Here is a 70924-nt window from a genome sequence, read left to right as displayed (position 1 = left end):
ATATTGAAAATACTGAACAGCCTTTAATAAGGTCATCTCAAAATCAAAATATTGAAACAACTGATATCTATGCGAAAAAGTTTAAAGGTCTTGTATATTTAAAGGAGCATCAAGGACAAAAAAGAGCTACCATCCCACAACACCATCAAAAATCTAATCATAGGTTGGATCATGAAATTTATGGTTTTATGGTAAGTCTCCAAAACTTCCTACAAATAATTCATCTAGTCAACTTGATCTTCCTATTGCTCTTAGGAAAGGTGTCAGGTCTTGTACTAAACATCCTTTATCAAATTTTGTATCTTACAAAAATATTTCATCACCATATTGTGCTTTTATCTCACATATGTCTAGTATGGTTATTCCAAATAGTGTTTAGGAGGCTCTAAATGTTCCTGAGTGGAAAGAAGCTATTTTGGAGGAGATGAGAGCCTTGGAGAAGAATGCTACTTGGGAAGAAGTGGATCTGCCAGATGAAAAGACATTTGTCGGATGTAAATGGGTGTTTACTGTGAAGTACAATTCAGATGGATCCTTGGAAAGATATAAAGCTCGTCTAGTAGCCAAAAGATTTACTCAAACATATGGAGTGGACTACTATCAAACTTTTTCTCCTGTGGCGAAACTCAATACTATTCGAGTGTTCTTGTTTGTTGCAGCTAATCTAGATTGGTCTTTGAATCATCTAGATGTGAAGAATGCCTTTTTGAATGGTGACTTAGAGGAGGAAGTATACATGGAACCTCCACTTGGTTTTGCTCAGAAATTTGGAACCAAGGTATGTAAGCTAAAGCAATCTTTATATGGCCTTAAGCAATCTCCTAAAGTATGGTTCAAGAGGTTCACAAAGTTTGTTAAAGGTCAAGGTTATAATCAAAGTCAATCCGATCATACTCTTTTCATAAAGAGTTCTATTGAAGACAAAATTTCTGTTTTAATTGTCTATGTAGATGATATAATTTTGACTGGAGATGATATAATTGAAATAAGCAGATTGAAACAAAACCTAGCCAAGGAGTTTGAAATGAAAGATTTAGGCCAGCTAAGATACTTTCTTGGAATGGAAGTAGCAAGGTCAAAAAAAGGCATTGTTGTCTCACAACGGAAGTATATTCTAGATCTCTTGAAAGAAATTGGAATGAGTGGTTGTAAACCTTCTGAAACTCCAATTGAAGCTAATTCTACACTTGGGGAGGTAAAGAATGGTGTTCCAGTAGACACAGGAAGATATCAGAGGTTGGTTGGAAAACTGATTTACTTATCACATACTCGTCCAGACATTGCTTTCACTATAAGCTTGGTAAGTCAGTTTATGCATTCTCCATATGAAGAACATCTTGAAGCTGCATATCGAATTCTTCGTTATTTGAAAAGTACACCAGGACAAGGACTTTTTTTCAAGAAAAATGAAAAAAAAAAGAGTTGAGGTGTACACGAATGCTGATTGGGCAGGTTCAATCACTGATAGAAGGTCAACTTCTGGATATTGCACATTTATTTGGGGTAATTTAGTCACATGGAGAAGTAAAAAACAGAATGTAATTGCTAGAAGTAGTGCTGAGGCAGAATTCAAATCAATGGGACAGGGAGTGTGTGAGATTCTTTGGCTAAAAACGGTTCTACAAGAGCTTAAAAGATCTGTGAGTTTACCTATGAAGTTGTATTGTGACAACAAGGCAGCTATCAGTATTGCTCATAATCCTGTTTTACATGACAGGACAAAACATGTTGAAATTGACAGGCACTTCATAAAAGAAAAACTTGAAGAAGGAATTATCTGTACTCCATTTGTACCAACTACACAGCAGGTGGCAGATATTTTAACTAAAGGGTTGTTTAGACAGCAATTTGAATTTCAAGTTAGCAAGTTGGGCATGACAGATATATTTGCTCCAACTTGAGGGGGAGTGTTGATAAGTTAGAATAACTGATTAGTTTTTGTTTGTTAGAGATATGGATAAACATTCTAAGGTTTAGGGATAAGATAAATTAGTTCCTATCTAAGATTTTTTCTATCCTTTAGCTAGTCTATATAAGTTGTGTTTTTTCTATGTTTGATATATGAAAAAAATAAGAGAATATTTCTCTTTTTTCCTTTCTCTATAAAATTCTATAGAATTATATTGATTTTTAATTCCTCAAAACATAAAACTTGAGTGCTCATAACAATCAAAGCAGAAAAGGCCTACTTTAAGCATCGATTGCAATATTGGATTTTTAAAATTTCTATTCCAATGAGAAATTAAATTCATTAATGAAAGAATTCCACTTTGCACGGCAATCACTAAGCTTCTTCTAGGAATGCAAATATCTCGATGCTTGATGATCAAAATAAACCACAAACTCAAGGTAAGCCAAATAATATTGCCAGTGACGAGTAGCCCTTACAAATGCATAGAATTCAAGTCATAGGTAGAATACATGAATCATACAATTTTTCATTGAAAACTCTAAAGGCCTTCCATCTTGGCTAAGAACTAGGGCTTTTTCATCAAAGCTTTCACTTAATCAAAGGCTCTTTGTGCAAATTGTGACCACTCAAATTTTACCTTTTTCAAAGTTTCAATTGTAGGACTCATAACATAACTGAAATTTCAAATGAACCTCCTATAAAAAGATGTTAGACCATGAAAGCTATGTGCTTCTTTAATAGACTGAAGTGTTGGCCAATGGATAAGCGCACAAACTTTCTTTGAATCTGGTTCAAAACCTTCTCCTGATACAATGAAGCCGCATAATACCACTTCTGATTGCATAAAATTGCACTTGGTTAAGTTTATACAAATCTGCTCTTGCTGAAGTACTTCCAGAATTTGTTGCAAATGTTTAAAATCCTCCTTAGTGGCACTATACATTAAAATGTCATCAAAGTAAACCACAACAAAAGAGTTCAACAAAAGGCTCGAGTACCTATGTGATAACTCACATGATAGTACTTCGCGCATTAATAAAACCCGAACGGCAGCACCAACCATCCAAATAATCCATCTAGTGTTTTAAAAGTAGTATTCCATTCATCTTTACTCCTCATTCCAATTTGATGATATCTGCCATTCAAATCAATCTTGGAAAACATCATGGAACCTACTATTTATCAAGCATCTCTTCCAAACAAGGAATAGGGAAATAATACTTGATTGTTATCTTGTAAATGGCATGACTATTCATACACATTCTCCATGAACAATCTTGCTTTGGAGCTAATAAAGCTGGGAAAGCGCAAGGATTTTTACTTTCACACATAAAACCTATTTTCAACAACTCAACTTGTCTTTGAATCTCGGCTCCCTACATGGGAACATTCTATATGCTAGCGAATTTGGTAAAGAAACTCTTGGAACAAAATAAATGGCATGTTGATTATCCCTAGAGGTGATAAACTTCTCGGTGAATCCTTGTTGATCAAATGCTTGTATTCATCCAGTAGTTATTGTACTTGAGTGGAATATTTAGGCGATACCCCATTTTTCTCACTTTCTGACAATTATGATTAGCGCGTACTTTGCCCTCATTTCACCACTTTCAACTTCAAACCTTTCAGCAGACAAATTCCCAGTGATTTTTCCAATTTACTGATTGGAGGACTCCTAAATGCCAAATTCTTCTCTTCTTTCTTAAGCGGACACCAAGTGTATTTCTTATTATCTTTGAAGAAAGAATAAGTATTAGGCTTTGTCTTATGATCCATGTCATGATCAAATAACCAAGGCCTACCAACAAGAATATGTCCAACATCTATTAGGAGAATGTCACATAAAGCCTCATCTTCCAAGTTACTTACTTTAGTGAATTTGACCAAACATTAAGAAGCTATCAGCATTTCGTGCCCTTTCTTTAACCACCCAATTTTTCAAGGATGAAGGTGTTTATTTGTACGAAGCTTCAACTTGTCTACAGCCTCCTTTGACATGGTATTTTCCATGCTTTCTACATCGATGACAAGTTTACATACTTTTCCTCAACAAATAACACATCTATGGAAAATGTTATGCCTATCTTCCTCTTCATTACTAAGTGTAGTTAATATCACTTTGCACACCACTAACGACTCACCTTTTGCTGGATGGACATCAACTTCCCCTACTTTTTAATCATAGTCATCATATTTTGATTCTAACTCTTTGACTTCTACTAAGTTCACCCTCCATTGTGAACAAGCAAAAGAAGTGTCCCTTCTTGCCACAAGTAAAACACAAACTTGAGAATTGCTATCTCCTTTAGATGTTGTAAGATAACCACATCCAATTCTAGAATTTCTTTGCCGGTTGGTGCCATAAAAAGGCTTCATAGCACCGTAGCAAGAAACTTGCTTTTTAGCAGCTAAGGCATATTGACAAGCATCTTCAGTATTTTATTAGAATGATTCAAACCGGCAAGATATCAAGAAGCAAATTGTTCGTTGCTTTCAGATAATCCAACTCGAGCTGAAATTATTGAAATACGTTGTATAATCCTCAACTGACATGTTTTGCTTCAGACAATGGAACCTCTCATACAATTCCATTCTATAATCAACTGGCAAAAATTGCTTTCAAAGCTTAGTTTTCATATGCTCCCAAGTGCTCACTTTGGCTTGCCTTGTTAGGTGCGTCACTCTTCAATGCTCTTCTACCATTGAAGTGTAGTACCTTTCAATTTAAGCTACACAAAAAGCACCTTTTGATTTTCTGCCATGGGCTTCCATTCAAAGTAATTCTCCGAATTGGATTTCCAATCTAAATAATCCTCAGTATGAGACTTTCCATGAAAATCTGCCACTTCAACTTTGACCCCTCCACCATGGGTGTGTAGCAGCCTCTCTTCCAGTCTACCTCGTGCCACTCGAATTACGAGTCTAGTTTCACGGAAAGGGTTTTTCACCTTCAACTTCATCTTCAACCTCAAGATCCTTAAAATCCTAAGGGTGTTGTGGTCACCTTCCAGATTCTCTATTTGGGCTACCACTGGTTCTTGACGATGCAAGACTGGTATAGCCAGGTCAAATCCTCAAACATTCTCCCCATCTTAGCCATCTAAATTAGTTGGGGTTGGTTGCCTCTGCCTCGGCCAAACATGGTTTACTAGCTAAAAATGAATATAGGATCGTTTGCTCTCATACCACTTGATGCACTTGAAGGAATTAGTGGGCAATTAGTTCTCAACAATTAGGCTAGATTAAGATTGAATTGGTTGGACACAGAGAAAAGATAATTGGTTTAGATAAAACTTCTTTGTTAAAATTCAGAATAAAAAATGCAGTAATAGATTACCTAATTCTTTTAATACTAGCTATGATAAAGGATTTGATGGAAGTAACATGCCTAAATATTAAATGAAGGAAAATCAAACAAAAGTAACCAAACAACATTAAATGAAAGAAGCTTAAAAACATAAAATAAGGAAACTAAGAAAGTACTTGAACCAAATTTATTTAGAATAGTAAAACCATGATAAAGAAAACTGAATAGTACATCTCCTGCATCAACTACTCATAAATAACTCGTAGATCGTTGATCATCTGATAGGTTAAACTACATTTTCCTTCACCTCTATTCTGCCCTAGGGCAGACTAAAGCTAAAATCAGCAATAAAGAAGTTGTATTTGCAGGATTATCACTCATATGTTGATAAGCCAAAACTTTGAAGTTGCATCTTTCTTCACCTTTGCTCCACAACTAGTAAATTAGACGGCACTCAATGAAACTAGATTGGAGCTCAAAACAATGATAACTATGATGGGTTGGTTGAACTTGGCCACTAAAGCAATTGGAATCAGTAATTAGTTGCAATAGGTAAAATTTTAAAGCACATCTTGTACTCCAATCTATATTTCCCTCACAAACTCATGAGAATCCAGTCCCTTCATGAAACATGAGCAATCCAATCACCTTCTGTTATACTTTTTCCATACTAGTGAAGAAAAAAAAATATCACAAGATCGCTTACAGATTTTTATTAGGAGTCTTCAACTAGTAACAACTGAACTTTCATCATAGCAGAAAAAGATTCATGTTTTGCTACTCTAGGAGCATCTCTCGTGAAATTGAGACATCATTAAAAGACACATCCATCAAGAACTTGAGATGTAAATTGCAATGCTCAACATTTTAACATGTACAAGATGCAAAAAGAAAAAGGGACCCCAATAGATTTCCTAGAAGAAAAACCCACATGTTTAGTAGCAAAAGCAAATGTATTTGTAATGTGTATACATACATATTAAAAATGGTAACCGGAGAATACCTTTCTTTGTTGCATTCAGAGAAGCTTGCCAAATTGCTCTAAATCTTGACATTACTATTCCAACTCAATCTTCCTCTAAAATACCAAAAACTCATTTCATTAACTCGAAAGGGCGGCTAGCATTTTGACTTAAAAGTCAAAAACTTTGTATTAAGTTACTCAAAACTTAATCTAATTCAATAATTTCAGCATAGTACAAACTAGCTCTAATTATAATCCTTCTTTACAACAAAAATTCGTGCCTCAAAATGCCCATAAAAGATCAAAGAACCAAGCTATTATTGATATATAAAGAAAAAGAATGAATCCAGTTGAAGAATACTTATAGTACCTGATTCTTTTTTTTCTCTGATAAGTGATTTTTAAAATAAAAAGTCTTAAGTTTTACTTATAAAACCTCCAGTTAGAGAAAGATAAAGGATAAAAGCTCAATTTGGCCCCTAAACTTGTAGCTCAATTCATGATATATTACAAAGGGGTTGGTTTTTTCTTTATATATTCTGGAAAGAGAATTCAAAAATGGTGTTTCATGAGAGCAATAAATTTGAATTTACCAAACGATACAAATATTAGTTATGTCGTTTAAATTGATAACGAGCTTCTAACAACAAAGAAAACTAAGCAAAGTAAGCAAAGTAATTAAAAAGAATCTTAAAGCTTTTCTCCTCCCTCTTTAACGCCATCCGAACCTAAACTCTAACCTTAAAAGGCACACTCAACCTCAGATGACGACTTAAACCAAAAACCAATTACCTGACTATAATTTTGCAAAACTGAAAATGATGTTTAGGAGCATAAAACAGGAACGGAAAGCGATACAACTGTGAATGAGTAGTGGTAACCGTGGTGATGCTGGTAATGGCAGCGACGAGGAATCTCCTTCCAAGTATTGGTTTATTGATAGGGAGAAAGGGAGAGATATAGAGCTTCTTCTTCTTCTTCTTTTTTCCGCTTTTCTTTATCGGCGAGAGATATGCATTATAGAGCTTTAGATTCACAAGGGTTTGGATTCTTTTGTTAGGAATTCCAGTTGGGGCTAAATTGAGCTAACTTTAGGGGCCGAATTGAGCTTTTATCCGGGAAGTAAAAGCTTTTTAAAGAAAGATAGAAAACTTACTCGACTACACTGTCAGTCACTGTCGTACCGTCCGTTCACCGTACTGAAATAATGGTAGCTGAAGAAGTCTGTTCTGGAAGAGACGAATCAGCAGTGTGCCTTTGCTGATTTAAGATCTTCTACACGACGACGTTATACTCACAGAATACGACGTCGTTTAAAAATTTAATGCTTCATGGGCTATTTAGGTTTCTTCACTTCGCCCTTTTAGCTTGGGCTTTACTCCCTTCTTAATGGGCCTTTACCGTATACAAATGACACTATTTTTTAAGAAATTTACCATTTATCTATTTCTTGAAATATTATAAAAATATCTTTTATTATTTTATTTTTTTTAAATATCGCCTGCTGTTTTAAAATTACCATTCTTCATTTTTCCATCTTTTCTATTTTTCTAAAATTAATTTCAGATACTTTATAGATACTTAATATATATCATATTTTAATAAACATGTAATATTCAATGTTGAACATTTGAATTGAATTTTGTTTCATTTTAAAAAGTTTTATAAACTTAAAATATGTTATTATTTGCAAATATATACTTTTTGTTGTTCAATTTTTTATGGGTTTACATTTTATTTCATTTAGAAAATATTCAGATATCTAATGTATACAATTTCTAATTAAATATATACCTTTTATTATTATTTACATTAAAATATATACCGAATATTTTTTTTCTTCAATATTTACTTAATATATACTTTTTTTTATCTTGTAGCAATTCATTTAATTTTTTGGATATGATATTTTCAATAGGCCTCCAAATCTTTAAATTAAAAAATATTTTTTATATTATTTATTTATTTATTCATCATTCATACCACAAAATCAAACAAAATACAACAATGTTTCATAAAAATTAATGTATTTTAAATTTATTATCAGTCAAAAGCATATTGAACATTTATACTTTTCCTTCAAAATATATCTAACATATATCTTTTCATATGGAAAAACCAAATTAGTTATTTTTGTAGATAAAATTAGGTTTTAGGGTAATTTTTTAAATAAAATTTTATTTCTGTATATTTATATTATGAGAAATTTTTGTGGATAATAATTATTTTATATTTCTCTGACATTTATGAAAGAGTTCCTTATTTTTTCTCTTTTTTTTCTAAAGAAATTTCCTTTTCCATCTTTTTTTTTATAAAATTGGCTTAATATATTCGCGGCCTTTAATATTTGATATAATTAGTCATTTTACCTCTTATTTTTCTATAAAAGCTATTTAAAATTTCAAATTGTCCAAATTATAATTTATAGACACATTTTTACTTTGTTGGACATGTAGCCATTTATTCTTGCTTATGTGTCATGTGACTCATTATTATTTACTCTTTCTCTTAAAACTCTATTTTTACGTTTGAAAGTAACAATAATATTAAATGACCTAAATTTAATATAACAAAATTAGATTTAGATTCTATTTAAATTATTAAATTAATTAAAATTTAATATTAAATTTTTTTAATTTTAAACTAGTTTCAATTTTAATTTTCCAGGTATTACCAATAAAACAAAAATGTATTTATAAGTTATAGTTTAGACAAATTGATGTATCTAAATGATTTCTACAGAGGAACAAAGAGTATAGTAAGCCCACAAAACTTAATCTATATGTCTTTTCTTCTATTTATTTCATTTATACTATTCTTTAGAAAAAAATTTATTTATACATTATCTTTTCATATCTTTTCTATTTTGCTAATAAAAAAATGATATCAAAAGAGATATTATAATTAGGGCTGAGCACGGATTGGTCCAATTCGGTTATTTATAAATCATCAGTACCATACCAAACCTCGATTATTTTAAAATTGAAGGTACCAGTACCATACCAAACATAAAAAGATCCAATACCGTATTGTACCAATTTTACGGTTCAATACAGTTCGGTTCGGTGCTATTTTCGGTTCTAAAAATTTTTAAAAATACAACTTTAATCTCATCTTTAATCAAATACATTTAGAGCAAATATGATTACCAACCTAAAAAAAGTAGCATGAAAATCTGAATTAAAATTGCAATCACATTCTTGAACAACATGTTTCATAATTCAGTCACTTGCAAATACAATAATTCATTCAATATTCAAATACAAACCATTAAAATATATGTTACTGCTAGCATAAAAATATTTTACAGATGCCAATCATTAAAATAAATAAATTTACAAACTTTATGTAGCACTAAAATACATGTCCAAAATTAGCAAAGGAATGTTATTACCTCCCATTAAAATTAGCACTCCACATTTAATCTTGGCATAAGTGACTCACCAATCTCAGGATCTTGAATAATTTCTACAATAAAAGTAAAAAATTACGTCAATAAGACTTAGCAGCATAAAAAATAAACAAACATCTGTAAGTAAAGAAATGTTACCTGACTCTATGCTTTCAATATCCTCTATTGATTCTTCTAGTTGGATAGGTTTATTTGAACTTCTAAGCCAATCTTGACAACAAATAAGGACCTCCGCTGTTGTAGGAAGTAAAGAACTTCTATATTGATCTAGAGTTCGTCCTCCAGTACTAAATGCAGATTCAGAGGCTACTGTTGAAGCTTGGATAGCCAATACATCGCGTGCAACCTTGGACAAGATAGGATACCTTACTGAATTCACCTTCCACCATGTTAAGATATCGAAATCAATGGTGAATTTTTCTGCAAATTCTTCGAAGTATCTATCTAACTCAGATATCTTAGACAGATTCTGTTGCGCTTCTTCCTCTAAAAAGAACTCATCAATCTCTTCTTCTGTTTCCATATCACTTGGCCCACTATCATATGCAGATTTCTCTGAGCTTCCTACAACCTCACCCATATGTAATTGATCCTCAATTATCTTGTATTCATCCACCATCAACTCTAAAGCTATCTTCACCCTTTTTTCTAAATTTTTTGCCTCATCTTCACCATAATAAATGGTATACTTAGCTTTCAAGTACTTTAATTTGCACCTAGGATCCAAGACAACAGCCACAAATAACATAACATTCATTTTATCTAAAGAACCCCAATATTTGTCAAATTCAGCTCGCATTTCAATGGTCATTTGACTTAGCTCACTATCCTTGATAATTTTAGAAGCATCTAGTTCTTTTAAAATCTTTATGACCTCCAGAAAATAAAGATTTGAAGTAGAGTACAATGCACCAGATAGCTTGCAAGTAGCATCGTAGAATTTCTTAAGAAACTTTATTAGCACCTTAGCTTTAGTCCAATCTACTTCACTAGGTAAATCATCACCAAAATCAGCCAGAAATTTGGAGTCTATGTCCTCCAACATATCAAAAGCCTTTTGATAGCCCAAAGCACAATCTAACATCAAATAAGTTGAATTCCACCTAGTTAGGCAATCTAACTATAAAGAGGACTTATTCTTTAAATTTGCTAACTCGCAAGCCTTCTTAAATAGATCCATTCTTTGAGGACTACTTCTAATGTACTTCACAACATCTCTAATTTTTTTAATGAAAACTTGAGATATTTGAAGTCCATCTTTCACAATTAATTGAAGGATATGGGCAAAACACCTCATATGAAATGCATCTCCACCTAAAATAAATGCATTTTTCTTTAATAATCTTTTCTTCAACTGTTGAATAGCAGTGTCATTACTAGATGCATTATCAACAGTTATGCACATGACTTTTTTTATACCCCACTCCTCCATAGAAGCATCTACTGCATTACTTATATTTATACCTCTATGACTCTTAACAACACAAAAATTCAATATCCTCTTATGCATATTCTAATCAGTATCTATAAAATGAGCAGTCAAACAGAGATAGCTTAAATTTTGCACACTTGTCCAAGTATCAATGGTCAAAGAGACTCTTTGACATTGTGTTGCAATAATGGCTTTCAATTTTTTTTTTCTCTTCAGCAAACAAAGTGAAACAATCCCTCACAATGGTGAATCTAGAAGGAATAATAAAATTAGGTACAACAACTTGAATAAATTCTCTAAACCCTTCCCTTTCCACAAATCTAAAAGGTAATTCATCTTTAATTATCATTTGAACTAATGCTTTCCTACAAACTTCTTGATCAAAACACCAAGTTCCAATCTTAGGACTTTCTGTATTTATGGACTTTAAGAACGTTAGGGTCTTTTGCGATTTGTCCTTCTTAATCTTTGCATCAATCAACTGTTGTTTATGAGGATATTTTGTGTTACCAAGTTTCCTAAACCAAGTTCTATGGCACTACTACCTTGGTAATTCTTACCACACCATAAACACCTAACTCTACTCATCTCTTTACCATCAGAGTTCTTAATTTTTTCAAAATGCAACCAAACAAATGACCTAGTTTTACTAGGAGAGGAAGTAGGTGGATCAGCAGTGTTAGTACCTTCATTAGTGTCAACAATGTTTTTTTCTTTTTCTGTTGGTGGTGGACACGGATGTTTACTTGAGCAGCAGAGTGGCAACTCAAGTTGTGAGATGAAGCATTATTTTCCGATGGAGGTGGAATTGAAGCTAACCACAATTCTATCATTTGCTCAAGTAGAATCGCTTGTTTTCCTCTTCTTAGTGTTGGATAGTTGGCTAACTCCATGTTTTACCATCTTTATAAACCGCAACATATAAGATAAAATTAAGTTAAAGCTTAATTGCTATAGATAAGTTATAAACTTAATATAACCAAATATGCATCTTTTAATTTGTGCACTTTCATTTTCAACTATTATTTTTACTAATTCAATGGCGGTCGTCCTCAAACATGTCCTAGTTAAGTTATGCGAATCATTATCGAGAGTAAAGCATGCGAATCATTATCAAGAAAATGTCCATAATCAAATCATTCATTAGCATGCGAATCATTATCAAGTAAAGCAAATGCGCACTACCAGCACAAACACATCAATAATGCAACAGGGAACAACAATAAAAATGGCAGCACTAAAATAGTATTTCATCGTTAAAACAGTAAACAGATTACGACCATAAAGATTAAAAATCATTAAAATAAAAAAGCAAATACGGCGACGGCAATGCAAAGAAGAACGCGGCGTAGACCAACGATAGGCGATAATGAGTTTACTAAGGCGACGGGCGCGAGCGGCTTTGTTGGGCCACTTACTGACATTTTGTACATCAATATGGGGTTAAAGCAAAGAAGAGGACATGAGGGTGCGACATGAATGGGTGAATGGAAGATAAAGCAGCATGGAAGCGAAGCAATAGGAACAAAGCAGATTGTGATTCGAAGAACGATGATGGGTGATTTCGAACGCGTAATGAAAACCCTCTGATGCATCCAATTTTTAGTAAGTTCTGTGACCTTTTGAACACGCCATAAATAGCGTTAGCTCGTTGACTTTTTTATTTTAATTAGGAACATTCCCTCAGGACACCAACACTTAGATGGCCTGATGCTCTCCAATCCACACATTTGGAAATGGTTGCTCTTGGGACCAATACCCGCCCATGTTACATACAAATCGTGCCGTGTGCTCACAACCCCTTCGATGTTCTTTCGCATCCAACATCCAAGTTAGCCATGTTCATGTCTGTTCATACATGTCAAACTATACTTAGCCTCGTTTGTGACGGCGGTTTGACTCCTTTGCCCTCCAATTCTTCCTTTTATCATTCTTTAACTTCTTTGACCTAATGCACACACATGTATAGATGTTGGACATCCAAATGTCCATAGAATCATTCTTAAAAACCCCATTTAGATGTGTGTGACAATGTCAAATGAAAGCTCATTTTGCCCTCGATTGCTTGCCCTCACAATCAAAAATAAAATAAGAAAAAATAGTATGTATACTAGATTACTAGTATCAATATACTATGTGACATATTAATATATATAACATATTAATATATATAATATATTTTTTATAGAGTATAAAGTATATTATAATAATGAATAGTTTTCTAATATGTATGTACTCAATATAAATAATTATTTATAAATATATATAAGGTTATATATAGGTTTGGTATGGTTTGGTCCGGATTAGTACAAGACGGATCGGTTCTAAAATTATACTTAAAGAATATTATATATAACCTGGACGACAATTCGGTTATAAAAACTTTCTGCTATTTCTCGGCCTCTATTATTTTGGTTAACGAGGATTCCATGCACTCTAAATTAAAATCTCTTTAATTTACTAACTGTATAAATAAAAATTAAGATTTTAGGCCATAAAATTAGAATTCTGTGACCCATTTCTCGTAAATATAAAAATTCCAAACTTTTTCTGCTAATTGATTTTCATTGATAGAAACCAAAATCGTACAAAGAAACAAATAATACAAGATAATATATAAAGAAATATAGTATAGTTTTAAGACTTGCGTAGAAATAATGACTAATCTATTTTGGAAAATCCTTCGCTAAACATCACTTGCATTCCTCACAAATTACCTTTCTCTCCTCTAATCTTTATGATGCAGAGAATTTAGTACATTTCTATTCTCAAAGAGAAAGATAAGGATTAAGGTGGTGAGAACTTCCCCTATAGCACTATGAATAGATTTGGTTAAAGGCCGAGGTCGAATCATCAACTAAGTGGATTATATTTAAATATTATTTATATTATGACACATATAAGAAATAATTAAGTATTATACAAGTATATTTAAATTTAATTAAGTTGATTTAGATTTCAATATTTAATGTAAAATTAAAAATTTTCATTTTCATTCAAATAAAAAAATAAGTAAATTAAATTATGATTCTTAACTTTTACGAAATATATAATTATAATAAAAGATAATAATAAATAAAAGAATATAATGAGACCTAATACATATGTAGTAGCATATATTAATAATACTTTCAATTTGGTCTATTAAAATCTGAATTCGATAAACTTCTAATAAATAAGCACTTGATAACTGTTTCGACAAGGCGTATCATATCAAAGCTCATGCATTTGAGTAAAGTTCTCGTCTGCTGCCTCTTTTCAATTTTTTTATTTTTCCTTTTGAAAAACTCTTTATATTATCTTTTACATTTATTATCTACAAGTCTTCTTTTTTCATAAAAAATAAAAACTCATTATTAAAATATCAATGATTTATAGCATCTCCAATATACTTTTTATATATGCCAAATTTTTTATTTTAAAGAGTTCTATCATAAAATAATACTCTAGTGCACTCTAAATATGGAGAGTCAAACATCACTCTCTGCTCTATATTTAATAAATGCACTACAAGTTTTTATGCATTTGACTTAATTAAAATTTACAATTCTTATTTTTCTATTGATAAAAATTAAAAAGAAAATGAAAGAGAAATTGAACTATTAATGTTAATAGAACTAAAGCAAGATATATAATAAAATATAAAGAGTTTATTGGATTTAAATAAATTGTTCCTCTTTATATATAAATATTCTTTAAGATGCTATTTATTATAGAAATTATGCTCTTTAAAATAAAGAGCACCATTGAGGATGATCTTACATTTTTTATGTAAAATCTAAACTTTATAAAAGATTAAATATTGAACAATATAATTCATAAAATAAAAATCTTCAACAAAATAAAAAGAAAGTATTAAAGCAAAATAACTTACATAAGATTGAGCCACAAGCAAGATCAACAATCATTTTCATTACATCAACACCTTTCCTTTATGATACAAATCATGTAACCCTAATCCTTTTAGTCTTTAGATTCAAAATCTAGTACAACCATATTGTCATATTCAAATCCCAAAACAGATCATATTATCATATTCAAAACCTAATAAAATCATAAACATATTATTTTAAGAGAAACTTGAATCTAATCATGTACATCATTCAAAGATCAGCCTAGGCATATTTTTAGAATCATATAATTAACATAAAAATGAGTAAAAGAAAGATTGGTTTATGATGCTCGATGTAGAGGAACTCTGAAGTTATTAAAACTAGAATTTGGAGAAAAGTTTTTTGTGTATTCAGTTAACACATAGATTACATGAGCTGCTCCTTTATATAGCAAAAGAGAGCTGAGCTAAAGAGTTCACATGGCACATGCATGCATATACGTGCATGTAACAAAATATGTAACTAACTTAAATAGTAAAAGACTAAACTAACCCTCAATGACCTAATACTATTTATACTCACTCTCAAGATGTGCATATATATTATGTATGCCCATCTTGGAAATATAATCAAACTGTCTAGGGTTTAAGGCCTTAGTGAAAATTTCATCAATCTGTTCATGTGTATTAATGTGGATAGGTTCAATAACACCTTGAAGAACCTTTTCTCTGATAAAATGATGGTCGATTTTGATGTGTTTCGACCTTTCATGAAACACTGGATTCTTGCTTATGTGTATGGCAGACATATTGTCACAATTCAGTTCAATACATTCTTGATGCTTGACTCCCAAACCTCTAAGTGAAAACAATATCCATAAAACTTCACAAATTGCAGTGGTCATTGACCTATATTCTGCTTCAATGGAACTCCTAACCACTATATATTGTTTCTTTGATTTCCAACTAATCAAAGCTTTGTCCAATAAAACACTAAAACCAGTCAATGATTTCCTTGAATCTTTGCATCCTACCCAAATCACTATCAAAATATGTTGTGAGCTTTAAATCAGAATTAGTAGGAAAGAAAATACCTTATCTCGGTGATTTCTTTAAATATTTAAGCACTTTATGGGCTGCCAACTTATGTGTCTCTGTTGGTTTATCCATGAATTGTATTAATAGGTGCACAGCATACAAAATATTTGGTCTACAAATAGTTAAGTACAGTAGCTTGCCCACCAATTGCCTATAAATTGAAGGATAACTAAATAAACTTTCATATGTATGCATATGATTCACTTCGATTAGAACATTATTAGGCTTAGAGCCAAGGGAACCATATTCCTCTAACAGATCAAGTGTGTACATTCTTTGGCATAGAGAAATTCCATATTTTTTTCTTACAACTTCAAGTCCAATAAAGAATTTTAGACTCCCTAAGTTCTTGAGTTTAAAGCTAGAACTTAAGATTTGTTTCAACTGTTCATCCAGAAGCTTGTTAGAACTAGTTATAAGAATATCATCCACATAGACCAGTATTGCAATAAATCCTTCATCTGATTGCTTTGTAAACATTGAATAATATGCCTTTGATTGAAAAAGCCATTTTGAGTTGAACACTCAGTTAGCTTAGTATTCCATTGTCTGGAAGCTTGTTTCAGACCATATAATGATTTTTGCAACTTGCGTACTAATCTGTCATTATTACTATCAACTGTATTAAGAGGTTTTGCAGATTCATACCTTACCCCTAAAACTCAAAACCTTGAGGTATTTCCATATACACATCTTCCAACAGATCATCATTCAAGAAAGCATTATTCACATCTAGATGTGACAACGACCACCCCTTAATAGTAGCCACAACAAGAAGTAATTTAATTGTAGTATGCTTAACCATAAGACTAAATGTCTCTTCATAATCAAAACCATACTTCTGGATGTATTCTTTAGCAACCAACCGTGCTTCAAACTTTTCAATGGAACCATTTGAATTATGCTTGATCTTATAAACCCACTTGGAACCAATAACATATTGACCTGGAGGTAAAAGAACTATTGTCCATGTGCGATTAGCAGTTAAAACTTCAAGTTCGTCTTTTATTGCAGTTTTCCAATGGTCATGTTGAAAAGCATGGTGATAAAAAGAAGGTTAAGTTTGTAATGAAATGGATAATGACAAATGTTTGTGTTGTGGTAACAGGTTGTTATAAGAAAGGACATGATGAATAAAGTGAGAAGTAGAACAAGTAGAGGCTGAGTGACTGTCACGTGTAAGAGAATGATGATATACATGTAAGTAAGAAGGTATTTTATGGACTCTAGTGCTATGTCTAGTAGGTATGATAGGAATCGATAGTGGTATAGGTGAAGAAGATTATGTACAAGAAGAAGACAAAGGAGTTGCATGATCAATTATAGGAGGAGATGCAGCTGGAGAAACAAAAGGAGGTGTATGTGAAGAAGAATCGAAAAGAACATTATGATCAGAAAGACTAGGAAGAACCAAATCAGAAGGAGAAGAAGAAATGGAATGAAAAGGAAAAACAGATTCACAAAACTGAACATCCCTTGAAATAGACACAGTTTTGCTTTCCAAATCATAGAGCTTATACCCTTTTATCCCAATAGGATACCTAATGAAAACACTTTTTTATATTTAGAGTCAAATTTCTTTCTATGATTTGATATAGTAGAAGCAAAAGCTAAGCATCCAAACACTCTCAAGTGATTATATGTGGGCAATTTCTGAAACAACATTTCAAAAGGACTTTTATTCTGTAAAAGGGGTGTAGGAATCCTACTGATCAAATAGGTGGCAGTAAGAACAATATTCCCCCAGAGTGAAATTGGTAAGTTTGCTTGAAATAAAAAGGATCTAGCTATATTAAGTAGGTGCTGTTGTTTTCTTTTTATAACCCCATTCTGTTGTGGGGTGTAGACACAAGAACTTTGATGTAAAATCCCTTTGGACGCATAGAAAGTAGGACGAGCAAATTCAGGTCCATTATTAGTTCTGATAGTTTGAATACTAACATGAAACTGATTCATAATGAAATTATAGAATTGTTTCAATAGCTGTGAAGCTTGAGCTTTATTATGCATAAGAAACACCCAAGTGGTTTTAGAAAAATCATCAACTAAAGTGAGAAAATAGTGATGATTAGAAAGATCTCATTATGAATAAGGACCCTAGATATCAACATGAACAAGTTCAAAGCAATGAGTTCTATTATTGATGTGAACTGGGAAAGGACTTCTTTTTTGTTTAGCTTTTTGGCAAATGGAACAAGGATGTACATTAGACTATTTGGCAATTATGATTACAAGATTAAGAATGGATATTCTTTCAGCAGAAGGATGTCCTAATCTACAATGTTAAACATCAAATGTTACATTATTGACTAAAGAATTACAATGTGAAGACACATTCTTTGAAAAATAATTAGGAGTACAATTTGCAAAAATAGAGTTCAAGGGATCTGTGTTTGAGAAATCTTGTTGAAGAAAGTAGAGGTCAGCTTGCATCCTAACTTGTCCAGTTCTTATCCATGATGAATGGACCTGAGCAAGTACAAGACAATAATCATACAGAAAAATAAAAGAAAATTGTTTAGTAGTAGTGAGTTTACTTACTGACAATAAATTGAAAGTGTACAAGTAAGACATTGCTAAGAATAAGGGATGGAAGCAATTGCACACTACCAATATGAGTTATAGGTGCTTTATGACCATTAGGTACATGAACAAAAGAGTTATGAACTTTGGTTGCATAAGTGAACAGATATGGTTTACAGATAATATGATTTGTAGCACCAATATCAATGATCCATCTAGTATGATGTTGAGAATATAATGAATCTAGTTATGCATTCATGCAAAAAGAGGTAAATGTACCTGCCATATTAGAGTAAGTTTGAGGGTTCATGTTAGGGATCACTTATAGTGTAATGGTAGGATTTGCAGAAGGTGTTTGAGGATTATTTTGTAAGGATTAAGCATTGAGCAACTACATGATTTGCTGAACTTGATCCTTTAACATATCAACCTGTGAAACAGAAGAACCTGAATCCTTCATAACATTATTACTCGCATCCAATTGAGCCACTTGATTAGCAAAAACCAGCTTAGTAGGAACATCTGCTAATCTAACATTGAACTTGTAATTCTATGGATGACCATGTAACTTGTAACATTTCTCTTTATGATGACCATTTCTACCACAATGTGCACAAATGACATATGAAACACATTCGTCTCTGTAATGTCCCATTTTCCCACACTTTAAACACTTAATATCTTACCTAGATCTCTTAACAGCTATAGCTACAGCATCAATGAAGTTTGTAGATTGTAAATGCATACTCCTTTGTGATTCCTCTCTCAAGACCATATTATAAGCTTAATCTAAAGTTGGAAATGGTTTGATCAAGATAACTTGAGATCCAAGTCCTTGACAGCTTTCATTCAGTCCATTAAGAAAAAAAAAACATATTTCTTTTCTTGAACAACCACATAGTTTTCAAAGCAAGCATCGTCGCATTTTCCACACTCGTAGTTAGGCAAAGGATAATATGATTTCAGCTCTTCCCATATTGCATTGAGTTGAGTGAAATAAGTATCCACAAAATTTGTTCCTTGAGTAAGATTGCACAGCATGTCTTAAAAATGACATACCTTTGTATCATCAAGTTATGTGAATCTCTGATTCAAAGTCTCCCATATTATTACAGCAGAATTCATTTAGAAGACTGTTGAAGTAATATAAGGTGAGATTGAACGTAACAGCCAAGCAATCAACAGATCATTACACCTTATCCAAGCAAGAAATAGAGGATCAATCTCCTTTGGCATCAAGATAGATCCATCCAGAGACCTTAACTTGTTTCTGATGGAGATAACAAGCATAAAAGATCTCTTTCAAGAAATAAAGTTGTGCACCATTAGCTTAGGAGTTACAATTACTGAACTGTGATTATCCGAGTGGTGCAAAAATAGGGCAAAGAAGGATCATCAATAAGTGAGATTGAGGAAGTTCCAGTCATCATGATTTCAAAAAAGTATCAAGTAAATGACAGATTTGTGAACGAAATACAAGCAGGAAGTAAGAACTGATAGCATATTAAGAATCACACACTAGAAACGAAAAAAATGATCTTAAAAAAAAAGTAAGAATAGAAAATGGGTTAGAGTATTTGGCAGCCAAGAAACTTAAGAGAAAATAAGAGGAAAACAAATAGCCATGCTTTGATACCATAAAACCAAAATTTGGAGAAAAGTTTTTTATATCTTCAGCTAACACATAGATTACATGAGCTGCTCCTTTATATAGCAAAAGAGAGTTGAGCTAAAGAGTTCACGTGGCACATACGTGCATGTAACAGAATATGTAACTAACTTAAATAGTAAAAGACTAAACTAACCCTCAATGATCTAATACTTTTTATAGTTATCACCATAGATTGTTGGTCTGCGAGTCTCTTGAGACGATGAGGCGATTAAATTGAAGGTCGAATGAGAATCCAACGTTGTCTAGGATTTGGAAAAGCTTATTTCATTTTAATGAAAATCTTTTCTAATCTCGGTTCTTTCTTAATGACCTCTGACTAAAGTTATTAAAACTCTCAATTTTTCAGTATTCTTGCTACCAACTGATATTTGATAAAAGTTAATGAGAATTCGTAACCCTAAAATTAGGTTATAGCGATACTTATATAGAGTCAGGATTTTAGGAAACCCTAAAGGAATAGATAAGCTTAAATCACTTTGAAAAAGAAAAGAATTTTCTTTTATCGGTCAATAATATCCAATAAAATAAAAAACTAAAATCTTTTAAAAATCCTAATAATTATCATAAAAACTTTCTAGAAACTTATTTTATTATCTTTGGGCATGTTTAAGTTGAAATTTGCATAAAAAGATGTTGAAATTCGAAAATCAGACAATCGACAACCTTTGTGTAGCCCTCCTGCATGCGAATCACCAGAGCCGAGTATGCGTAACTCGATTGGCTTTAAGGAGCAAAAACTCTAAAAAATTTCTATTGGATAATGAAAGAATTTTTATTTTACTTATAACCATACGGCTTTTTGGCGTCACCATATCTTATCGATTGCGAAGATCAGTATAATACCATACAATGAAAACAACAGGTAGGGGTAAGCAATCGCTGGTTTGATTTTAACTAAAAATCACACAATCAAATTTTCTAATTTGATTAATCAAACCGACCTGAAATATTGAATATAACCAAATCGAATTGAAAAAGTTTGGTTTGGTTCAGTTCGGTTCGGTTGATTGATTTAAGCCTTTGAATTTTTTATTATTTTATAATTTAAACTATAAATATATATATTTAAATAAATAAATAAATATATGTATGAAATATTTTCTCAACATCAATAATGATAGAAAATGTTTAAATATATGTTTATAGTTAAATAAGTTGATTGGCACTAGAACATATATAGAATTGTAATAAATTAAAATCGTTAACTTACATTGAGATATTTTGTCTTGCGTAAACTGAACTTTCTAGAAGAATCGATTTGTAGTTCAATCTCTAAACAATTATAAACGGATAAACCTTGGTCATGTCTATCTATACGGTCTCTAAAAACTTTTTCATACATCACATAAAATATTATTTAGAGTTTCATTGAAGAAAAAAGATAAAAGAAGAATAATCTTATCATAGTCGAATGGTACCTTGTGATCTTAGCTTCTCAACAACTTGTAGATAATTTTAACCAAGGGCGGATAGATAAAGGATTTAAGGCCCTAAACTTTAAAAAACTATCATGTGATTTGGTGTTTTTACACTTGATAAACAAATGTATTCTTTGTATTAAATGAGTAACATGTGTTTTAATGTTTTTAGTATTTTTTAGATATATTTAATTTTTCTCTCATTTTTTAGATTGCAAATATTAAAAGAAACATATTTTTTTCATAAAATAATTTTTTTAAGTAATTTAGTATTCAATTAGATATTTTATGATCATAACAAATTGTTAAAATATATATTTTTTTGTTTTAATCAAATTTAAGAAATTATTTTATTAAAATAAAATTTTTATATATTTATAAATTCTATTATGCATTACTAGATGCCACATTGCTTATAAAATCATAATTTAGTAATGGTTTATGTTAAATGCATACAAAATTATATAAAATTAATAAAAAAATAAATTTATATTTAAAAATTACTAAGAAGATAAAACACATGATATTCTTTTGAAACAAAAAATTTATGCATTTTTCAAGTGAAAGAACGCTAAACCACATGATAATTTTTTGAAATTTATTCTTCTTTTTAAATAAAAATAGTTGTAGCATAAAATTACTAAAGACTTGAATAGTATAAACTAAATTTATATTTAATTTGTCAGTTATTTAGAAATATAATATGGTTAAAATAGCTCCAATATGGTTAAGTCAAAAGTGGGTAATGATAGAAAATGATTTGATAGGGGGTTGATGGATGATCCACTTCTTCATACTATATTAGTAGAAATAAGTTAATATATAGAATTATTTAACTTGCTTTCACATTATTGAGTCGAAAGTGAAAAGCTTGAGTTTTGAGTTTAGTTTTACTTTATTCATATTGGATCAAAAGAAAATGGTACAAATTTTGAGTTGAGTTTTACTTATAGACATTGAATAAGTGTTTTCTTTTTTATTTTTATAATAAAAATAAAGGTAAAATTAAATTATAAATTTTAACAGTGTCAAACGATGATAAATTTTTAATTAAAATAAGTACGAGTGAGTTTTCAATTAAAATAGTTTATAAATTGAAATAAAAAATAAAAAATTATTAAGGATGTTGTGGGTGGGTAATTTGCAAGTAAATAGTGCCTTACTAGCTAGTATTTAACATAATAAGATAATGTGTAAACCCTAAGAGAAGTGAAAGAGTTTTTCCAACTAACTAAATTGCTGAAAATTTGACTCATATTTTTTAGCTAAATACATACTAAGTAGAAATAGAATATATTATTAATTTCAGCGCCTACTCATTTTAAATCATGCGTTCGTCCTGACTCCGACTAGGAAGAATTCTCAATAAATAAGAAAACACCCATAGAAAAGAAATTAAAAAGAAAAAACAAAAAACAAAAAGGAAGGAAGAGGGGCTATTCACCAGCAAACAACCCCTAGAATCAAAACACCACTTGTTTTCTTTTCCTTTCTTTCTCCGGCGGCATTTCTAAGGATTTAAGAAATAGTAGTAATACTACCTTGTTTGTTTATTTGTGCTGTAGCTATGAAAAATATTTTATTATATTTTTTAAATTTTAGAAATTATTTAAATAAAATCTAATTACTAATTATATTTTGAATTATATATTTTTTAACCATTTTATTCAACTATTTTAAAATTTTAAAATAAATACTGATGCTTTTAATTTATTTTTAAAAATAGTTTTTGATAACAAATTTTAAAATTTTACAATGAAGAAAATAACATTACTTATTAACATAAATATTATTGAGTCAATAAAAGATTTGTTACATTTAAATGTAAAATATGTGATAAAGTGCACATATGTGAAATTTTTAATAATATATTATTAAGAGATTTTGCCAGAGTACTATTGTGGCATCCTACCATTATAGATATATTTTTTAATTATTAATTATTAATTAATATTATTTTAAATAATTTATTTATTTTATATATTTTTTTAATAATATAGACTGTCAACGAATTTATATATAATTTTTAATTATTTATACGAGTTAAAATTTTATAGTTGGATCTTATAGTTGTTAAGTACCACTAATTAAATTGTAAAAATAGATAAAAATAATTTAATAAATAAAAATAATTTATTTAATTGATAAATAATTAAATACGGTATCTAATTGACTAATCTAGTATTTAATTATGTTAAAAAATATTAAAATTAAAATAATATTAACATTTATAGGCTTATATGGTACTGTACACTTATGGTACATCAGAATGGCTCATTATTAAGTCTATGGTAAATTATTTTTGCTGATTCATAATTGTTATTCTTTTAATAAATATAATTGGTTTCCCATATCATTTTTTTTACTTTGAAATTTTAAAAATTGTTATCGATGAGTGTTTTTGAAAATAAATTGAATCATAGATGTTTATTTTAAAATTTTAAAATAATTGAATAAAATTGCTAAAAAATTGTAAAATTTAGGATTCAATTTGTAGTTACATCTTTTGAAGAAAAAGTTGATATTTTCTAAAAAATAAAGAAATTATTCAATGCTCCGTAATAATTTCAAACAGACTAAAATGGAAAAACATATTAATTTATTTTAGTTGGTTATAATTAATAAAATTAGCATTTATTAAATGAAATATATAATTATTTTAATCGTTTAGATTTTATTTTATAATTTCTTATTAAAAATAAAAATTTAAATTTAAAGTTGAGACCTTACTCAAGTTAAGGTATACACCTACCATCAGACTAAGTATATGTATGCATTCCATATCAGTTTAACACCTTTAGACATTTAAAAAATTAAATAAATTTCATATATAGAACAACACCCTTTTAGAAATGAACAAAGTATGTAAGGTAAGACATCCTAATCAAGCATAAATAAAAAAAACGAAAAAGTTAAATTATCCCTTAGACTAGGAGGTGGTACAAAATGTGTACATAAATCGTACATAAGAGTATGAAATCATCGAGCATCTTATGCTCTTAATATCGAACAAAAGCAAACCACCAAACCATCTCTTTTTCTAATTCCAAGTCCTCTTTAACATAACCTTGAAGACAATCGGCAATATTTGAAATTTCAACACACTTCAGGGATTGGTGATTACAACATCTACCCAATTCCATCACAATAGAACAAACCCTTTGTGGGAAATTCATGATAAGTACAAAATAATATTTCATAAACTATACTATAAATTAATGGTTTAAGATTAAGAAAAAATTAATCAACTTAGTACATCGACCTTCTTGCTACGGCAAGTAGTCCACGTCCTACACAATAATCTAACTTGGAAATATATAAATATATCACTAATTATTGCTTTAAATCTCCATTAATTAAGACTCATTGTACAATAATTGAAGACTCTAGAGAGGGTTGGGAAATGGGAGTAAGAGGTAGCAAGTTGAGCAAATTGATTGGAGCTAAAGGTGTCAAGAGACTAGGGTGCCCTTCAACGGCACCCAGAGGCTATGTGCCTATTTGTGTTGGAGTTAATGATGATACTAGAAGATTTATGGTTCATACACAAGCACTTAGTGATGCTGAGTTCTTGGAGCTTCTCTGTAAATCTGCTGAAGAATATGGTTTTGGTAATAAAGGTGTTCTTAAAATTCCGTTCGAAGCAAAAGATTTCGAAGAGTGGATGATTAAAAGAACCCGATTGAAGATTAGTCCCGTTAAATCCAATGTAATTAATCTTTAATTCTTTTTTTTCTTGATTGTTATGGATATCTATTATGCTTTGTGAATACCCACTGTTTAGCTAAGGGATTAATTTATTGGTGTTTGTAGCAACTCCCATATTTTAGATTGTATGACCATAATGAAGGTGCATCTATTGGTGTTGATCGTTTAATTAATCTTACAATTTGAATGTCAAATTTATGATCATTGTTTGATAGACAATAATTAATGCATAAATATTTGGTACTTTTGTAGGTTTAATTTGACTATTTTACATTAATTTAGTGTCTTTTATTGTGGATTTTACACATTTTAGTGTGTTTGACTTGTAGGTGCAAAATTTGGAGAGAATTGATGAAAAATATGTGAAAAGATCTATTTTAGGGTGAATTCTTCTGGGATGTTTCATTGAACCAAGACCGGTTTAAAAAGAAAAATTGATAAATCTACTGCCTTGGATAGAGCCTTCAATTGATCTTGAGAAAGCTCAACTGGCACCAATTGAGAAGCACGCATGGCACCAATTAATAATAGTCCTATGATCGATTTTGACCCAATTGGTGAATCGGCGCTCGCTCTGCTTGACAAAGTTCTATTTAAAAAGGTATTTGGTTCAAAAGAAAGAGAGGTCTCTTGTATTGCAAATTCAAATTTAGATTTTTTAAAATTTCTTTTAATAGTTCTAATAGATTTTCATCATCTTTTAATCTCTCTTTGAATACGTTAATTTAAATTTAAAACTTAATATTTGAAATTCATCAATTTAAAGATTCTTCATTTGGATGCTATAAGAATTCGAAATCATATATTTCAAATTCACTGTATAGATTACTTCTTACTCAATAAATTTGAATTTAAAAACAAAATATAAGATAACTACTAAATTTAGATTTTTGAGAAAAATCTATAATACAAATTTATTATCACAAGAAATAAGGCTAAATTTAGAAATATGTTTTTTAAGATAATAACTATGAAAATAAAAATAAGAGTAATTACAAAAGAAAGCTCCTATTAGTTAAATGATACGAATAAAGTAAAATAAAAAAACTCATCAAACATTGTTAAAAGCTCAACCTTATGATGATTGTCTTAAATTTTTTTATCAATTTGTATTAGACATGTATTTAAGACAACTAAAATTCGTGCAGTCCGAACAAATTTAAATTTTATTAAGTACCAAAAACTAAACAATAACTCAATATAGCAAAAAGCAACTCTAAAGTACCCAAAATTCAAGAAATTTAAACTTTTCAACCAATAAGGCAATCAAATAATTAAATAATAGTCTTAATCTATAATAATTTGTAAAGTTAAACATTTTCATCAAATCTAGTAAAAATTAATGTTCCATATAATTTTAGAACCAAACTCATCAATCTAAGCACACTCATCAATCTAAAGACACTCGTCAAACAAAAATCAAACAAATAATATCCTTCAACCCATGAATACTAAACATAAAAATAATAAATTTACTTCATTGGTTAGTTTTATAGTGTTGCAAGTTAAATGACGTCATTTCGGTTTTTTTTTTTATGTATATTTTTAGTATTTTTTTACTAAATTTTAAATAAATAAAAAACTGTATAAACAACTTTTTTTTTAAAATTCGTAAAAATAATATTTTTTGTTTATAAAAATCGTGTCCGGTGAAATTTCACCTAAATTCAGGAGGGTTGGATCATTCATCTTTGTTGTAGCCTAAAATTGAATTGAGTCTCTAACTATTTTCATTAGTTTGTGTGTGTTTGTGTGTTTTTTTTGAGAAGATAGTTTGGGGTTAAAGTAATCACTAATATATTCATTTGTTTGCACTTAATTTAATTGGACAAGACTACCATAAAATAAATAATGAGATTAAATATCACTTATCTCATATAGTTTTACATTTTAGATACTTGATTCAAAAAAAAAAAGATTCTTTACTAGAGGGCTTAGATTTATTTTCTTAGTAATTATTAAATAGAATAAGAAATTTGCTTGCACGTCTTTTAGACTGATTTTATGGCGACTTAATCTATATTTATACAATTCATGCATTTGAAAAATGGAACTAAAATATATATATATATATATATTTACAGCTGCTTTTTAGTATAATAAAGAAAAATAAAATAAATTGTATTTTCTTAATGCAGATTCTAGAAAGAAGCAATAGTGAAATTTTTAAAAAGTAAAAATCTTAAATTTTAAAAGTAGTAGTGCCAAATTGGTATAAATTATTAACAGCAATCATCATTTGCGCTTTTCCCATTTTTGTAGCCAATGCAATGTGGATTGAGATTCTATCAATGTTGATTCATACTTTTAATTTAAAATGGAACATTTTCTTAGAAGGAAAAAGATAAAATTTACTCTTGCAAATCTTGCACAATAATGCAGTTGGCAGACCACTAGTCACTAGATGTCAATTTGTAAGAGCAACAACAAAGAAACTGAAGAACCCATATAAAAAGTAGTGGGCAAGAACCCAATCCAGCAATTCACCATTTCAGCAAATTTGTCCTGACATTGCTGCCAACTAGGAGGCAAAAAGTGAGCCTGTGGGCGAGGCCCATGGTTACAGGCTAAAGAGCACATTGATAATTGACACTGCCAAAAGTCTTGGTGCTTTGAGCCCTTTGCTTCCAAACTTTTTCTTTTTTCTAATTAATTAATTACTACTAAGACAAAAAACATTGCCCCATCATCTCTATTGAATTCGTATTCATGTACCTTGCAAGATGCTGTCATTTCATCATTTGACAACCTCTGAATTGGGAATGAAGAACATCATAAGCTTCAATTGAATTTCATTTTTTAAATTTGTCTATTTTATTTATTAATTTAAGAGTGAAAAAATAAAATAAAATAAAAGTATTGCCAAGTTGCAAAGCGATGATATCAGAGTATGGAGGTCTAATTGGCTATACGATAAGAACCCAGTAAAAAAAGAAAAAACTAAAACCCAAAAGCCTGAGATAAAGCATCTCCCAGTTGCTAGTAATTATTCAATTGGCTTTTGTTCGTTTGAACTTTCAAACTATAAATTAATTATATTAGACATATGCGCCATGTTTAAAATAAAAAAAATTGTTGCTAATTGGATTATTTATACAATCAGTATTCTCATTTATTAAAATTAAAAAAAAAATAAAAATTAATCAGTCTAGTAATGACCCCAATCCAATAACATTGAGATGTGCCAAATTAGTTTGTTGGAGCAACTAATTTACTAATGATGGAGCACTTCTTTTCTGTAAAATAAATTCCCCTTCCTGTGAACTGCCAGGTAGACACTCTGGACAAATTCAAAAAACTATATTAACAATAGCAGCCTGATTGTTGGAATGTGAAGTGTGAAATATTTGACCTCTGAAGAGACATTCACTGGACTATTTGGGACAACTGAAGCAGGGAAAAATCTTCTACTGATTGGATAGTTTGGTAGTAACAGCTGCATTATATATAGTTATGAATTGGATCCAGAGAAGCTAATAACATAGTAAATATTGTTGGGGACCAAAATAAATTATCCAAGGATGAATAATTGTACCATTAACAAACAGTACTGCTGAGGATTATTGAATGGAAAAATCTTATGGAAGATTTTTCTGAGACGAATAGAACCAAAAATGAAGGGGACCAATATATATATATATATATATATATATACACACACACTATCCTTACCAAGTTGCTATGTATGTCAGTACTATAATTTCGTGTTCAAAATGGGCGCATCTAACATGCATGAACCTTAGATCCCAACTCCATGTGTGTATATTTGTTTCTTTATGTAATATTTAAATTAGCTGACCGAATTTGGTCTGAATGCAACTGGTGTGGAGACAGGGATGATAGAGCTTTTGCACCCATTTGTGAAGTAATTAAGTTGCCTATTGCACAAACGTTTGTCTTTCATTTTTCATTTTATCCTTCGATCACTTGCTCAAATTTCAAACTATATAATATATAGGTATATGTCAAGAAAATTATTTCGGAGTCTTTCAGAACAGAAATACGTGTAAATTTGTTGAAAGAAACAAACAAAGATCTTAACATATGGATTCATATTTAACACAAAACATATCATCAGAAAGAGATAGGAAAAAGGGGAAAAAGAAAATACAGAAGGTGGTGGTGCCACATTTATCATTCAGCATTATCATTTATCATTTGGATAATAACAAATCCTAGTAACTATCAGTTGGTCTAGTAGTGGCGACTATGTGAAGATGTGTGGGACTCAGGTCTTAGAAAAAGATGAAGAAAATATAAAGATAAAGAGAACATCAACATCCATCAACCATTGAACCATTTAATAGGTTAACCCTCACCATCTTTATTTTTTTTTTTTTGTTGCTTTCCTTCTCTACTAATTTTAATCTGCAGTTGCAAGCCTTCGATCATATTTCATCATCCACATCAATTAGCAAGTGTAGTAGAATTCAGCAAGTTCTTCCATGGAACCCAATTGAGAGCCACCGCTTTCAAGCATCCACAACAAGTGCTCAAACAAGACAACTTCACAAGAAACAACGACTTCCCCATCATGATCAAATCCACCTGACCTCTCTATCAACTCTTGAAAGAGAGGATGATAAATGGTACCAGAGCTCAAAAGATATCGCCGCCGAGATTTCCCCACATAAACTGCATGGAGTTGGTGATCAGGATCCTTTGAATTCTTGTCCTCGGACTCATTACTTGCAGCAATGGTGCTGTTTGTTCGAGCTGGCTTGGTAAAAGATGGCCATCTTTTTATTGCTGACTTGAACTTTGTCAGCTTGCCAATCTTTGTCATGTTTTAATAGAAAGGGGATTTTGAAATGAAATCGAGGGAAGATAGTTTTAGAGAGAAAGAAAAGATTTTTGAGAGGAAAAATGTTGGAGAAAAAGAGTAAAGAAGGTTCCTATTTAAGAGAGTGCAGAAGCAGGAAGAAAATTATGGTCGCAAGATTTTTAGAGAGCCTATCGTATTATTTATAAACATATCTAATAAAAATTAGCTACATCAGTTTTTGATGCCATAATATTTAAAATAATTAATTTTAAGTATTTTTTTTAATTTTATCTTTAATTAATTTAGATGATATAATATTATTAATTTATGTGATTTATATTTATTATTTTTATAGATATATATAAGATAATAGACAGTTTCCTGAATGAAAAATCAGTTTCTATTTTATTAAAGATTTAATTTATTAAATATAATATTAAAAATATAATTTAAAATATCACTTTTTAAAACTAAAATTATTATTTTATTAGAAAACTAATTAATTAATTAATATAATATTAAAATATAGTTAATATATTAGTTTTTTATGATAAAATTAATATTATTATCTAATTATAAAATTATTAATTAGTTAATATAATATTAAAATATAATTAAAATATTATTTTTAAAATTATAATCAATATTTAATTAAGAGTAACTTATTAATTAATAAATTAATAAAAATTATAAAATTATATATAAATTTAAATTTTGTATACCAAAATAAATAAACACGTCAAAATATAAATTTTATATGTTAAAAAATTAAGCACGGATGTAAAAAAATTTAAGTTTTAAAAATTAATATATATATATATATATTTATATATTCTTATTTTAATAGTTTCCAGAGTTTTGAAAACTTTTTAGTTTTTTTATTTAAGTTGTTTTTTTTTTCTTTCTTAAAAGTAAATTGATAAAAAATATATTTTACTAGTATTAATTTTATTTTTTTTTCTGAAAACTGAATAATAAAAAGTAAATATCATGTATACAGATTATTGATACCAAACAGGCATGGTTGCTCCTTGTACCCTCAAGTGACGACTTCAATTGACCATTTCGCTGTCATGCAGAAAAGATCTCTGGAAAAGAGTCGAAAGGTGTCGGACGTGGTTGCTGGTTCAGTACTTCCACTGGGTTTCAGCAGAAGTGGGAGTCACTATCTATTCATCCATGACTTCTATCAATAACATCTCCATAGCTTCCATTCTTTCTAAGATCCACTTCCACTCAAGCCAAGACTTTGCCATTGCCCGACACTATGCTCGCTATTGACGCCAGACTTCTTGGTAATATGATGCACAAAGTTATGATTCAATAAGTGCTAAGCTAGTAAGTTTAATTTTATTACACTTTAAGTTAATAAATTATTTGTTGATCCATAATTTATTAACTAATTATTGATAAATAACTAATAAATTTTTATTCACCAACAAATTAATTAATCAATTATTAATAAAATTATTTACTTATTGATAAATTAATTAACTAATACTTCACTTAATTAGTAGATACCTATTATTCCAAGTTTTAAAACTTTATACAGTTTTATTGTATAAATTAATTCTAAAATTTAACCAAAACTCAATAAATTAATCTATAATTTGACATAACTCAAGTAAAAATTATTCAAACATAATTTGACCTAAACTTGTAACAATTCAAATCCGAAAACATGAGTTGCTAAGAGACTCATATCCGACTGAATCTGAATCCAAAATAAGTAAAATTAGAAACGATTCAATTCTAAAATAATTCAGACTCAAATTTGAAATAATCTTTTTCGTACCCAGCTCGACCCACCGGTTGATCATCTCTAATGCTGACTATAAACACATGAAATATTTATGATATCAAGATACTTAGAGAAGTAAAAAGATAAAATTAAAAGGAGAAGAAAGGAACTAAAAAAATTAGCAAACACAGAAGATCGTTGAGCAACAATTAATTTTAAAAAACAGTATACTGACCGTTGACAGTTCATTAAACTTCTAAAGCCATTGGCTGAGCAAAGCAAGTCAGAAACAAATTTTCACCATTTGAGTGCAACTTATGCAACCACAGACGACAGTTTTGATGGATAATCTCAAAACATAACGTAACAGTTTCTAGAACACCATCCTAGTTCTTCATCATAATCTGAGACCTGCTTTCTTCCTACCATATTCTTTTTAGAGATGGACATTTGCATGACTCAAATGAGTAACCTTTTAGTCACTAAGGAACAACCTTAATGATGAAGTGGAAGCTTAATAAAAGGTTTGTTTTTCTATCAATATGTTGACTCAAATGAATATCAGAATAATAGTCTTTTATTAACCTATTGATTCAAAAAAATACTATATATGATGATAGACACCAACCTCTGTTAATTCACAAGAATGCTGAAAATTAGAAAAGAAAGAAAAACATTCTCTAATATTCTATTGGTAAACAAAGCTGTCTACTTAACCCCACCAGGGCATAAATAACAGAATAAAAAGAAAAAAGACAATAAATCTGAAATTTACTAAAAATAAACAATTTCAATCAAACACCTAAAAATAAAATATGTAATTAATAAACACAAATACAACAGTTGTTCCCAAAATGATTTCATACCAAAAATAATTAAAATCTATCAAGCAAAATTACGTTTTTAAAGGCAAAATACATTACATTATAAGAAATCAACATGATAACAATACATTTTAGTGATAGAATGCTTTGTCACTATTCAAAGACGGTTTACGATGAAATAGCGACAAAATAACCATTATAAATTACTCGTTAAAGAAAATTTTATAATGTATTATCCTTCATTAATCTATTGTAGAATATAATAGAATTATTTAACACTGATTTTAGTGACGATTAGTGATGGGCCGTCGTCACTAAAGAATAATGTGCGACAGACGTTAAATTTAGGATGAAATATGTATCCTTAGCTAATTAGCAACAAACAAATATTTTATTATTAAAAAATGGCAAGCACTGTGCTCCAAATTTAACGACAGACAATATCCATATTGCTAATAGCTAATTAACAATGAAAAGTTTCATCACTAATTTCACAATTTTTTGCCACTTCTTTTAAAAATTCTTCTACTCATATATTTAATCAACAACATATTAGTTTGTTAGGGATCTTAAAAAGAATTCTATCCAAGATTTATTATAGTATTTATAATTAGTTACATTATTATTACTATTTCTTCTTCTTTTTCTATATTATTATTATTATTGTTGTTGAAGAAAATTATTTAGACATTAAGGTACAAATAGAAAGATAATGGTAATTAATTTATTAAAAAGGTAAAGAGACACTAAACTAAAAATAAAAAATAAGATAATTAATTTAAAGAAATTTATTTTTATGAGAAATAAAAAATTTAGTTATTGATTAACGAATTATTTTAAAACTAGTGACAGCTTTTTTTTGTCAGTAAAGTTAGCGAGGGATTGTCCCTAATTTAGTAACAAAACTATCCTTCGTTATAGATAAATGGCTATCACTAAATGAATGATTACAAAGAAAAATGTACGTAAAGCATTTGCAACAATTAATTCAGTGAGAGACAAATGTCTGTTGCTAATGCGTCGTTTAGCGACAGATTTTTAGTTAGTGATGAATTTTATCTGTTGTTAAAACGACTTTTCACTTTATAGGGTTACAATAAAGCTTTTGATCATTGATCCTTTCCCATCAAATTAGGCCTAAAAGATATTAAAATCACAACTCTAAGTTCTTAAAATTGCGAAATTGCTATCAAGCACTTTTTCTTCATATTTTCTACCATTTTGATCTGTGATTTTCTTCAAACCCAATAAGAGCACAATAGAGTCAGTTCTGATAATAATCAAACTATTTACAATAAGAAAGGACTAATTTAAATTTGAGCTAAGGTAGGAAAGTTGTGTGTTAAGATGACCAAGAAAAGGTTAACACAATAAGGTTTTTTTGGGGCTAAACTAAATGCTATTCCTTTTTCTTTTTTCCCCTTTTCTTTGCTTTTTCTCTTTGTCTTCAAAGAATTCTTGTTAATCTTTGTCTGCAAGGCAAATCTTCATGTAAAATATACATCACCAACCGCAAAATAGCATCATCAAAGCATATAATAGTGACTGTCAATGCTAAAGAAGCATCTCTAACTACCCAATCATTTGCACTTAAATTATATATTTCCCAAACTTTTTTTGTGGGGTAGTTACTAATATATAACAAAGTCTAACATTTACTCAAACAAAACTTACTCACCCAAACATATTATATAATAATAATTTGCTATTGTCCCTTCCTTCCTAACCCAAATAATTACAAAATCTGAAGAGTGATTTGGCTCTGATAATCACAACTCATTTTACACGAGGTCTGCCAAACTGGTTTGTTGGGTCAACTAATTTAAACAGTACTCTTCATTCAGTAAATGAATTCCGGATCTTATTAACTGTGAAATAAATGAATTCTCCTAACCTGAATTGTTCGAATATGAACAGAGTGCACCTGTGAGGCTGTGAATAGACATATTGATTGGACTATTCAGGAGAAGTGAAGCAGAGTAATATCTTTTGTACTGATTGGATAGTTTGGTAGTGAACAGCTGCACTCTATAATTATATAGTCATGAAATTGGATACAGAGAAGCTAAAATAATAAATAATTTGTATCAAGAAAAAATGAATATAACATAAATTAGTTTTTTTGGGCAATAAAAGAACGGTACCATTAACAAACAGTACTGCAGATTATTGAATGAGAAAATATTAATGAAGATTCTTCTGGGTGTAAATAAAAATTGAGGGGGACCAAGACCTTACCAAGTTGACATATGTATGTCTGTGTATAGGTAATGAAGAAGGGAAACATAGCAATTTTGTGTCACAAGGGACTCATCAAACCATGTACCTTAGATCCCCATTCCATGTGTGTATATTTGTTCCTTTACATAATTTTTAAATTAATTTCCCTTATGATAAAGTTTGGTCTGAGTACAAACATTTCTGGTGAAAGGGATGGTAGAAATTTTGCTTCCTTCTGTGAAGCAAATGTCCCCATTCCCCAATTGGGCTTTGTTTGTTATTTATTTATTTTGGAGTCTTTAATTAAAATAAATACAACAGAAAACAGCAAATTTGCATTCATAAAAAGAAAAAGATAAAAGAAGGGAAAAAATAAAAGCAATGTAATTGGTGCCATATATATTTGTATGCATTTAACATTACATGGCTTTCTCTCTCTACTTTTCATATCTTCCATATTTGGTCTTTGATCCTATAGTTGATCTTCAATATTTCATTGCCAACCTGTATCATGTTGGCACACTAAGGGTCTATTCCATTGATTGTTATGTGACTTGAGCAAGAAACCAAAATCCAAAGAAAGGGACAAAAGATATAACATAGACACACAAACTCTGAAAAGAAACTTGTAGCAAACCATCTCTGATTGAGAGTACTTTGTACTTGATAATTTTTTCATTTAACATTTTGAGAATAATAATCCTAGTAACTAGATTAGAGGAAGAAAAAGAAAAAGATAAAGAACTAGTCAACTTCTTTAAACATCAACATCATTAAACCAGTTAATGGGTTAATTATATATTCTCACCATCAAATTGCTTTGTATCTCTACTAAATATTACAGACCTTTGATCATCATCATGAATTAGCAAGTATGGTAGAATTCAGCCAGTTCTTCCATGGAACCCAATTGAGAGCCACCGCTTTCAAGCATCCACAACAAATGCTCAAACAAAACAACTTCACAAGAAACGACAACTTCCCCGTCATGATCAAATCCACCTGACCTCTCTATCAACTCTTGAAAGAGAGGATGATAAATGGTATCAGAGCTCAAAAGATATCGCCGCCGAGATTTCCCCACATAAACTGCATGGAGTTGATCATCATCATCGATACCCTTTAAAATCTTGTCTTCAGACTCATTGGTGGCAGCAATGGTGCTGTTTGTGCGAGCTAGCTTGGTTAAAGATGGCCATCTTTTTATCGCAGACTTGAGCTTTGTTAGCTTCCCAATCTTTGCCATGTTCTTAATCCTTTGTTTGTATAATTTGCAGAAATGGGATTTTGAAAGGAGAGGAAGAAAAAATATATATTTATATAGTTTTAAAGAGAAAGAAAAGATTTTTTGAGAGGAATTTTGTTTGGGGAGTTCCTATATAAGGGAGTTAGAGGGAGCAAGAGAAAGATAGAAAGAGGCATATTACGTGCATGGCCCACTGTTTGATATATACCAGCTAAGAGAGAGACATTCTAAGGTGCAAAACCAGTTGCTATTTTGTTTGGCTTTTGGAGGCCTCTTTTGGATCTTTGTTTTTCATTGTCAAATTACACTCTCCACCTTATTTATACTTTGTAAGCAATTATGCCTCATTGGGTCTAAAATATGAAAGACCCCTTTTTTGTCCACCTTATCTAATTATTTTTGTAGGAAGTACAAATAGCTTTAAAACCCGTTTTTTAGGATTTTATCTTGTGTTTTCAGCAGCACTGAATTTACCACTCTTAATAGTGAAGAGTTTGATTCAAAGAATGAATGAAGCAAATTAAATTTGTCGACAAGCTATGTGGTTATACTCAAAACTGTGGTCCATGTATTGTGTAGCTCTAGGTGCTTGCACTGGTTTTGGAATGCAAGTGACCACATAAATTAGGCTATGTGATCAATCCAATTTATACTCAATTTGGTCCCAGCATAGCTCTAGTTGCTCTTGAATTGTTCTTGGAATTTAAGTGTAAGTGACCACATGACTTAGACTTGTGATTAATTTTTCGATTTGGGGGAGTTTATATTGCAGATGCAACCCACGTGAACAAATCTCACCAAGTGGCTCAAACTCATATGTTTGCCTTTTTCTAATGATGCTAGAAATATATATATATATATACATACAATAACTAATGCCCATTTCTCATCAGAAGATGTACATCATGTTTATTCAAGGCTTTTTTTTTTCTTGATGATTGATTTCCCATGTTTCACATGTTTATGTATCCAAAATCAAATTGACTGCAATTGCTAAATTAGTAATAACCTTCCTACTGCAAAAATTTAAATTTCTGATCTGAACCGTCCTAATTGTAGTGGGCAATTTAAGGGTAATTAGGGAAGAAAGAATTTGGGTAAGTAAAGGGGGACTGGTTCTTGTTGCGGTATGATTAGCAGCAATAAGAGTTGTTGGCGGGTAAGCAGCCCGGTGGCTCCCATCCGTAACACCCACTGGAAGGTTTCCGAAAACATTTTGTAACCCAACAGACAAGACTAACAATAACAATAGCAATAATAACAACAAGGTAGGCATCTTCTTTGTCCGTTACCACTTAGCATTTTTGTCTTTACAAACTTTGCTTTATTAGCTTTTCTATTAAGTTTGGGATTCTTCATTATCTATATTAATTCATCTATCTCATGACACATTTTAATCTTTGAACTAGCCTTCGGAAAAGTGTTTTTTTTTTCCTTATATATTTATTAAAATTAACAATTAAAAGAATGAATTATAATTTGAAATGGACAAAAGACATAATAAAAGATTATCGTCTCGATAGCTGAAATCATAATAGTATAATAGCCGAGTAATTATTAATGAATAAATAGTGTTATATAATTTTTTTAATTTATTTAACGTGGTATTTATTATTTTAATAAAATTACTTTTTAATATTTTTTTTTTAAAAAAAATCTAATAAAATAAGCGAGAGGTGAAATAAAAATGATAGAATGTTTAATATTTTTCTGGATGAATCAATAGCTGAGTGACAGAATAATCTATTAAATTTAAGAAAAGAAAAATCAGAAATACTGATAAGCTTTAGAGAATAAGTTGGCTCTGGTATTATTTATAAAGAAGCAAAAGGTGTCAGGGTTGAAGACGAAAGAGTGGTTACAATTAGTAGGGGTCCAGTTCAGTGTCATCTGTGGACAGTAACATACTGCAGCTACTTAGACGGACACCACCCACCTCAACTCTTTTTCCTCTTTAGGGTCTAAAATAAACAAACAATCCAAGAAATTAGCACCTAAACGAAATCATTAGAATATCAAGTTGCACTTCTTTTTATTTCCATGAAACCTATTTAATTGGTCAAAATTAAATTAGTGCACCACCAGTGAAAAGCTAACAGTAGACAATCCAAATTAAAAATTAAAAAATAAAAAGAAATTACACTGACCACTAGGTGTGCATGTACGTACAGTATGACTCTTGACATGTACACATCTCATTGACTTATTCATATAATAGATATTTTCAAACTCTTTTGTTCGTTTACATATAATGGGAACGTAATTAGAAAGGGCGATTCTGATTCTTACTATTTACTGCACTTAATATGTAAATGGTATCTGTTAATAAGATAAAGTAATTAAGGATTTTTCTCGTAGCATAAGAAGTGAAAATTTCTAACTGCAGTAACTTTGTTCCTCTTTAGTAGTTTCATTACTAGAAACAAATGAAACATTCATGCAGTAGAGAGTAGTGCTTATGCTTTCAAATGGGAGTGCTTTTCTCTTAGTTAAACACACCAAATCTTGATGATTAAGATTTGTTAGGTTTCGAGGCATGTGCTATTGGCGAACTAAGAGGAAATTAATCAAACAAGAATTTGGGGCAAAAGTCATGCATGTGCTTTAAAAAAATAAGGGAGAAACATATAAGATCATTTGTAGATATGGGGAGTTAGTTTAAGTCATGTGCAGGTCCAAGATATCAGCTAACTAATCATTGTCAGTGGCACTGCTTATTGCTTAATAAGATCATTAGTCAGATTATATTATAATTTTAAAACAGGACCTAGAAAAGAGAATTTATGCTGTTTGTGTGGTCCAAAGCAGACACAATGTCAAAATACATACTCATATGGTGATCCGAATGTTGCATTTGCATAACTTGGCGACATAAATTTTGGGTTTTCTAAATTATTATGAGATCAATCAAATCCTGTCAACTACTTGCTTGCCATGCCCATGTTGCCAAGGTAGTGGCTGATGCTGCTCTGCACAAATCTCTAGTCAAGACAACTTGGCTAAACTATAAGCTACATTGGCCTTTTTGGGCTAACAAACAGGAGCCCATGTCTTAATGCCAGTAGCTTGAACTGCTTATGTTTATGGAGAAGAGGAACCATATAACAGCATCTGTCCAATAAGCATATATGCTATAGCCCAATCTTGTCTGATATATTATAATTCAACAAGCTTGATTGATCCATTATATTAGTAATTTAGCTTCAGCAATTAACACATGCACCTGCTTTTGTAGCGATGACTATTGATCCATAATAATCACAGTTAACCATCTAATTTAACATGTATCCGAAGTCTTGTCCGGTGGGAGGTATATCTTCCAATTTGAGTGATACACTTGAGTTTTAAGCACCATATACAAGTAATAAAAGAAAAAGTATTTTCAACATGGACTATAACCTTTTCATTTTTCTATTAAGTGAACATTCAAGTTTTTCCAAAGACCATTTTTAAATCTAAATATACAAGTGAATGTATGAGCAGAAATCAAGAGGGTGAAAAGTTGAAACCAACTTTGCTTTTGTGACACTGGGAGGGACATAATCAAGACCCTGCAAGAACATGTACACGTGGCTATTTATCATATTACCATGTACACTGTCCCTGACCAGTACTCTACACGGGTTTACTCAGAAGCCTTTCGATTATTCTCGACTTTTCCATGCACTGCTCCGGAACTTTCCTTTCTTTCCTTTATATCAATTTATCCTTCATTCCATCCTCAATTTTCCCAAGAAACAATCACTCTTTAGTCCTAGCAGGTAAAAATTCCAAATCCTTTTTCGTGTCTCTTATAATTGATGTGTTTACTAAATGCATGTTTTTCTTGACTATTACTTTTGGGTGTGACAGAATCTCGGGTGGGTCAGAAAGATGAGCAAAGTTGGAGATTCAAATGTGTTTGATGCAGTGAGCCATTTGTTTAGCATCCCAGAAAGCATAGAGAAATTCATGATCCATTCAAGGGTTAATGACACAAATGAGAACAAGGGTGTTGGTAGCATTCCTGTGGATATCTTAGACACCTCCAAAGAGTATATCTTTCACATGGATGTTCCTGGCTTGTCCAAGTCTGATATTCAGGTACAATCACACCTCTCTTTATTGATCTAATTTCTACTAAGAATCTCAATTGTAAAGTCTTTAATCCTTGTGAAGTTGGATCCTGTGTGTTCCTTGCTTCTGTTAACCGGCCTCGTACTGGGTACGAGTCTATAACCTGACACTATAGTCCTGGAAATGATATAGTCCTGTTTGAATTGATTGGGTTACTATAGGTGACTGTTGAGGATGAGAGTACACTGGTGATTAAAAGTGGAGGGAAGAGGAAACGCGAAGATGGCGAGGAAGAAGGCTGCAGGTATATAAGGCTTGAGAGGAGGGCACCACAGAAGCTGATGAGGAAGTTCCGGTTGCCTGAAAATGCTAATGCATCGGCAGTTACTGCTAAATGCGAGAATGGGGTTTTGACTGTTGTAGTTGAGAAGCATCCTCCACCTCCTAAGCCTAAGAAGATTGAAGTCACTGTTTCTTAAAGAATCTCTTGTTGTCTGTGTAGATGGGTAAATGGGGATTTTAGTGTTGCAATTGTGTTCGGTTTAATATACGTATTTTGGGTAGGGGAACAATGTAATCATGTACAAATTTGATTGGCAAGAAATTGTAGTTTAATGTTAATTGGCTGCATATTTTATTTTGTTCCTCAAGATTTTCCTTTTAGAATTCAAGCCTGCGAGTGTGAGATTAGTGTAAAGCTTTCAAAACTTCAAGATTCTCAGCAATTACGAATATAAAATTAAAAGTACGATATCAGGAACGGTCTGGCTCAGTATTTTGTTTTAACAATAATATTGATAAAATTTTATCACTTTTAACGAAAATAAATACTTCAAATTTCTCACATAATTGCAATAAATTTGCTGATGTAAATTGGAACAATTTAAGCATGAAAACCTGTTCTACAGTGTTACGAGTGATTTCTATAGTGGCAAGAAGTCTACAAAATGCCATCAGCCGAGACGTAATTTGGGGATCAAACGATCTGTCGTTTATATTACTGGGTTCAGGGCTTTCGTTTATCGTGGGGTCAACCATATTGGGCCTTAAAGGAAAACCCTAATCATTATCTCTACCGTAAAGAAAACCCTAGCTTATTTCTTTCACTCCCTCTTTCCCTCACAGGCTCTCTCTCTCTCTCTCTCTCTCTAGCGGAGGAAAACTATGGCGACGGGTACAGCGGCAACAACAGCGGCAGCACCAGCAACACGTGCTCTGTCGCAAAAAGAACTAGACATCCAAATGATGTTAGCTGCCGAAGTCCATTTGGGCACTAAAAACTGCGATTTCCAGATGGAACGTTACGTTTTCAAGCGCCGCAACGATGGTAATGTGAATGCTCTCTTTTTCATACGATTGAGACTGTTTCGTTGAATAATATCATATCCATAGTAGCAGCTGTGGCCTCTTGTTTAGTTTTAATTATATTATTTTTCGTAGGAATTTATATTATCAATCTTGGGAAGACATGGGAGAAGCTGCAATTAGCTGCTAGGGTCATTGTTTCTATTGAGAACCCACAAGATATAATTGTCCAATCTGCAAGGCCTTATGGTCAAAGAGCTGTTCTTAAATTTGCACAGTATGCTGGTGCTCATGCTATTGCTGGAAGGCATACCCCTGGTACATTTACTAATCAGCTTCAAACTTCATTCAACGAGCCTCGTCTTTTGATCCTTACTGATCCAAGGACTGATCACCAGGTGGGTCATTAATGGGATAATCCTTTTTATTTATTTTTTCTCTGCGACCTTTATGCGGATGCTAATTATTGTGTTGTGCGCGTGTTGCAGCCTATTAAGGAAGCAGCTCTTGGAAATATTCCGACTATTGCTTTCTGTGACACAGATTCTCCAATGGGGTTTGTGGATATTGGCATTCCTGCTAATAACAAAGGCAAGCACAGTATTGGCTGTCTCTTCTGGTTGTTAGCAAGAATGGTTCTACAGATGCGCGGTACTATTCCTCAGGGTCACAAGTGGGATATTATGGTAACTTAAATATCACTAAGATAATTGCTTATGTGTTTGATTATTATGTGTTCACTTTAATTGGCACGACTGGTTTTCAGTTCTGATTTTACTTTCGTTCCCACCTGTTTATTTAATCTCCATTTGCAGGTGGACTTATTTTTCTACCGGGAGCCTGAAGAAGCCAAGGAACAAGAAGAGGAGGAAGCAGTACCAAGTGCCGAATATGCACTTCCTTCTACTGATTTTGGACTTGCTTCTACTGACTGGATGAACCCAAGCGCTGAAAACCAGTGGTCTGCTGATGCAGCTCAACCACCTATTTCTGCTGTACCTGTCGCCAACATGCATCCAGATCAAGGTAATGAGTATTCTTAATTGATCATGCCTCTGACCTTGTGCAACCTAAGCAATCCATGAACTATCTGTTCAGTTATTATTTTGCACTATTATCCTATTGGGAAAATGTGTTTGCGGTATTTACAATTTCAAAGATGCCATTGAGCAGCTGGCGCCATATTTTTGTTTGTTTGTTCCACTGATCTTCATTTTACTTATGATTCAGCTTCAGGTGGAGTCTCTGCAGAATGGGATGCAGCTGCTCCCCCACCTCAGTTTGCACCACCTGCTGCTGCTGCTCCCCCACCTCAGTTTGCACCACCTGCTGCTGCTGCTGGCTGGGAATGAAGCAAGGAACTTCAATACCTTGTTTTGCATTGGTTTTATCGTTCTGAGCACAGTTTCGTTTTACAGATTTGACTAGAAATTTTGACATTTACTTTTGATTCAGTAATGCAGTATTTTCTTGTTGCCAATTTTGCTTTATCTGGATTCGACGGTGTTGGAATTTTTTTGAATTATAAATTCATTTGAAGAATGTAATTATAGGGTCCAGTTCTAATATTATTACTAATAGTATTACCAATATTGTTACTAGTATTAGTACCCTTTGGTTAATACATGATGTACCAAAAATATTTGTTTGGCAAATATGGTGCCATCAATTGTTACTTTGCCTCATCAGTCAGCAACTAGTTTTCCAATGTATTTTGTGTGAAATTGTAGATTTCAGAAATTTTATTTATTTAGATTATTTCCAATAAACTCTTATATCATGTACATTATTTATTATTATGCTCATTTTTAATTATAGAGAGCATATATAAAAAGTAATATATTAACTTTCTAAAAAGAATTCAAATTTTGTATTTACTTGTATTATTTTTTTGAAATGAAAATAGAAATAATCTTTTATATTTTTTAAAATTATAACTAAGTTTTGAAAAACAAGTTTAAGATGTTTTTTCTTTATATTTTTCTTTTATATGAAAGGTCGCTTATTTTTAAATAAAATAATGAGTTTTTATTTTATTTATTTCAAATTTATTTTTTATATTTAAAATGTTATCCAAATTAAAAATAAAATATTTTTTTGTATAATATCAACTAAACATGTTTTATAAGTTTTATAAAAATTTTATGAAAATAAATTGTTCTTGTTATTTCTTTAAATTAGAAACTAAAAAAATTCTTTACAAATAATCAAGTTCTAAGTTTTTAAGAGATTATTTAATTCATCATTCTTGTTTAAAAATAATTTAAAAGCCACTTTCTTCTTTCTTAAGTGGTTGTTTAGATTGAAAGATTTTACGAGAGGGATTTTGTAAAATTCATAGGCTTAGCTTAAATTTATTATTTGGTAATAAAAAAAAGTGGTCTGACTTAGAAAGTTTCTCATTCTTCAAAATTCCTAATTTTTTTAGAATTTTAATTTTCCATCTGGGAGGTGAGAGAGTTTAAAATGCATCAGTTATATTACTTTCATATTTCAAATGTTATTTCTAATAAATTTATTTTAATCTAAAATTATTCTTAACTTTAAATAAAAATCGTTTTTTGTATTTAATTCAAATAATTGAATTTTTAAAATCCATATATAAATCTGTGGATGTTAAAATCCCTCAACTTATACAGTACTTTAATTTGAGGAACAAAATCTCATAGATGGCTCTTAAATATATTTTTCTCATTTTTATTTTTTCCTTCTTATATTATCTTTTAAAGAATGACATTTTTTCTCACTAATTTCTTTCTTTTTTTATTTTATTAATAAAAAACTAATTAAAGATAAAATATAAATTATTAACGGAATAAATACATATTTTGAGATAAATAAAGAATAATTATTTATAATTTACTACGAAGACATATAAAAATATAGATAACATTGTTGGAGATATTCTTAAAACTTAAAAACTTCTTTTCAATATCCTATATTGCTCTCAAAACTGGTAATAATGGGCATATTTATCAAGAAGAATAAGTGGTAATCTAGATCTATTCGGCCTAAATTGTAATCTGGATCTATTTTAAAGATATTTTAAAAGAATCATATTTACAAGGTGAAACTCTGTTTTGAAACCTAGAGAAACTGGAGGACTTTGAGGGGGTCCAAATGAATTAGCTATCAGCTGTTTATCCTTCTGCTTCCTCGGTCATACTTTTCTTAACCCTGGTGGTATACGCTTGAACATGTATGATCTGAGAACTGCTTTGCTTCACAAATGCCAAAATTGTATCATGTCTTGCTCTTTATTATTTTTTGTATTGTGATCCACATCCTTCGGACAGGATCAGAAAAGATAATGGCTCGAATAAATACTATGATTAGAAAGTTGGAGTTAATTTATCATAGGCAAAGTGTCTCCCCGTGTGTTACCCAGTGCGCAAAGCGCTCCGAAAATCCACCCATGAGATTGTCAGAAGAGAAGTCAGTCGCAGTTTGGTTTCTTCCCTGGAGTTCCAAGTAAATGGCAGAATTAATACTTGAAATAAAGCAAAATATAACACTTCTAATAACCACGGTAGAAAGCTGATATACAGCTTTTATAAGTAAAGCCCAGGTTAAGGAACATATGAACAGATCTATAAAGAGGATACCCTGCAATGAGGACAGTGGCAAGCTATGCGCCACAAAGACTAGTAAGCACCTTGAGGTAGCCTAATCAAATGCAGTTTCATGTGGAATTGAAAATGCAGCCATACAAAGAATGACGATGGATGGAGATGATAGCTGAAAAGAAGCAAGGCTCTGGTAACATGTACGAAGTTTTCTTTTTTTCCCTGAGGTTTCTTTTCTTTTTCTTATTCCCTCTTTTCCCTCTTCTCAACTATCATGGTACTGTCTTGTTCCATGCAAGTGCAACCTGTTATTTCATGTAAAGCAACATGCAAGAACCAATATGGCAGAAGATCTAAAATATAAAATATAAGATACGAACCTTCAAGCTAGATCCACACTCACTGGCAGATGTTTCACTTTTCAGTTCATTCACAAGATATTCGGATGATAGGCCAGCAATAGTCCTGCAGCCATTGGACCACCGTGCGTATTAGGGCTATTTTTAGCTACCGAGCTTGAAGAATTTACTAAAACCACAAACATTACCTATCAAAAGGATCTTCCTCGCAAGAATTCCCTGACGAAGAAAGCCAGTCCAAATCAAGAAAGTTTGAACAGCTACATGCATCCCCATGTTCATCATAACAAATATGATCACTATCGAATTCATCTTCTCCTATATCTTTAAAAAGCCGTCTACGAGGCATCGTGGGCGTATACCTAAAACAATGTTCGACAATTTGTAAGCTTAAATAGAGACAAAGACCCTTGCATTAGTGTGTGTGAATTACTGACAATGTTTTTTCCAAAACTTATTTAAATGGTACTTTATTACAAGCTTTGCCATGAGTTTACAAGTATGGGGATATGATTTAAGCAGACCTAGAATATGATATGTCGCTTTCACAGGTTGAGATCTCTGGAGTAGAATCTGAAAGGCCCATATTAACTCCTTGCTCCTCTGTAAAAGGCTTATTAGGTCCTACCCTGGTAGTTGCCACAAGCGGGTCACTATCACAAAGAAGGTTTCCATCTGATAGTGATCTTTTAAAGAATGACCTACAGAGAGTATACAATGGCATCATAAACAACAGATGTATAAAGGCAAACTTTTAACGAAAAAATAGAGTGCTTTGCATATGGCACAAATGTCCATGCTTTGCCTATGGCACAAATGTTCATGCCATATAAATTATTAGCCCTTATCATCTGTTCCGGCTGTCAGATGTCCATTTTCAGACAAAAAGCAATTTTTTTTATTTTTATATTATCTAAAGCATCAAATTTTTCCAAGAGAAGTGCAATATTGTACACCCAGGGACAGGTAGCTGTTGAACAAGCAATAGAGAATATTTGCAACTATTAAGGATACAGTACCTAGCACCCTCATCTATGAAATCAGGATCGCGCCCTCTAACATTGTGGTGTTGATCTGAATCCAATTCCCACAGTGCTGGCTTTCCCTGCTGCGGCTGGAAATGACCCAAGAACCTGCTTAAAAAGACATCAAATGAGTAACCTTTCCCATATTAATGCCTATTATTGATTGATACAATTTGAGGACTCCTTGAACTATTCCAGAAACATTTGATGCTTTAACAAATGGTATTTAACTTACACGTTAATGGCATCTTGTTTCTCAGCATCCATGTAAGCATTACTGTAGTAACGCTGTAGAGTTCTGAAGAACTCTTGGGACTGAGTTGCAGCTTTCCACTGTCCTCTCCTCTCCGAGAAAATCTGTTTATGGTACAGAGATACCGGTAAATTCAAATTGGGAAAGTAAGAAGTATCCAAGCCAGAGAAGAGCAGGTAACACTCGGGTGATGCAAAGGGCAAGTTATAGCCTTAACTTAAGCAGATTTACTCTGAAGAGGTATATTCCAACTTTGAAATACAGTAACTAAATTAACAAGACATGGAAAATTAAATTTTTTAGCCCACAGCAAGGGGCTCATATGTTGAATTAAGAGTTGTAAAACTTCATTATAAATATACGGTTTATAGCTTGGTTTCTATAAGATACAAAACCAAACTTCACTATAAATTTTAACAAAACAAACTGAACTATTAAATACGGTTTATTCCCTGGTTTACAGTTTACTATGAATAATGAACAACTCTGCATGTGCAAATAAAGTATTCAAGGAAGTCAACTAGTGTGGTCATGTCTTTGCATTTAGTTTACAAAAAGTAACTTCATTTGCAGTCAGTTTTTGGTTTCACTATAGAAGAACATAGAATCTAATTTGGATGTCCAGGCCTGTCTGTAGAGAGGGGATGTAAGCCAGCTCAATAATTTAAAAAAAAGATTAATAACTTTGGGAAGTATCTTATGTCTTGATCTATCAGTTCAACAGACAACATAACCCCTACTACCACAGTGGTACATGGCAAGCACCTTGAACGCCATTAGAACATAAGCTAATCAATCTATCGCTGTTATACACATAGACAGAGAGTTACATCACAATGAAAATTATGTTGCATGATATATTGATGGTTTGCTGATGCTCTCCACAATCGGGGTGAAACCAATCCATTCACCATTATCAAAAAATAATTGAAGACAAAAACTATCTATGGCACGTAGATGAATTAGGAGCACAGAATTAAATTTGCAGTTGCAGTTTATTATATCTAGAAAATGTATTACACAAAAAGAAAATCAAATTCCAACTTATTTTAAAAGGATTACCTTGTTGTGTGCCGCAGACCCACCATACTGCAGCGCAAGCGTGTCACCCATTGTCTCATAATTCCTCATTAAATCCTCTGCCAATTGGTTATCTAGATCAATAATTGGTGATTCTATGAATCCAAGCGCATGCAGCTGATGACCAAGAGCCATCAAACCATAGGCATATTGTGCAACATTTGTGCGATCCAAACAGTCTATGCAATTAGTCCTTAGAACCCCTCTTTGAAACATTGGGGCCTTGGTACGTGAATTTCCATTTGCTCCAGAATCAATATTGCCAACTCCTGATTCTGAAGTCCTTTCAAATTCATTTTCAGTGGAAGAAGGATTTCCCAAAGAGCACTCATCATTATTTTCCCTGAACAATGTTCACATTGCCAACAGCTTAAGTGACTAGAGAATTAGCAGAAACAAAAGAAATTTGGGCAAAATAAGCAGTTGCTTATACAGCATAATTTTCCACAAGCAATTTCTTAGTAGAATCGATTTTGCTTAATCTTCTTTCCCTCTCTTCCAAAGACTACTATCTAATATCTGTGCATTCCAAAAGCCACACAAGCACCAGTTCTGAACATTAAATCAGCACTTAGGGAAAGAACTTCTCTAACCATTGTAAATTCAACATACTAAAACATTACAGTTTATTAATGAAAAATACTATAAGTGCAAAAAAAGCAATTTCAAAAACAATTGTACAGAAAGACCAATTTATGGTAAGAGCAATCCTTATCTTTAGAAACTGATAAAAAATGCTGTGCAAGTGATAGTAGCCAGATTGTTAACTTACTCAGAGTAGGAAGAATTGGGAAATCCCATGGGCATCAAACTCGAGTTAACTTGACAATAAAAGATTCCAGTTAGGTTTAATGCATATGCCGCCACTTTCCCTAAAAGCAACAGCACATTGGTAGCTCTGTTCTCAAACAAACAAATTCTGATCGCATTAATAATAATGGAAATAATTGTTAAAAAAGAAGAACAGGTGAGGTTAGTGCAGGCTAAGTACTTTCTGGAATGTCTATGCAAATCCCAGTGGAGGAACCTCAGGCGATTGTCCTCTGATAAGCCTTTGTTTATAAATTTGATAGCATTAGCAAACTCTACACGAAGTATGCTTTCCCGCGGCTTCTTTTCATGTGTCTGTTAATCAAAACAATTTCCAAAACATGTTGACGAATAAGTCCAGTTCACGCGAAGGCATATATAAAGAAAAATGGACATGTACTAGTTGCAGGAGCCTACCTTAATTAAATTCAAAATAATTATTGGATTCCCATATCGCTTTACAAGATTTTCAAAGTGAAGTTTTGTGGCCTCGTAATTTTGGTCCTTGTTTGATACTGCAAACAGAACAAGTAATAAGCATATTTAAGAGAAGTTACCATTGAGTATACTGCAGTTTAGTGTGATAAAATCATACATATAATGTCAGGTTTAATGTTCAATCGCGAAGTTTCTTGGGACCAGAAAAGTGGGATTGAACCCCTATGCTGCACAACAGAACTTATTTGCACTGGATAGCCATTAGGAACATCTTCAAAGACTATCTGCTCTGTCTCCACATCATTAGCCACTCTGCCCTTCTCATTCACACCACGTTTTAAATATCTATACAAGAAACAATAGGGAAGTAAGATAAGATCTACTTTAAGAACACTGCATTATTGGGGAAAAGAAGATAATTTACACATTAAATTCATAATTTACATATTCTGGAAGTTTACCACATCCAGGGGCTCAAAATAAAAGTTGAGATGGCAAAAAAATGTGCAAATTCAACCATTTATGAAATATGCTTACCAAGTCGTTCAAAAGACAATTCATACCTGGTGCCGGCGTAATGCCGTGAGCGTCTCGCGATGAGTGTCAACTTGAAGTCCTTACCTGAGATTGAAAGTTTCACCTAGACAACAAAGGAAATGAAAAAGAAAAAAAAAAAAAAAAAAGTAGATTCAGAGCTGGCACAAAGTTCACATGATAATCTGCATAGCATTCTTAGCTAAATTTAAGGAACTAGTGCAAGACCATATACATCGCTCTGATACCGAAGTTAAGTTCCATGTAATTGAGATCAGTTTATAAAAAGACCATGTTCTAAATTTTAACTTTATTCTTGCTAAAGTAACTCATTGACTCCCAAATCAAATTGGGAGGCAAGTAAACTTAATAGCTTCAACGAGAGCTGAACATAGGGAAGTGAAAAGATAGAAAAGAGAAGAGACTGCAAAATATCACGTTGCCACCATATGCAACAGGCACTGAAGATTATCAATTCCCCACAAAAGAGAACATGCAAAAAGATGTATTTTTTTATGCAAGTAAAGTATCAGATAATCTATATACAGGCAGTGTATTGAGAATAAAGTGCACCTGTTTAAAAAAGCCATATACTAATGCCACTGTCCACAGCGTATTCTCGAGGTTATTCCGGATCCCTCGAGTTAAGAATTCATTCCAAACAAACATTGTTTCATAGGGAACTTTCCCTGTCTCGCTGTTATATAAATTCTTTTGAAGACAATGCATGATGTTGTATGAATAACTGAAAAAGAAGTCCCTTGTAAGATCCACCGTGCATAAGAGCTTCTTGTATCTACAGCATCATCCGAAGAAAATAATTACAAGTTAGTGAACTTTAAATAATATTACCAAGTGTCAAGGTAGAAGGTATATTACAAAATAAAGTGCTAGTCAATAAGTTAAAAATAAAAAGCTGAAGGCAACAGAAGAAAGAAAAAGAAAGGAAAGAAAAGAAAAGGAGGTAAGTTCTCCCCAACAAACCCTGATGGTACCTTGTCTTATTCAACATGTTAAATTAACATCATCGCAACAGCAATGAAGTTTGCTCCTGTACATATGCAGGAAATGAACTGGCAATAGCTACTATACAATGTTATCAACTAAGCACAATGCAAGAATAACATTGGATACTGCGTAACTCGGAATTAGATCTTCTACTAGTTTCATTTGAAAAGAAAGAATAAGAGTGAGACTGAACCACCAGCAGAATTCAAATAGGTTTGAATTAGACAAGGCCAAGCCATTAATTAACACTGAAGGGTGTTTTAACATAAATAGTACAGAAGTTACCTCCACAGTGTTGAACTTGTCTACTTCTAATACATGATGCCCAACTCAGATTAGAAAAAGTAATTGAAGAAAATTAAAAAAAAAAAAACCATGACAAAATCCATATCTAATTACAAATTAACAGTGCACAGCTTTGATAGCTAATCTCATAGGTCTCTTTAAAAGTACCAAGTACATGTTACATTCACATGCAGAATGGACAAAAGACCTGTTCTCGTTCTTAGAATTAGTCATATTGGACCGCAAAGAAGAATTCGGAATAGGAATCATCTCGCTCTTGGTGATGGCATATATCGCATGGCCACAAATTGCACCAATTTTCCTTCTTTTTGTTATCAGCAGCATGTAATAGGGTCCCAAAAATTTAATGAAACCTAGTTTTAAGGGGAAGAAAATGCCATGAGTTACATAATGAAATAGATGCAAGAACATACATAGAAGACTGTGCAAATCCATATACATACCAACTAATCCATAGCAAGTAGTGACAAATTTAAGTCCGCCCGTTGACTTATTCCCTTCATGTATTCGCCTTAGCAGGTCACAGCATTCACTTTCTGAGTATGCTGTAGAATCTTGGAGAATATTCAGTTCAGATGGATCTAATCGATCAATCTTTAAAACCCTCCAAAATCTCCTACTCTTGTCTCTTCCTAACATATAAAAATTCTGTTGCATATAAAATGAAAACCAATTTTACATCGATAAGCAACTCCATAACCAACATTAAAAGTCATTTTATACAAATGAAACAAAAAGAAAGAATTAAAATATTATTTGATAAATCAAATATGATTAATAAAGGCACATTATGGCTTATAGTTTGAATACCTTAAATTTTTTTTGGTACTATTAATATGAAAACAGTGGCAGGAACCAAAACATTCAGCTGAGGAAAGTGCATCATATATATGACTGTAAGCAACTAGTTTTCTACTACATCAGCATAGAATGCTGGTCATGTGGATATTCAGATCAAATGTATGTATCAGCACACGCATGTTAATGCATGTTGACTATTAAGAACAACATAAAATTAACAAAAATAAAAGAGAAATCATGTAGGTCGAATTTGTTGACCACAGTAGAAGTAAAACTTATTTAGATGAAAATCATAAAGAAAGTGTATTCTAAATCTGAAACCTCAAAAATAGTGCAACTCCAAAAACAGCAATCTAAAATAATTATAACAATAACATTTTTATCTACATAATAAAGAATGGTTAATAAATAATTAATTGAGAAAGATAAAATTCAAAATCTAATATTCTTTACCGATTACACAAAGAAAAAAAAAAACAGAACAAGTCCATGAATCAATCAACAAAATTCCTGCTAGATGCTCAAATTCATATCAATACCTAAATAAATAGAATCAAGTCCAAATTCTCAAGTAAACAAGTACAGATTATGTATGTTCCAAAACGACGTAGCAGAGTAATAAGCATCCAAAACTAAAAAAAAAAAAATTAAGAAAAAAACAAACAACACATAATCAACATGTAAGCAAATAATAATATATGTACCGAGCGAGTCTCATAGAGGCGAAATTTCTGCAAGTAACCAGAATTCGGGTCAGGTAAGCCGGCGGCAGCCTTAGTATCCATGTTTATTCGGATCTATTTACTATCTTATCTTCTTCCCCGAGCAGAGCAGTTCCTCTCGGCCCGGGTCAACTCTCCTCGCTGAAAACGACACCTCTGCTTCTCAAATCTACACACTAACTATAATACCAAAGAAAAAAAAAAAAAAAACAGAATCTATAAAATTTTTCAAAAGTTTGTTTGAGCTCTGTTACATATTCAAAGTATATAACCAAAAAAAGAAACATACACAATGACACTGCACAAAGATAAACGGCCTTAAGAAAAAAAGAAAAAGAAAAAAAGAAATTACAGTAGAAGCTGATAATTGATATTGTTTTGAAACGAAGCAGACCGGTGAATGAGATAAAAACGGACCGTTTTGAGGTCTGAGAGAGTGTGTGAGAGAGAGAGGATAGATCGACTATGATGAGAGAGAGAGGAGAGAGCTGTAGATGCCGCAAAGTAGAGAGATTTTCGTTTGTTTTTTTTTTCTTTTCTTTTTTTTTTTCTTAAATATGAGAAATTTATATTTATATTTTAAGCTGAACTAAAGGAGATTTTGTCTTTGTAATTGTACACGAAAATTACGCCGCTATTTTTTAATTCTTAATTTTATAGTATTTGTGGTTAAAAATAATTAACACGTCGGAGCCGTAAATATATGTATATTAGAAATACTAACGACTTTGGAGAATCTCACTTATAATTAAAGGAATTTAAATACAAACAGATTACCAATTATCTAAGTGAGTTTCCATCTGGATTAATTTTGTTATTTTCGTCATATTCCTTTTAACAGAGAAATTACTCATACAATCAAATCTCTAAAAATACACCGTTAGTTTCTCTCTTTAGCAATGCCTCTATCCCATTTGTTAATTTGATATAAATCCTTTTATATTTACTTTTAAAAAATAGTTTTTTTGTTGCAATCTTTTTTTATTTCAATTAACAAATTCATCTTATAATTCGAAATAAAATATTAAAAAAATAAATATATCCTAAATTAAAAGCAACTTTTATTATAATTTTATATTACAAGTCGTAAATACGTGTAATAATTTTTTTTTATTATCTCAATTATGACTTATAATAATTTCAACAAAGTTTCTCTTGTTATAATTTTTTTACTTTCCTTTTATGTAAGTTTCAATGAATATTTTATGCTAATTTTAAAAATATTTACTTAATATTCTTTTAGATTAAAATTCTTAAAATAAATATTTAAATGTCTAAAGAAATCTTTTTTTATAATTTAGAGGTTCATAAATAAATTACTACAATATTTTTATTTGGTTTATCAATTACCATGTCTTGTAAAGTCTTTTAAGACCTAATTATTTAAAAAAAAAAATATGAACTAAATTGTAAAAGAAAAAAATACCTAACTTTAAGAGAGATGTTATCTTTTAAAAAAGAAATTAAAAAAGAGAAAAGTATATATAAAATTGGAAAGCAACACCTGGATATATGTATATATTATGCTGATATTATCCAAATAATGGATGGTGAATAAGAATATGCTAATATACCTTTCTTTTTTTCTCAACTTGCTTATTTTATAATATAATATGCCATTACAGCAAGCAGTGATATCCATGCTGGAAAAACTCTAATCTCTATTATATTCACATTTGCCTAACCTTGACAATTTCTATTCCCATTTTTAGGTGATTAATTAAGATTAGTTATTGAATTAAAAAAGAAATTAAGATTAATTATTAGTATCATTCATTTCAAAAATTAGTTTGTTTACTTGCCTTATTTTACCACCCTAATTTAACTGGAGTTTTATTTTATTTTATTTTATTACCTTTACATACATTCGGGCATTCATGCTCAATCAATTACCTTTCTATTCTACTGCGACAATTTCTTTGGTAATCCCTTAAAAAAACGAGAAAAATAAAAATGAATCCACTTCTATCTCCTTTACATTTAATTGCAACCGTTCAATTTAATCATTCTAGCAACTTTAACTATATATTTCATGCTCCGATTATATATTTGAAAATTATTATTTTTATATATTACTGTAAATTTAATAGTTTAAATTTAATAAGACGATAAAAGATTTTAATTTTGAGTTATATTTTTTTTATTTATAATTAAAAATTTAATATTTTAATATAATAATAAAGCGAGACTAGTTTAAAAATATATATTAACACTCATACGATATTAATTTTTAAAAAATTATCTAAATGCCAATATATTTAGAGTGTATTTGAGATTTTTTTTGGCCAAGAAAAAATAGGTTTATAATATTTATATTTAATATTTTATTTTTAAAATATTTTAAATCTATTTTTAGAAAAACATCTATTTATATATTTAATATAAGAAAAAATTTCAAAACTCAAGAATAAAATAAAATAAAATAAAAATTAAAGTTAACACCCTCTTAATTATTACTTCATCATAAAATAAAACTTAAATTTCTTAGTAACATTAAATTACTTATATGTGCAATTGGATGGATCTCCTTGTCGGATTTCTAAGCGAAACTGCTGGAATGATATAGTGATAATGGGAGGGTTGGTTGACAACTTGTTAATAATTTCACCTAAAAGATATAGAAAAAGCATCAATTTCATTGTCAATGGTGTCAAACTTCTCGTTGCGGGCACCATTAAGATTTCCTATTATTTGTGGTGTAACTATTTAATTTAAGCATTAATTTAGAGAAGGTAATGTTCATAATTAATAATTAGTTGTATTTATGGCTAGCAAAAATTCAAGACCAAGATACAAATTAATTAATGCCACTACTTCAATCTCACCATGTGACATTATTAATTGTAGTGATAGAGCAAGACATGCACATTTATTTTTTCCATTTTGATTTGATTTTTTTTCCTTGAATAGAGAGAAACAGTAGAAAATGAAAATGGGTCTTTTGTTTTGTTTTGTTTTTTTTTTTTAATGTAGTAGTATTGCAAAAGTAGAAGGATGTGAGGGAGATAAAGCCATGAAAGGGATCTCAATAGTATTAAAAAGTTGACTTGAAAAAAATATGTGGGTAGACAAAATGGTCATAGATGTTTGGACACTTGTTAAATTTCGCTTCTCACAAATTAACCTAAAATTTCATTGGTGGGTGGGGACGCTTAATTATAAATGCCAATGACTTTTTGCAAAATACAAAATTTATAATTTTATGGGTTTGATAACTAATATTACCTTCATGATACTATCACAAAAATATGACTGGCAAATAGAAGGCAGGTGACATGTCTAGAATTATGTGAATATGTATTAGCTTCCAAAAAGAAAATAATGTTATAGCTTGAAAACATGTGATTAATTTCATTATTAGACACTACACCAGATCCATTTTTATAGCTTGAAAACCGACAAATGAAAATGAATAAAAATGGATTTTATAGCTTGAAAAAAGTAATAACTCTTGATTAAATAGTAATTAGAAAAAGATGAGAAAAATAAAACCAAAAATTTAATTACAATTTTAAACTTAAAATAAAAACATCACACAAATTCAATCTATATATATATATATATATATATATACAATTCATGGGGTGGTTGGAATATCACTATTTATTATGGCATTTCTAATTTTTTCTTATTCCTATTTAGCTATGGCTTCAGTGCGGCCATATTACTCAAGAAAGCTTTGCTCTTCCCAACGTCAGGTTTTGAGCTCTGACTATATATATCTTCTTATCAATTTTTTTATGAACTTTCTTACATTTTAATGAATTTTTTATATTAAAATAAATAAATCACCTATAATCAACTTGCTTTCTCTCTCTTTACAAGAAATTTTTAATAATTTTCAAGTTATTTTTTTAAATTATAATGAGTTTAAGAATTTATATGAGAAAAAAAACTACTAAAAATACTAATTTTATAAATATCACAGAAATGCATTAACTATTTAGAAAGGTATATATTAATTTAGTATTAAAAGTTTATAAATTTCCACTCAAATATTTAATTACTTTAAATTATTTTCCTTATCCTATCATCATAAGATTTATTATACAATTTTTAATCTATTTATTAGAATTATAAATTTAATCTAACTTTTACAAAAAATTCTATAAGTTGAAAATCTTACTTTTATCTCTCTCTCTCTCTCTCTCTCTCTCTATATATATATATATATATATATATATATATATATATATATATATATATATATATATATATATAAATATATATATTATTATTTATTAATAATTAAAATTTTAAATAATTTAATTACAATTTAGTATGTGAAAATAAAATTATCTTTTGCCTCGTGCAAAACATGGGTATTTGCTCCTATTCATAGTGAAATAATATTTGTATTGTATATTTTATATTAAGTCAAATAAGATATTGGATGAAGTAATACTTTTATTATATTTTTTGTATTAAGTCAATTGAAATATTTAGTTGAATAGATTAATTAAAAGTCTAATGACTCTTCTTAGAGATTATAAAATAGCTATTTAAGATGATATGGTTCCAAACATTATTTTCGTCAATTAGCTTCACTCGAATTTTTAAAGAAATAAATATAGAAATTATTTTTTCATACGGAATCAATTGCTTATAACTTATATTTTGGAAACTTAGTTATCAAAAAAGAAAAATATGCATTTGATAGTTCTATTTTATTTTTAAATTTTATTTTAGACTATTTGTTACAATCTAAATATAAAAATTATCCAATCAAGAATTAAAGTATTCATATTATATTAATATTGGTTATCTAATTTTCTAATTTTGTATTTCATTTTCATTATTTACTCTGTATAAATTAGTAAAATGATAGATTAATTAATATGTTTCTTAACTAATTAAGTGTTGCATAACTCAAAACTTTAATTAATATAATTATTATTAACTAATTAAAATTTATTTTAATTAATATAATAATCATTACAAGGATAAGATTAATAATTAGCAAAAGACATTTAAATATTTATATATGTAGCAATGTTTTTTTTTTATGTTTTATTATTTTGAAAGTAAATGCTATTTCAACATTATAAAATTTTAGGATTGTAATTTTTTCTTCATATAAATAATTTACTATTTAAAGAAAAAGTTATAACCCTAGCACTTTAAAATATAGGAATAAATTCACTATTTTTAAATCAGTATGACAATAAAACTAATTAATTATGTGTTTTAATTAATTAAGTATAATTAAATATTTCAATTTTCATTTATTCTCATAATATAACATATATTTCGATTAATAATTAATAATTAATTAATTGAATTAATAAACTAATTAGTTAATAAAAAGAGACCAAGTTCTTTTACTTGTGTTTTTTTTTTCTCTTTTGTTTGGTATGCAAGTTTTTAGTTTCATATTTATATAATCACTATTTTTATTCGTTATAAATGATTCATTTCTTATTCACGTTTTTTAACGAGTGTGATTGATAATTTTATAATTAATTGAATTTTTTATCAAACTATATATGACTAATAAATTAATTATTATTTCTTTTAATGAATAAAATTACTAATGTATTACCTACATATATTATTTTATTATATGATTAATAGAATTATTACCTGATAAAAGTACTTACACTGAAATTTAATTATTTCTTTTTATTTTTAAATTATAAATAAATTCTTAGTTATTCTATTTTTTATTTTAGTTTTCAGTTTTTGATAAAAAAATAAATAAATTTATAAACGTACTAAATATTTTTTTTTAAGTAGATATTTTGCAACTAAACGTATTCTCAAATTTAATTTGATAACTTGAAGTTGTGCTATTAATACATACATACTGAGTTGCATTTTCTGTTTTCAAAATATACTACAGTGATAATCATATTTGAACGTCATTATATATTATAATGTCAGGTCATTTATAATATACATAAATTAATTTTTATAAATTATTTATAAGATAAATCATATGTGATATAAGTTTAATAAATACGTATTTTGTTCAATAAAAATATCACAAAAATTTATTATAAAATATTTATTCTTATTTAAAAATTATAATTTAATTATATAATCATCTAATATCTTAATATTTTTACTATAAATTTTAATAAATATTACTTATTATTTATTTTAATAATATAATTATTAAGCTGCCCATATAGCGCGGGCATTTATCAAGTTAAATAGTAATACATTCTCATCCTCAAGCTTATTTATCGGTTCTACAAAGTGTGTTTAATTTGAGGAGATTAGAGAAGTATTTACTTTGGTCACAAGTGGATTTGCAGATTTTGAAAAAGTGGAGGAAGATTAATTCTGAAGTAATTTGTATTGATTTTTGAAGAGATTAAAGAAGGCTCAAGAAGATAGAACGGAATGCGACAAATTTTTTATTAGATTTTTCTGTTTAAGAAAAAAATTATTTATGTATGTTATTGTTTAAAATGTTTACCCCAATATAAATATTTATATACCTGTTAACTAAGAAACTGACATAAAATTAAAAATTAGTAATCAGAATCAAAACTAAAAATCATAAATTGAAAAAAGCTAAAATCATTATATAAATCAATCGTGTTTTTGGTACTATTTTGAAATTTAGATTTGATTTTGAGTTAGACCGTTTCTTCTATCACTCTTGGACTCTAGTGTAAATGGCATTGTCCATGGAATTTACTAGTTTGCTTTCCTCTAAGTCAATTTTTCTTTGTCGGACTATATATAATTAAATAAAAGATTATTTTTAATTATATGATATATGTTTTTTAATTATATATTAAATTAGTAGATAATTGATATATATTTATTAATTTTAATGATAAAATATATATTAATTATTTAATATTAAATACAAAATATTGATATATATATATATATATATATATATATATATATATATATATATTATTAAAATTTATAAATTAGATTGAGATAAATTATTTTTTTTGATTGAAGAGGAGATGGGGTAAGTATAATATGGTGCGGCAAATGCCATGTGACTTTGAATGAAAATGATTTAAAGTTGATTTGCATTAAATGGAACATGCAAACAACACATGCCCATCATATATGAAAACAGAAATAAAGGGGCAAATATAAATAAATAAAAATGAAAGATGTAGAGATTAAGCAACAATAATTTAATTTGCTAAAACAAATTTTGATGTGAGTTATTAGATGAGATTGAATCAATTGATACATGAGATGTGATAGGAAAAGAAAATGACACACATCCACCCACCACCACACTTTTAAGACGACTGACCTTTTGAGGTGGCCGATCTCTATGTTAATTAACCCCACCTTAAACATGTGGTTACCTTTTACTTATAAAATAAGATACTTCTATCAGAATCATCATTGCCTCAATCATTTCAGATTTTATATTTTATTCGAAAATCATTTCTCAACTCTTGCATCTTCCATTTACTAATTTAACCCAATTACCACCCGTAAAACACAAAGAAAATAGTACTATTTTATTTTGAAGTTTACAATTTTGCATTGGCTCAACTAATTAAGATGATCAATTTTTTTTTAAAAAATATTAAAATAATAAAGCATTCGAAATATACTAAGATAAACTAATTAATAATTATTAAACTTATTCACCGCATAAATTAATTGAGATACTTGATAAATATAGAAAGTATTTATTAGATTATTGTTTTGAAGAAAGAAAATAATTATTAGCTAAAGAAAGAAAGTGGAGTTATGGACTTCTAACAAAACTAATAAGTGAAGCCAATATTATGTTTCTCTTGCCACCTCAAATGATTAGATTTGGAGAAGAACACAGAAAAAATAAAATGGAAGGACGCATTTTCCTGTTTTCGCCGTTTTCTTTTAATTATTTTCTTTTTATAGAAGAGGCTAAATAGATATCTGAAGTACCACCAATGTATATGAGACTTTCAACGTGGCGAGATATGAGGGGTTTAGCTGGAGCAAGCTGGCAAGATGACGTGGCCATATGTGGACGTTTCAATTCCAAAACCACGTGAAATGTAAACATTGGCCTTTAGCCGACAGCGACGCCACGTGTCGTGTCTCTAATAGGTTAAAGAGAACAAATGGATCACATGTGAGGATTCTAGAGGTCCCTGTGGGTCCCATTTTTACTGTACTCGCTTCTGTAGAGAGGCGGCGCTTATACTCGCTACAGTTACCTGCCGTCTGGCGTGGCCAATCACATAAAACAAAAGTTAAAGCAATTTCAACTGTTACATTTTCCCATTTTTCTTCTTTCTTTTACCCTTTTGCTGTGTTATCAAAATAATAATAATAACAATATAAAATTAACTTTAATTAACTTGGAAAGTCATTATCTAAGTAATAATATAATTTTAGATTTATTACAAACTTATAATTAATAATTACGACATAGATTTTTTTAAATTTTATTTTTTAAAATTATAATAAATCTTCTATTAGTTTTTTCACAATAATGTGCGTAGTTAAATTTACCAACATATAATAAAAAAATAAATATAATGTAATAATATTAAAAAATTACTTGATAACTACAGTGTAAGATATTAGTAATATAAATGAGATATCTCTAAGCCCCACCAAAATTCTTTTAATAAAATTCGTCAAAATTAATTGTCAATGTCTGATGACCTTATTATTATTATTAATATACTTCCTGGAAATTTGCAGAGGATGACACTTGTCTATGTAAATTGGGAAGGTTGGTTCAACAACAGTACAGTGTGACTTTGTCCCTAGCGAGAGGAGAAGGCAATAATTGAGAACGTGGAATGCATCACAAAGGCGATGGAGAAATTGTCAAACAAAGCTTTCTAATGTTCTAATCATCTTATGTTGGGTAACTTCTTTAATTCTCCTTGGATTCTTCCATCCAACACTTTTTTGCCCTTCCATCTAAACTAATATTTCATTCAAAACAAGTATTTTTAATTATATATTTTGATATTTTTCTTTCCCCAATTTAAAATCTCGTAAAACGCTTTTAGTTTTTATCGTATTTACAACAAGTGTAAGAGATTATTATTGTAATTATATAATCTGCGGTCTATTCTAATATTAATAATAAATAAAAAAATTCATCTTAATTATTATAAAAAAGGATAAATTCCATGTTGTCTTTCCTAGTTGCTTGAATTCCAAGCCTTTTCCAAATCATATGTATAGTTATATACCAACAAAATTAGTCTTTCATGTGCTATGTGCATAGAATTTTGCATCACTTGAAAAGAAAAAAAAGAAAAAGAAAAAGCCCTTATCAAAGGGATCAATAATTGCTCCAAATTACTTAGTGTTCATCTTGTCATCTACACCCTTTTCATTTCTTTCTTATCTACTTTCAACTACTTGTGGTTTACAACTTTTACATAATCTTCCCAAGCGAAAAATAAAATACTCTTATATAATTTGGACTTTATTTCATTTTTTTTTTAACACGCTACTATCATTGTCTATTTGTTGCTTTCACTCTTTTCATTTCATGGTTTGTTACCAAAAATATTATATTAAACTAACAAGAACAACCATTTAACTTATCCAAATTATAGAACTGCTGAGGAGGAAGAGAAGTGACCCAAAAGGGAAAGAGAGATAAATTAAAGGTGAAAACCGCAACAAATAATCATTTACCCTATTTCACTCTCATTTAATTGTCATTACTACTTTAATTTCTTGATACTAGTTTTATGACTATAATAACCATATGCTTAATTATTAATTTATTAATCACCATTATATACATATATTATGAGATTATTAATGAATTTGTATAATAAATGAGTTACATTATGTTTGTAAAAGATAATATACATGAACGCGTTGAATTTTAGAGTCCTGTAATTTATTGTGACTTTCAAGATCTTGACGCATTTATTCAAAAAATAATTGTAAAATTTGAGTTAAATGTATATAAAATATGTTAAAATTACATACAAAAATATTTGTATATAAATTTCTCAAGAATAAAATTTTTAAATAAATTAATTTAAATTTTATAATCTTATACATATATATGTATGTGTTTATGGATGAATTTTAAAATACTGTAGTTTAGAGTCACTTTCAATACCTTTATATATTTATTCTAAAAAAAATTATAAAACTTTGATCAAATTTATATGAAATATGTTAACATGTAATTTTTACATAAAATCAAATAGCAAAATAATTTTATATTATTTTTTAAGAATAAAATCTTTTGTGTAAATTAATTTAAATTTTATAGTTCTCATTCAATGAACACACAAAATACACATCCTAGAATTATCTATTTATATATGTGTATTTATGTATATTACTTTTTACAAACACCACGTAACTCATTTATTATATAAATATATTAACAATTTCATAAAATAACAGAATTCATCATATACATATTCTAACTTCTGTAAATTAATAGTTTCAAGACTATAAAAATTATTAATTAAGTTAAATATTAACTAATAAAAAATAAATTATTAATTCATAAAAATATGACATTCCAGGTAAGAAATGTTGTAGTTTCTAATTGGATCATAATTCTAATTCTAGAAAATAACATCTAAAATTATATTTTTAATATTATATTTAATAATAAATTAATTTTTTAATTATATAATAAATTCTTAATCTTAATAATATCAATTATATTAATAGTATTAATTCATATCATATTTTAATTAATTAATAAATATTTTTATATTATTAAACTAATAAAATTTTAAGAAAATTAAAAAAAATATTTAAAAATAGTTAGTTTGTTATTATTTTTAAAATATTATCAATTAATATTAAATATTAAAAAGTTTATTAAATTATATCTATCAACTTGATTTTATAATCAAAATAATAATAATGGCCGTGCAACGCATGAGTAAACGACTAGTGGGTGCTTAATTTTTGATACATAAGATTTTTATTTTGATATGTATACTTATTTTTGATGCATGTGATTCAAACTGATGTATAATTTTATAATTTTTTTTATTAATTTATTAAATAATAAGTTACATTCCTAAATAAATACTGAACTAGTAAATTAATTATATTTTAATATTATATTAACTAATAAATATTTTCATAATAAGATAACGACACTAATTTTTATCCTAAGAAATAACATATTAATTATATTTTAAATTATATTAACTAATAAATTAGTTTTCTAATTGGATAATAACTCTAATTCTAGAAAATAACATCTTAAATTTTATTTTTAATATTATATTTAATAATAAATTAATATTTTTAATTATATCATAAATTTTTAATCATAAAAAATAGTAATATTAATTATATTGATATTATTAATTCATATAATATTAAGATTAATTAATAAATATTTAAAAAATAACTTTTATATTATTACACTAATAAAATTTTAAAATTTTAAGAAAATTAAGGACATCTAAAAATAGTTAATTTACTATTATTTTTAAAATATTATCAATTAATATTAAATATTAGATTATATATGTCAACTCAATTTTATTATCAAAATAATAATAACGATTGTGCAACGCACGAATAAATAATTAATGTGTGCTTAATTTTTAACATGCGTACTTATTCTTGATGCATAATATTCAAGCTGCTATATAATTTTATAATTTTTCTATTAATTTATTGATAAATAAGTTACATTCTTAATTAAATATTGAAATAGCATATTAACGATTCTTTAATATTATATTAACTAATAAATAGTTTTATAATCAAATAAAAATACTAATTCTCATCCTAAAAAATAGTACATTAATTATATTTTAATATTATATTAACTCACAAATTGATTTTCTAATTGGATAATAACTCTAATTTTAAAAATAATATTTTAAATAATATGTTAAATATTATATTTAATATTAAATTAATATTTTTGAATTATATTATAAATTTTTAATTTTATAAAATAATAATTTAATTATATTAATAGTATCAATTTATATAATACTAAAATTAATTAATAAATATTTTAAAAATAAATATTATATTATTACATTAATTAAATTTAAAAATTTAAAAAAATTTAAAGACATTTGAAATGGTTAATTTACTATTATTTTTAAAATACTATTAATTAATATTAAATATTAAAAAATCTATTAAATTATATTTATTAATTTAATTTTATAATTAAAATAATAATAGCATTTATACAAAGCAATAATTTTTATTAAAAAGTGAAAGTTTTTGAATTCCAGCAAGGGACCAGTGCAGGGTGACAGAGGGTCAATCTCATCCCTACTCTATTTCTACATCCTAGGTAGGGATGGATTTATTAGTGACATCAAAAAATTATTAATTTACTAAAACTTTTTTATAATATATTATTTTATAAATTTAATGAAAGCATAATGTCTTGAGTCAAAAAAATTAATTAAAATATTATTTAGAAGGGATTGGTATTAATTTGTTGAGGTTGTATTTTATATATATGTGTATATTTATATTTTAATAAAAATAATTTATATTTTGACATGTATTTATTTTTGATTTATGAGATTCATATTTATATATAATTTTATAATTTTTTATATTAATTTATTAATTATTAAATTATATTACTAATTAAACAGTGATTATAATAATAAAAAATATCATATTAATTAGGAATAACTATAAAAAAGTATTATGTAGTTTTAACTTTTAGTATGTGATTTTATGTTTAGACAAAAATATGTATATGGTTAAAAATCATGATAAAAATATGTATTTTATCGTTAAAAAGTATCTATTTGCAAGAATTTAATTATCTTCACTCTAATAAACCATTATTATTCTTTTTTTTTATGTTTAATAATATAAATTTACAGTTTAATAATTTAATATATTATTATTTGATTGTTAAATCAATTATATTGAATCAATGACTTCTTAAAGTACGATTCAACGAGGAGATGCTATTAGTATTTCAACTAGTTTTAATTTACATGTCGTGGCTTTGGAGCTTTGTTTAAAAATGCAAAAGTAAGATGGGTCAGTAAATCTAAGTAATCTCATCGAGTAAGTCAACTATACCAAGATTTTGAATCACATCTAAAACACAATATCACTCCATTTGCCAAATGGGTCTTTCATAGAGAAAACTCCAAGCCGAACTCTAGTTTAACGAGTGTAACCTAAACTCTAATTTCACTTAATTAAGGTGTGTTTAAGATTCCTATTAGTTGCTAAAAATATAATTAAGTTTTAAAAAAATCTCAATTTAATATTATTTTCTTAATTCTATATAAATATCTTTTCTCAACTTGCTTTTAGAAAGATTAACAATTTATCTGATTTTTGCAAAAGCAATTTATTAGTAACACATAAAAACTAGGCTTGAAAAGGATATTTTTTTCAACCTCAATACTAATCAACCTTGCTAATGGTGATTGCTAGAGCCGTTCATTACTAATACTAGGGACTTAATGGATTATATTTTGTTAAGGGAGTAGTTTAACTATATAAAACTTGTTTAATGAAAATACTGAATTAAAATGATGAGTAAATAACAATCCGAAATCCCCCTATTAAATAATGCAATTCAAGGCTAATGATAATGCCTCTTTTCTCATATAAGTTTTTTTTTGTTGTTGTTAATTATTGCTTAGTTTAAATGCATTTCCCTTTTTCTACATCAAGCCTATAAATAGAGTCATCTAAAATGCAGATTTCATCCATTATGGTATATACAATTCACCCTTTTTAGATCTAAAAATGGCACTCCCATTTTGCTAAGATAAAAATAATATTTTCCCACCCATTTCTATTTAGTCCATTGGAAACTGTTCATGCCAAAGAACCAATTTCCATCATCCACTTGGGGAAGTGTTTAGTTCCACTACATTGCCATCAGAATCTAAATCTGATAAGCAAACTGCAGATTTTCGAGGAACAACAGGAATAAAAAGATGTGTCTCTAACTAAATCTATGAAAGCCCAAAGAGCTGTTCCATATTATAAGGCCCTGTGATACTTGGTGCTCCACTCCAGAGTAGCTCAGCTAACTGTCTGTTGGCCATTTCAGTTGTATGAGCACCATCAAACCACACATACTCACTTGGTTTACTGCACAACTCATATGTTTCGTTCCCATCCCTTCTTCCACATCCAGTTCCTCTAAATGTCCCACTACCACAGCAGGCAACCTTCCCCTCCTTAAATCCTGTATAAATGAGACAACCTTTAAAGTGAATGGAAGCAATTCTAAGACACATTTGTATGGACATTTGTGATTGAGAAATTTATCATAACGTACCATATTTTGAGGGATCATTGACTCTATCGCCAAGTGAATTGTAGTAATCAAAGATTGCATATTTGAAGCCTGGCAATTGGCTTTCTAAGTTCTTCAGACTAATGGCTAGATAATCATTGTGTAACCTTGCTAATGCTGATGGTTCTTCCGCGCAGCCGCTGCCAACCTCTGGATGCATTGATTTCATTACTGGTACAGAACCCAAAGGCCCTGCATTTTGAAATGCGATTTTTCTTGCTCCTAAGTTATATACTTCCTGCGAAGCAGAAGAACATTAAAAAGCACAGAGTAACCAACTAAATTACTCATCTCCATGGAAAAGATTTGACATGTTGTTATATTATAAGATGTTCTTACTTTGAGTACTACTGTCAAGTTTCCAGTCACCATTTCTACATATGCTCTTTGATCAGATTCATTGGCATCAGGGTTTGAGGAATAAAAACTGAAGTAGTCGTTGCCTCCAATACTAAACAAGTAAACAGCTCTTCTCAGGGTCTTCTCTGCTTCTGCATCACCTAGTTGCTGCCTTAGTGACATCTTCAAGTTCTTGAAATACTCTAGCTGCATTCTTATATGTATCTGGTAAAGGGGCAATCAAAAAGATTAGAAACTGTGATCCACTTTTCCCTGTTGACAAGTTTAGTTTCCTTATATCCCAAGAACCGTAAAGTGCAGCATGAATTCTCCTCTCCTTTCAAAAGGCCAATTTAATTTTGAACAAGCAAGAGGACCATGTAAAATAAACAATAATGGGTGTCCCTTGAACTTAACTCTTTGGTGAATTATTATTTGGTAGTTTCAATCAGTTATACGACCTATAAAATTTCATGTCGTCTTGCAAATTGCAATGATCCAAAGAAAAAAAAGCGGCATGAAGTTCATATGATTGGATGAAATCAGAACTGAAGCAGAATGCTGGATTTGAAACAATACACAAATTGACAACTATAAATTAATCATACAACAGGGTTTCACCACAAAAAGTTAGATCTACACATACTGTTCCAGGATGAGTTCCAGCAAGAACACCGGCTCCAGCAGAAGCAAAGTTAGCTCCATCAGTTAACCGATGATCACCAGATTCCAAATAAGGTGGAAGTATAGGCAACTTGGCAAACTGGGCTGCAAACAAAGTCAATGATAAAAATCATTTCTTGCACCACTTAAATCACATCACAAGAAGGAAAAAAAAAAAAGAAACATTATTGACTAACAAAATAACTAACACACCGATGAAATCGGGGACTATTCGACCATCGGAAAGTCTCCCAGTAGGGCGGTTAAAGAAGGTCTGACCATAAGGCCAAGACGTAGCTGAAGTTCCTTCATCAGTAGTACCATTGAGGTACTGGTTGTTTCCTGGATCAAAAAGGGAGTCACCGAATACAAACAAGGCCTTATGGTTTGCTGCCTCTAGCTTGGATTGATCATAGTAGTTGCAGCTGCTGGGATTCTTGAAGCTAGCACAGAAGCTAATTACGCAGAGTACGAAGCTTACTACCGTTGCCATGAACTAACTAACAGTCTTAGCTGCTTCTAGCTTCCAGTTTGGCAGTAAAGACTTTTTTCCTTCTTGTGTTTCTTATTGAACAGCGCAATGTTTTCCGTGTGGTAGTACTATTAAAAAGAAAATAGTAATTCTCTGTGATTCCTCGGTGGTCCAAAATACGTTTGGCCCATGTGCACAATTTACGAGCTTATAAATGTCCCTTGCGGAAAGGGTTTCGGAAATTGCTGAGGTAATAATAATAATAATGTTATTATTAGGCTTTTGATAATATGGATCAATTCATTTTACTAAAAATTGAGTAACATAACTTATTTATATCATATTACTTTATATAATATATTATTTAATTTCTTAATTAAAATTAAAAATTGGCTAAAACTGCCCCGATAATTTTATAATTCATTCCATTTTTACTAAAATTAGAAGATTTAAATCGCCAAAATCATATAAGTCTAGATTTCTTTTGACTATTATTATTGTTGATATATATAACTCGAACTAACAATTATAAACGATACTGGTAAACCAGCAAAGTTTTATTCAAGTCTGATGAATCAACATCAGGGACTGAAATGACAAACTAAACATAACTGATACAACAACAACAACAGTTGCCAATGGCAATGCACTAGAACACAAGATGAGACAGAAAAAAAAAAAAAAAAAAAAACTAAGGCAGTTCAAACAATTGCTTCACAGTACAAGGTCCAGTGACATTTGGTGGTCCGTTCCACGTCAGTTGAGCAAGCTGTATATTCGTCCTTTGAGTATGATGGCCACCATCGAACAAGACAAATTCATTAGGATTGCTGCATAAATTGAAGTCGTCCCCCCTTCCACAGCCTCTGCCATTGTACAGCCCACTTCCACAACATGCAACTTGTCCTACTGTGAAGCCTGCATGTATTTGTCAAAATTATTATTATGAATACTTGCCGAGGGAAGAAACCTAAGTTGGCATAATCTTGCAATTAATATAACGTTACCATATTCTGTTGGATTCTTCATTCTATCGTAAAGTGCATGGTAGTAATCAAAGATTCCATATTTGAATCCAGGTAACTGTTCTTGCAACGTCTTCAAGGCGTTAGATAGAGCTTCGTTGTGCATTTTTGCATGTGTTAAGAATGTTTCGATGCAGCTAACATTCATCTCAGGGAACAAAAATTTAATTGTTGGGTAGCAGCCTAAGGGTCCAACATTCTGGACTGCAAGTTTTCTCATTCCAAGTCCATATAACTCCTGCAGACAAATGACTTTGGGTTATGTAAATTTTTTACGCGCCTTACTCAGATAACAAAAATTATCCATATTTTTTAAAATTAAATTTACAGTCTTTTTAATTTTTACCAAGTTAAAATATTAAAATTATAGTTTTTTTAAATTATAATTTTAGTTATTTTTGGATAAAACAACTGAAAAATAACTAGACTGTAAAAAAAAAAAGAGTTAAAACATAGTACTTTAAAAAAAAAAGTTTACACTGCAAAAATGATTAATTTCAGAATATTTCTGAAAAATTCCCATTTAATTAAGCATCTCTCGCTTTGGATTATGTAAATTTTTATGGGCATTTTACCTTCAATCCATGTGTTAAGTTGCCAAGTACCATATGCACGTAATCTCTTCTTTCAGCTGTGGTAGCATGGGGGTGCCTTGTGTTAAAGCTAAAGTAATCATTACCACCAAGGCTAAACAAGTAAACAGATCTCATCAAGACCTTCTTAGCTTCTGCCTCGCCTACTTTGTGCGCCAATGAATTCACGAACTTCTTGAAATTGCTTAATTGTGCATTAAGATTCATCTGTAAGGCAAAAGAACAGTTGATCATACAGTTTGCACTACTTAGACAAATACGACTCCATTTGCTTTATAAAAAAGGGGGAAAGAGTCAACCAAAAACACCAGAATCGATATAATCCAAAACTTACAAATCCATTGTCAACATCAAGAACTCCTGCTCCAGCTGAAGCAAAATTGGCCCCATAAGTGAAGTTAGCTCCTGGTTTCAAGTAGGGTGGGAGGATATTGATTCCTGCATACTGTGCTGCAATCAAGAAACCATTCCATTACTTCAAGAAACCATTCTCATATTGTGAGAATAAATGGAAGCTTAAATAACAAAATAAACAAAGTACACACGTTTACTCATCAAAGTGTGCAAATCTCACCAATAAAATCAGGGACCAGAAGGCCATCAGATAATCTTCCAGTGGAGCGGTTGTGATTATTCATGCCATAAGGCCAAAAAGTTCCAGGGGCTGGATTGTCGATATGGGGCAGGTACTGATTGTTGCCTGCATCAAAAAGTGAGTCACCAAGAACGAACATATGCACGTGTTCAGCACTCTCTTGCTTTAACTTCTCATCATGGCAGCCAATTGGGTTGATAATGGCTGCACATAAGAGTGTCAAGAAGAGGTAAGTGATAGGACTAATTGCCATAAGCCTTATCTTTTACTTTGCCCTAAGTTTGTTTTTTTGCTTTTGCTTTGTGTTGTTCGATCAGTTTCACTGGCTATTTATAACCAGAAATCTCTGCTTGCTTTCTTTATGATACTGTGAATTTGTCCATGCATTACTGTCCCTCCATATAATTTACACGTTTTTGAAGATAACTGCCATGTGTTTAAAATGGGGTCGAGCCAAACCAAATCGATTGGAAAAAACTGGACCGAACCCATTGACTAGAAACATAGGACACTACTAGCGTTATTGACAGATGAAATAAACGAAAAAATCCAAACATAGACATCTAGAAAATTTGTAAGGAGGGAAAGCTATCGCCAGTGGTGCAATGGTGCTGCATGACCACCAAACTTCAGTAATTAAAGGCTCTATATCTTTAATAATGTTACTGGTCTTTCTAATAAGAACGAAGTTCTTTCA

General features: G+C 30.0%; 10 protein-coding genes across 16 annotated transcripts in view; 3 read left to right on the top strand and 7 right to left on the bottom strand.

Annotated features, from left to right (window-relative positions):
* The window catches only part of LOC8260426 (probable complex I intermediate-associated protein 30), a 14461-nt gene extending 6968 nt beyond the window's left edge, over nucleotides 1-7493 (bottom strand). The window contains exons 1-2 of one of the 3 annotated variants that reach the window (XM_048378004.1): nucleotides 7340-7493; nucleotides 6223-6297 (exon numbers count right to left, since the gene is read on the bottom strand). In XM_048378004.1, coding sequence (XP_048233961.1) covers nucleotides 6223-6274 — 52 coding nt within the window. In that variant the 5' untranslated portion in view covers nucleotides 6275-6297; nucleotides 7340-7493. Of the gene's footprint in view, nucleotides 1-6222; nucleotides 6298-6975; nucleotides 7317-7339 lie in introns of those variants that run through there. The other 2 variants (XM_002529130.4, XM_048378003.1) reach the window with 2 other exon arrangements.
* Nucleotides 7356-11920, bottom strand: LOC125370905 (zinc finger BED domain-containing protein RICESLEEPER 1-like). The gene is made up of 3 exons (XM_048378342.1): nucleotides 11714-11920; nucleotides 9825-10649; nucleotides 7356-7412 (listed from the first exon to the last, which is right to left on the bottom strand). Exons 1-3 carry the CDS (start codon nucleotides 11918-11920, stop codon nucleotides 7356-7358), a joined length of 1089 nt encoding a protein of 362 aa, XP_048234299.1.
* A 13022-nt stretch (nucleotides 11921-24942) lies between these two features.
* Nucleotides 24943-25974, top strand: LOC8260423 (auxin-responsive protein SAUR72). The gene is made up of 2 exons (XM_002529127.4): nucleotides 24943-25279; nucleotides 25608-25974. The coding sequence occupies exons 1-2, from the start codon at nucleotides 24974-24976 to the stop codon at nucleotides 25662-25664; spliced, it is 363 nt and encodes a 120-aa protein (XP_002529173.2). The 5' UTR covers nucleotides 24943-24973; the 3' UTR covers nucleotides 25665-25974.
* A 3412-nt stretch (nucleotides 25975-29386) lies between these two features.
* LOC8260422 (auxin-responsive protein SAUR78) lies at nucleotides 29387-30223 on the bottom strand. The gene has a single exon (XM_002529126.4). It carries the CDS (start codon nucleotides 30062-30064, stop codon nucleotides 29690-29692), a length of 375 nt encoding a protein of 124 aa, XP_002529172.2. The 5' UTR covers nucleotides 30065-30223; the 3' UTR covers nucleotides 29387-29689.
* A 5220-nt stretch (nucleotides 30224-35443) lies between these two features.
* LOC8260421 (auxin-responsive protein SAUR78) lies at nucleotides 35444-36207 on the bottom strand. Its single transcript, XM_002529125.4, has one exon. The coding sequence runs from the start codon at nucleotides 36072-36074 to the stop codon at nucleotides 35694-35696; it is 381 nt and encodes a 126-aa protein (XP_002529171.1). The 5' UTR covers nucleotides 36075-36207; the 3' UTR covers nucleotides 35444-35693.
* A 3471-nt stretch (nucleotides 36208-39678) lies between these two features.
* On the top strand, nucleotides 39679-40774 carry LOC8260420 (17.4 kDa class III heat shock protein). The gene is made up of 3 exons (XM_002529124.4): nucleotides 39679-39835; nucleotides 39927-40157; nucleotides 40352-40774. The coding sequence occupies exons 2-3, from the start codon at nucleotides 39948-39950 to the stop codon at nucleotides 40607-40609; spliced, it is 468 nt and encodes a 155-aa protein (XP_002529170.1). The 5' UTR covers nucleotides 39679-39835; nucleotides 39927-39947; the 3' UTR covers nucleotides 40610-40774.
* Nucleotides 40775-41216: 442 nt separating this feature from the next.
* Nucleotides 41217-42982, top strand: LOC107262054 (40S ribosomal protein Sa-2-like). The gene is made up of 5 exons (XM_015725403.3): nucleotides 41217-41457; nucleotides 41571-41833; nucleotides 41924-42121; nucleotides 42251-42461; nucleotides 42666-42982. Exons 1-5 carry the CDS (start codon nucleotides 41295-41297, stop codon nucleotides 42785-42787), a joined length of 957 nt encoding a protein of 318 aa, XP_015580889.1. The 5' UTR covers nucleotides 41217-41294; the 3' UTR covers nucleotides 42788-42982.
* A 1360-nt stretch (nucleotides 42983-44342) lies between these two features.
* On the bottom strand, nucleotides 44343-53017 carry LOC8260451 (phosphoinositide phosphatase SAC2). 4 transcript variants are annotated; one of them, XM_015725399.3, is made up of 17 exons: nucleotides 52690-53017; nucleotides 52320-52517; nucleotides 51258-51462; nucleotides 51002-51167; nucleotides 50074-50296; nucleotides 49530-49606; nucleotides 49124-49311; nucleotides 48946-49043; nucleotides 48710-48843; nucleotides 48491-48616; nucleotides 47701-48061; nucleotides 46621-46742; nucleotides 46380-46493; nucleotides 45885-46061; nucleotides 45549-45722; nucleotides 45382-45466; nucleotides 44343-44894 (listed from the first exon to the last, which is right to left on the bottom strand). In XM_015725399.3, exons 2-17 carry the CDS (start codon nucleotides 52398-52400, stop codon nucleotides 44790-44792), a joined length of 2436 nt encoding a protein of 811 aa, XP_015580885.1. In that variant the 5' UTR covers nucleotides 52401-52517; nucleotides 52690-53017; the 3' UTR covers nucleotides 44343-44789. The 4 variants fall into 4 exon arrangements, with proteins under 4 accessions (XP_015580885.1, XP_015580887.1, XP_015580886.1 ...); XM_015725401.3 differs by having other exon boundaries at nucleotides 52732-53017; XM_015725400.3 differs by having other exon boundaries at nucleotides 52755-53017.
* A 12987-nt stretch (nucleotides 53018-66004) lies between these two features.
* On the bottom strand, nucleotides 66005-68161 carry LOC8280851 (GDSL esterase/lipase 1). 2 transcript variants are annotated; one of them, XM_048378492.1, is made up of 5 exons: nucleotides 67756-68161; nucleotides 67526-67647; nucleotides 66880-67104; nucleotides 66523-66778; nucleotides 66005-66447 (listed from the first exon to the last, which is right to left on the bottom strand). In XM_048378492.1, the coding sequence occupies exons 1-5, from the start codon at nucleotides 68033-68035 to the stop codon at nucleotides 66194-66196; spliced, it is 1137 nt and encodes a 378-aa protein (XP_048234449.1). In that variant the 5' UTR covers nucleotides 68036-68161; the 3' UTR covers nucleotides 66005-66193. The 2 variants fall into 2 exon arrangements, with proteins under 2 accessions (XP_048234449.1, XP_002534584.2); XM_002534538.4 differs by having other exon boundaries at nucleotides 66005-66429; nucleotides 67756-68151.
* Nucleotides 68162-68540: 379 nt separating this feature from the next.
* Nucleotides 68541-70543, bottom strand: LOC8280850 (GDSL esterase/lipase 1). Its single transcript, XM_002534539.4, has 5 exons — nucleotides 70207-70543; nucleotides 69967-70082; nucleotides 69615-69839; nucleotides 69022-69277; nucleotides 68541-68932 (listed from the first exon to the last, which is right to left on the bottom strand). Exons 1-5 carry the CDS (start codon nucleotides 70478-70480, stop codon nucleotides 68706-68708), a joined length of 1098 nt encoding a protein of 365 aa, XP_002534585.2. The 5' UTR covers nucleotides 70481-70543; the 3' UTR covers nucleotides 68541-68705.
* Between the last annotated feature and the right edge of the window lie 381 nt (nucleotides 70544-70924).

The sequence above is a fragment of the Ricinus communis genome, chromosome 8 (assembly GCF_019578655.1).
Source record: "Ricinus communis isolate WT05 ecotype wild-type chromosome 8, ASM1957865v1, whole genome shotgun sequence".
NCBI classification, from domain to species: domain Eukaryota; kingdom Viridiplantae; phylum Streptophyta; class Magnoliopsida; order Malpighiales; family Euphorbiaceae; genus Ricinus; species Ricinus communis.
The sequence above is the reverse complement of the archived record's forward strand: the minus strand, read 5'-3'. Positions and strand labels throughout refer to the sequence as shown.

Bases quoted from the DNA above. Each gene is read 5' to 3' on its own strand.
- LOC8260420 (XM_002529124.4), top strand. From the start codon at position 39,948: ATGAGCAAAGTTGGAGATTCAAATGTGTTTGATGCAGTGAGCCATTTG. The intron at 40,158-40,351 runs GTACAATCACAC...GGGTTACTATAG, and splicing joins TGTCCAAGTCTGATATTCAG to GTGACTGTTGAGGATGAGAG.
- LOC8260451 (XM_015725399.3), bottom strand. From the start codon at position 52,400: ATGGATACTAAGGCTGCCGCCGGCTTACCTGACCCGAATTCTGGTTAC. The intron at 46,743-47,700 runs GTAATCCTTTTA...TACCATAAACAG, and splicing joins GGTCTGCGGCACACAACAAG to ATTTTCTCGGAGAGGAGAGG. The intron at 46,494-46,620 runs GTAAGTTAAATA...CTTTTTAAGCAG, and splicing joins AAACAAGATGCCATTAACGT to GTTCTTGGGTCATTTCCAGC.
- LOC107262054 (XM_015725403.3), top strand. From the start codon at position 41,295: ATGGCGACGGGTACAGCGGCAACAACAGCGGCAGCACCAGCAACACGT. The intron at 41,458-41,570 runs GTAATGTGAATG...TATTTTTCGTAG, and splicing joins TTTCAAGCGCCGCAACGATG to GAATTTATATTATCAATCTT. The intron at 42,122-42,250 runs GTAACTTAAATA...CTCCATTTGCAG, and splicing joins GTCACAAGTGGGATATTATG to GTGGACTTATTTTTCTACCG.
- LOC8280850 (XM_002534539.4), bottom strand. From the start codon at position 70,480: ATGGCAATTAGTCCTATCACTTACCTCTTCTTGACACTCTTATGTGCA. The intron at 70,083-70,206 runs GTGAGATTTGCA...TCTTGATTGCAG, and splicing joins TCTGGTCCCTGATTTTATTG to CACAGTATGCAGGAATCAAT. The intron at 69,840-69,966 runs GTAAGTTTTGGA...TTTGCCTTACAG, and splicing joins TTGATGTTGACAATGGATTT to ATGAATCTTAATGCACAATT.
- LOC125370905 (XM_048378342.1), bottom strand. From the start codon at position 11,920: ATGGAGTTAGCCAACTATCCAACACTAAGAAGAGGAAAACAAGCGATT. The intron at 10,650-11,713 runs GTACTAACACTG...GGCTATCAAAAG, and splicing joins CATTGTTGACACTAATGAAG to GCTTTTGATATGTTGGAGGA. The intron at 7,413-9,824 runs GTCCTTATTTGT...CGTCTCTTCCAG, and splicing joins TACTTCCTACAACAGCGGAG to AACAGACTTCTTCAGCTACC.
- LOC8260423 (XM_002529127.4), top strand. From the start codon at position 24,974: ATGGGAGTAAGAGGTAGCAAGTTGAGCAAATTGATTGGAGCTAAAGGT. The intron at 25,280-25,607 runs GTAATTAATCTT...TTTGACTTGTAG, and splicing joins TTAGTCCCGTTAAATCCAAT to GTGCAAAATTTGGAGAGAAT.
- LOC8260421 (XM_002529125.4), bottom strand. From the start codon at position 36,074: ATGGCAAAGATTGGGAAGCTAACAAAGCTCAAGTCTGCGATAAAAAGA.
- LOC8280851 (XM_048378492.1), bottom strand. From the start codon at position 68,035: ATGGCAACGGTAGTAAGCTTCGTACTCTGCGTAATTAGCTTCTGTGCT. The intron at 67,105-67,525 runs GTATGTGTAGAT...CCCCTTTACCAG, and splicing joins CTGGAACTCATCCTGGAACA to ATACATATAAGAATGCAGCT. The intron at 66,448-66,522 runs GTACGTTATGAT...TTCACTTTAAAG, and splicing joins CAATGATCCCTCAAAATATG to GTTGTCTCATTTATACAGGA.
- LOC8260422 (XM_002529126.4), bottom strand. From the start codon at position 30,064: ATGACAAAGATTGGCAAGCTGACAAAGTTCAAGTCAGCAATAAAAAGA.